The sequence below is a fragment of the Euphorbia lathyris genome, chromosome 2, assembly GCF_963576675.1.
Source record: "Euphorbia lathyris chromosome 2, ddEupLath1.1, whole genome shotgun sequence".
NCBI lineage: Eukaryota > Viridiplantae > Streptophyta > Magnoliopsida > Malpighiales > Euphorbiaceae > Euphorbia > Euphorbia lathyris.
Window position 1 is genome coordinate 77070773 of NC_088911.1, and position 72089 is coordinate 77142861.

The 72089-nt window shown below is 38.2% G+C and overlaps 3 protein-coding genes and 1 non-coding gene across 5 annotated transcripts; 1 reads left to right on the top strand and 3 right to left on the bottom strand.

Annotated features, from left to right (window-relative positions):
* The first annotated feature begins 9011 nt into the window (after positions 1-9011).
* LOC136218664 (enoyl-CoA delta isomerase 2, peroxisomal-like) lies at positions 9012-9962 on the top strand. The gene has a single exon (XM_066005696.1). The coding sequence runs from the start codon at positions 9103-9105 to the stop codon at positions 9811-9813; it is 711 nt and encodes a 236-aa protein (XP_065861768.1). The 5' UTR covers positions 9012-9102; the 3' UTR covers positions 9814-9962.
* A 29-nt stretch (positions 9963-9991) lies between these two features.
* Positions 9992-33363, bottom strand: LOC136218662 (actin-related protein 9). Of its 2 annotated transcripts, XM_066005694.1 has the most exons (20): positions 33212-33363; positions 33061-33133; positions 32876-32985; positions 32714-32773; positions 32542-32607; positions 30614-30716; positions 29675-29883; positions 27875-27995; positions 27682-27746; positions 27199-27288; positions 17583-17633; positions 16029-16160; positions 14657-14746; positions 14495-14565; positions 14204-14403; positions 12911-12954; positions 12782-12831; positions 12080-12125; positions 11052-11102; positions 9992-10571 (listed from the first exon to the last, which is right to left on the bottom strand). In XM_066005694.1, exons 1-20 carry the CDS (start codon positions 33212-33214, stop codon positions 10428-10430), a joined length of 1779 nt encoding a protein of 592 aa, XP_065861766.1. In that variant the 5' UTR covers positions 33215-33363; the 3' UTR covers positions 9992-10427. The 2 variants fall into 2 exon arrangements, with proteins under 2 accessions (XP_065861766.1, XP_065861767.1); XM_066005695.1 differs by lacking the exon at positions 17583-17633.
* On the bottom strand, positions 9993-10119 carry LOC136221371 (U11 spliceosomal RNA). Its single transcript, XR_010685137.1, has one exon. It is a non-coding gene; the product is annotated as a U11 spliceosomal RNA (small nuclear RNA).
* A 9888-nt stretch (positions 33364-43251) lies between the features above and the next one.
* LOC136218665 (uncharacterized) lies at positions 43252-46126 on the bottom strand. The gene is made up of 5 exons (XM_066005697.1): positions 45850-46126; positions 44142-44256; positions 43948-44037; positions 43713-43811; positions 43252-43626 (listed from the first exon to the last, which is right to left on the bottom strand). Exons 1-5 carry the CDS (start codon positions 45915-45917, stop codon positions 43525-43527), a joined length of 474 nt encoding a protein of 157 aa, XP_065861769.1. The 5' UTR covers positions 45918-46126; the 3' UTR covers positions 43252-43524.
* Between the last annotated feature and the right edge of the window lie 25963 nt (positions 46127-72089).

Consider the following 72089-nt stretch of genomic DNA (forward strand, 5'->3'; position numbering starts at 1 on the left):
CATCGACCATTCTCGTCATGAATTTAGTTGACTACACATGTTCGATAACAAAACCTTTCGGTAGGACTGAGTCCATCATGTTCACATTCCCTCAGACGTTTGTCGTTGTTCGTATGATGATAAAAGAATTTGGTATTAGAAACTGAAGTTTGAAGTATAGTGCTCGGGGAAGACACACTACGCCAATTAGCCTCTCAGATGACAGTTAAAAATCATCGTCCCGTAAGAGAAAAAACTGTCATGCCGCTCGCTGCCGTCTGATGGACCTTCAGACACAGTTAGGTTCTGTCATGTGAAGGCACGTCACATGACATAAGCCTATTTACTTGTTGTCGTATTACTCGTGTTACGATGACAACTTATTTATTACTACCATCGCCTTTAATGTCACTGCATGACATCCAAATAATTAAAAACGTCAAGTATATATATAGGAAATTGGCATATTGGTATTTGCGATGACAGTTTGTATAATAATTTATGTCGTTCTAGCTTGTTTTAGATGCCATAGGTCTTAATCAATCATGTCAATGAATTTATTTTCAGATGACAAATTTGTTTATTTTAATGTATTCATATTATTGTTTAGATGACATTTTTTTAAAATAAAATATCACTCTTTGCCTTTCTTTTTCGAATGAATTTCTGATTTTTACCTAAATAATGAAACATACTCAAATGAACATGAAATTCTGTATATCAATGGTGCCGGATCACCAAATCTCAACTCGGTTGTGAGTTCGAATTCAAAATCTCTGAACAACAGTTCAACTCTTTTGACGTTGAACCACATCTCCCTACGTTTTGGATTTGGTGGAGCAATCTATATAGTAATAACCCTACGACATAGAAGAGTCGATAAGGTACACACTTCCATATCCGCCAAATGCCCAAAACAATATTTCCTAAACAGCTGCATTTGCTCTTTAGTTAATTTAGTCTTCATCATCTTCATCACATCCCAATCACCCCTCACTGTGATTTATGCCTTTGTATTCAAGCTATAAGGATACTTGAACTTGATGTATTCCGTACTATTATCAACTGATACCTTTTTCCCCTTCTTTGAATCAACCTTAGATGGATCAACCTTTAACAAAATGCAGCTCAATTTAGGCAAATAATGCTATAAAAAAGCTTCACAGTTTACTTGGTTACTTTGCGGTTGATAAAAACCATGAAGCAAATCATGTGTAGTTCCTTTCGTGGTTGCTTAAAACCGCGAAGCAAGAGTGAAACTGCGAAGTCGCAAATCACTCATAGCTTCGCCGTTGGGCCAAAACTACAAAGGAAACTCATATTTGCGAAGTAGTTTTCTGGACCAAATTAACTCTTCACTATCATTTCCAACTATTTCTAAGTCCCATTTCGTAGAATATAGCTATAAACTAACAAAAAAACACAACTATACCCTAAACCTTAAACCAAGATCGCAAAAACATAAGAAACGAGAACACATAACCCTAAACCAAACGAAATCGTAAAAACACAGTAGATACATACCTTATTGCCGCTTCTTGCCATTGAAATCAAATAGAAGAAACACTGAGAAGAATAAATGCAGAGAATGAAAGCACTTCGAATTCGAACAAAGCCGAACACATTGAGTTCGCAGGTAAATAGAGGAAGAAAGAAGAAAAATGGTCTAAGTGTTACATATATATGAAGAGTATTATGAGTAATTCCCAAATAAAATAGTCTAAATATTTAATGTGTTGTATAATGGATCTTAATATGTAAATGGACATTTAATTTAACCCAATTTTATAATTTATCCATTTTTTTTATTAAATTGTATCTTTAATTTAAACACAACGTGACAATATATATATACCAAAAAGATAGCTCGTGCTCCTAATGTATTACAGTCTACTAACTGTTTATAGGTTCATGCCCTACATAAAATAAAGAAAATACATTTAAAAAAATCAAATGTAATGACATGTATAAATTTAGGGTAGGTTTGATACGTTGTAGTGGAATTTAATATAATTAAGGTTGTAATGTAATCAAATGTATGTAATATAATTGAATGGAATAATGATTCTATTACCATGGTCGGTTGTCAAATTTTAATAAAATTAATAAAGTGTAATTCTCATTACAATACGTATGTTTATTTAGTTAAATGCAATTTTCATAATTTTCTCGTTTTTTTTTCGTTTTTCACATTTTTTCGTTTTCCTTCTCTTTCATGTTTTCATGTTTTTTTTCCATTTTTCATTTTTTCCCTTCTTCGTTTTCCGTTGTTTTTCTCATTTTTCATGTTTTTTTCATGGTTTTCATGTTTTTTTGTCTTTTTCCCATTTTTTATTTTCGCGTTTTTTCGTTTTTTTCATTTTTTCGCATCTTCAGTTTTTTCACATTTTTCTCTTTTTGTACTTTTTTAGTTTTTATGCTTTTTTTCGTACTTTGTAATTGGAATTCATGTCTTTTTGTTAATTAAATAAATTTATGAAAAAATAAGTCATGTATTTATAATTACATTACAATAAAAATAATAAACCTTTGTTGTAATTGACATTTCAATTACACTAAACGGGAACTAAGAATATTAATATGCTCTTCACAAATACTTTTTAATTTAATTTCTGTCTCAATAAGTAATACATAATATATCTCAAGGCTAATTACTAATCTAGCCCATTTGAAGTGGTCCATTAACATATTTAACCCACTTTACCTCCATCTCACCAAATTAGACACTTTCATCCACTTTGGACAAGAATACCCTTATTTCAATTCACTTCCTTTCTCAGACTCTCAACGTCTTCTTCGCCATCTCAAACCGACGAAAAGACGGTGGTTTATAGAGAGAAGAGATTATGTTTCGTTCAACCTTTGAAGAATTAGTGTCTGCGGAAGAGGATTAAGATGAAAAGCTCAAAAAATGAGAAAGAAAAAAAATCTAACAATTGAACTGCTGCGATTTCGCATTTGTGACGAAATGCGACAACTGTTGTCGCATTTGTGATGAAATGCGACAACTATTATCGCATTTATGATAAAATTTATCGCATTTCATCACAAATGCGACAACAATAGAGGAAAAATGGAGAAAAATACAAAAAATTGAAACGATACCGTTACAGATGAAGAAAGAGACAAGACCAACGAGAAAAACATGCATATAAGCTAAAAACATACCATTTATACGGGAAAATGAACATAATATTTTAATAATCTCAAAAACCGCTAACGATTGGTATCAGAAATTGAAGAAGATGAATCGAAGAAGAAGTTGAAACGAAGAAGAAGGAGAAGAATAAGAACCAGAAGAAGAAGAAGCGGACGAAGCGGAAGAAGAAGAAACGGGAGCAGGAGCAAATGGATCGATCGAATAGAAATAAGGAAAATTTTGTTCAAAATAGATAAAAGTGTCTAATTTGATGAGATAGAAGCAAAGTGAGTTAGATATGTAATACCCCTTTAGTTGGGTTAGATTTGTATTTTGCCCTATACCTCAAAAGGGTTCCTGTTGTAATCTCTAATCGAGATTTTATATTAGTCCCAGATTTCCATGTCATATTAAAACTTTCCATTTAATTTTTGACACCTGTCAACACTGTTTTACTTCTTCTTAATCTCTATTTGCTTCCCTTTCCTTCTTCGTCGGTCTCCACCCCTAGTCACCGCTCTCCACGCTTCATTTTATACAAAATCCCTTTCTCCTCTCTCGGTTCTTTTAATTATAGAATTTTAATTATTGTTTTCCCTTCTCCACTAATTTTGAGGAAACTTTTGTTTTTGAAATACCGTCTTTTGCTCGTTTAATCACTGTTCGGTTTGCATTTTCTTAATTGATAAAGGATAAAGGCTGATTTTCGTTTTGTTTTACATACCTGAATTATATGAAAATTCTTTTGAAGAGAAAGAAAAAAGTGTGTGGAGTTCGTTTTTTAGCTTTTTGCACATCAAGACACGCATTAATCTTGTTGAGGATGAAGAATTGAAACCTATTGCTTACATTTGGGTAAATTACAGCAGGTGTCAATGGTGGCAAATATATTCATTATGAACTTAATTTTATGATATGGCTTACCTAAAATTTAGGTTCTGCGCATAAATTATGAAATGTTTTTCAGATTTGGTTTCCTCTTTTTATGTTGTGTTAACACCCAATTCAAGGCTCGTGAGGATTATGTGGAGAGTATTAGAGAAAAGATTAGTATTATCAGAGTTGAAATCTCAAAGAGAAAAGGAATATTTGATATTTTGTAGGACGAATCTGGAAAGTGCTCCGAAGGTGGAGAGCGGCGGCCGACGGTTGAGTTAGGTTGAGAAAGGAAGGGACGCAAACAGAAAGGAGGAAGGAGGAGAAGTAAAGGGTGTTGTTATTCCCAGCCTCCATTTCCCACCCCTAGCACCGTTAAAGGACGAAAATGCCCTTTGAAGTGTTGGGGATGGGAAATAGGCTATTTTTTTGCTCTTCCGACATGCGAGCGTGTGACTATCACGCCTCACCATGTGGTGAGGCGTGATAGCCACACGCCCCACCTTGTGGTGAGGCGTGTGGCTATCACGCCTCACCACATGGTGAGACGTGATAGTCACACACCCGCGTGTTGGGAGAGGAAAAAAATAGTAATCTATTCAATTAAAACTTGTAAATACTATACCATTTTAATTAAAACTTGTAACAATAATACAAGTTCATGAATAAATATTATCAATTAAAACACATAAATCATATACATCAATGTAATCTATTCCAAGCCGCTCTCTTGTCAGCATAAATATTGTCCAAGTGATGAACACTCGGATCACAAAATCTATGCCATTGGCCGGGAATGGGAGGCACTGGAAATCCAGATCTTAAATAAAGACGTATGTAGTGTTCATAACTCCCTAAATGACAAATGACACTCTCTCACTCCGGTGGTCTTCCATCGTCTGAACGCATCAGCAGTATAGTACAACATCCTAACTGTGGCGTAGTAAAAAGGAATATCACTACATTCAACACAGATGCAACATCATATAAGTCATCCGGACTCACCATCCAGTGGGACTGACCACACCCCGCTCCTGTCCATCTAATATGCGTGAGGGCATCATCTAGTCGGTTCCAGAACACTGGCTTATACAAATCATGGTGGGCCTGCACCTCATTTTCTATAAGCACTCTCAACAGCTTCCACTCCTCCTGATTATTTGTGATGGCGTCAGCTAAAACATGAAATCCACAGTCACCATCTGATACAACATCTAGGTATCCAGTAATATATGGTACGATGAGTCCATGAACCCTGTGTAAATATTGGTATCCGCTGATATCCGCATCAAATTCGACTGCAAATATGAATATATGAAGTTTGTTAGTGATAATATATTTACTTTAACATGAACTTATTTATTACGAAAATAATAAATACCCGACATCTCATTGTTATGTACAGAAGACGATGAGCTTTGGCCTCGACTACGACTACTCCTTAAAGTAGAAGACCGAGCACGACCATGTGCACCCTGACTATACTCCCATGCACTCGATTTGCGCTTCATAGATGAACTCCCCTTTGGTCTACCCCTAACTGTATCTTTGACCTCAGGTTCTTTGTAACTGCCTTGCTCCGGGTTAATTTGATCATGGATGTAGACAAATGTGATACGCACCATTGCAAGATCTAATTTGTCAACCTTTTCCACAAGAGAGTGAAAATACCGGTGCTCCTCGGACCCATCACCATATACGGGAGCAGTAGCTAGTATGTCACTCAAACCATCAAAAGCAAGAGTTCTCCAAAAAGGATGGATGCAGTCCACACTAACCGGCATATTCGAATCAATATGTTTTTTAATTTCCCATGCACAAGGAATACCATGAGTCATGGGCAACACACATCCGCAATCGCTTAACACATCCACACTCAATCAGTGCATACGCATCATCTCATCATACAGTACACGCAAATATTAATATGAACCATGTAAGTTGAGGTAAGTGAAAGGAACTACGCAGTGAGACACCGTCGATCTTCGTCTCGAGTCCTCAAGTGAGTATTTGGTTATATACAGTAAAACACATTACAAAACTAATTTATTACAATTAAAAAGATTAAATTTAATAACAGAAAAAATGTCTTACTTGATCGCATCAATCTGAGCCTCAATGTCTTTGTGCACATTCGCACACACTGTATCAAGTGCTCTAGTAGATGAATTCAGCCACTGCTTCAATTGTGCATGTGCACTCTCTACTCGACATGTTGTTGTGTTTTCTAAGTGCAACATATTGTTCGTCCACGCTCGAAAGAACTTCTTCTTATGCACTAGCCATGTGGTCTCCACATACTGTATCACACGAGGCCACTTGACAGTAGTATTCTTCATGCTTCTCACTGCCTCCTCATATTCGGCTACTGTCGGCGCTTCAATTATTTTTTTCCATTTGGTATTCTTAAAAATTTCTCCAAAATCCTTCATTCCAATCAACTTGCCTACTCTATCATCCACATCTTTATTAATATGCCACGTACACAACAAATGATGAGTTTCTAGAAAAACCTCACTAACCGGTCTCATCAATCCTGACTCCTGGTCAGTAGCAATGGCTGTCGGATGCACATCACCTCCAAGCAAAAGCCTCAATTTTTCTAAAACCCACATATAACTATCCCCAGTCTCATCCTTCATAATTGCATAGGTAATCAAGAAGTTCTTGTTTGAAGGCATCATTCCAAAGGTCTCAGAAAATGACATTTTATACTTGTTTATTTTATATGTTGAATCCATTCCAACAAACAAGTAGTAGGATCGGAATAGGGTGATCGAAGTAGGATGTGCCATAAAGAGGTGAGTCACAACATTACTCGGATCCGCTTGCGTCTAATGTATGTAATCCATATCTATAGCAAGACGATAAAACTGACTGATTACATCCCGACCCTCAAAACTCTCAGTCCTTATTTTTTCCATGTAATTATACACATGTCTTTGGGTCGGGTTATCCTCATGGTGTTTTTCTTTAATCGCTGCAGAAATAGCATAAGACTTTGCTTGAGCTGCACTCATTTGACAAACAATTTTTTTTGAAGCGGGAGTTAGTCCGCTCATTTGTCGATATCCCTGACGATATACAACCAATCCATGATTGTGCTGTCCGCTCTCCAGCAACATCATTTACCACTCAACCCCATAATTCCGCAATTTTTAGAACCTTCACCTAGAATTTGCAACCATAATATTTTGTTTTCGTATTCCTCCGTATTACGTCCTCCATATCCCTATCCTTATTCCTTTGGGTATTCTTTATACCACGGACACATTTAACCAATATCCATTTTAACTTACCCTTGTCTTGTGAGAAGCTATAGTTAACTCAAAGCCAAGACTAATCGCCATCTGTTTTGCCCAGTTAACAGCTTCCTGGTATATTTCAAACGTTTGTAAAGTATAAAATTCCCTACTGTAATCGACACCGTGACCTCCGAAGTCTTCTAACGGAACCTGTAAATGTTAACTAACGAACATTAGATTCCATTACGATCAAATTAGCAAATATTTCGGGACTTAAACCCCTAAATTCTGTTTTCTGAGTACAGGGCGTGTGTACATCACACCCACCACAAGGTGGAGCGCATGAGCATTGTGCCCCATCTTGTGGTGGGGCGTGATACTCACACGCTCGACACCCCGACAACAACAATTTTTAGAACTTTTAAAACGTAATAAAAAATTCTTAAACGGAAATATATCTCAATTTCAACGGATTGATCGTTCTCATCTCTTTTCGGAGATGACAGATTGCTCGTCATTATACGTGTAATCTCAGATCTCAGAAAAAAATGAGTTTAAAAGAGTTGGAGAGAGTTTAGAGTTTTTAAATGTTTGGTAAGGGAAAGTACCATCTTTTTTTGAAACGGAAAATGAAAAATTGGGACTTGATATAGTAATACACGTAGTAAAACGTGTTTGAAAATAGTTAATGTGAATTGCAAATACTCCCTCCGTTTCATATTACATGACTTTCTAGAGAGTTATACAGAAATTAAGGATATTAGAAAAAAGACATTGTTGCTCCTTATTTATTGATTCCAATATTTATTTATTGTATAATAAGCTCATTATGCTAATTAATTTTCGTAAACCCGCGTTTTATAGCAGAAAAAATGATGACTTAACGTGTACTGATCATATAAAATGACATGTAATATGAAACAAAAAAGAATCTCTAGAAAGACATGTAATATGAAACGGAGGTAGTAATAAAAATAGATTTTTTTTTATATCGCGAGTTTAATAAAGTGAGCAGCTAAATACCGCACTCAAATTACTATCACCGCCTTCATTTGGACTTTTTTGCCCTTCTCATAATTTTGATCAAAAACTAAAAATTCTTTCTCCAAAATCATAAACCCGAAAAACAATAATTGAAAATAATTGATGTGTAACAACCTGAACCACGAAAATGGACGATTACGAGTCGGAAACATTAAAATTTATGTTTTTTTATCAAAGAACTCATGAAAATAATACATATTTTTCATGACGATTTTGTATTTTTTGTCACAAAAAATTGGAGAATTTTGCATTTTTCGTCATAAAAAATTGAACGATTTAGTATTTTTCGTCACTAAAAATTTTACGATTTTGCACATTCAAAATTTGGCCTAAACGGATGCGGCATCCGTTCGGCCCATGGTGGGGGCGGACGTGACACTCCACCCCACCAATGGTGAGAACGGATGGCGCATCCGCCCGGCCCATGGTGGGGGCGGATGCGCCATCCGTTCTTGCCATGGGTCGGTCGGAGTGCCGCGTCCGCCCCCACCATGGGCCGAACGGATGCCGCATCCGTTTAGGCCAAATTTTAAATTTTTCTCTTAAATTTTTTTTCTCAAATTTTAAATCAAAAATTATGCAAAGGGTAAAATTGTCAAAAGATAACGGTAGTAAGGAATTTAAGGGTGGTAAATAGCAATACCCTTAATAAAGGGTACAGGTACAGGTGTCCAATGGTGTATGAAGGGTCTTTTCATGAGTTGGAACCTCCTATAAATTCCCCATGATTATAAAATACCATGTAGTTCGTGTCTTAGCCTTTCACGCACTTCAACAAGATCAGCTCCTCTCTTCTTAACCGTCACCAGATCACCCGTCATGTGCACGTTAGAGCAGCGCGGCAATATCTTTATTTTGACGCTTACCGGCGACGATGAGCATCGGTTGAGCCCTTCTCTCATCACCTCCCTCCTATCGACTCTACGCCAACTCAAGTCACAGGCTACTCGCGGCTCAGTTCTTGTAACCACATCTCAAGGAAAATTCTTCTCCAATGGCTTCGATCTCGCCTGGGCTAAGGCCGCCGGCTCCAAATGGATGGACCGCCTGCATGAAATGGTCGAATCATTTAGGCCGGTGATTGCCGAGATGTTATCTCTCCCGATGCCCACCATTGCAGCAGTCCAGGGTCACGCCGCGGCTGCTGGATTCTTGTTCGCTTTAAGCCACGATTACTTCTTAATGAGGAGTGATAAAGGCGTGCTGTACATGAGTGAGATCGACATAGGGCTTCCGCTGCCGGATTATTTCGCGGCTATGTTCCGATCGAAGATGCCCGGTGTTTCTACTAGGCGCGATGTTCTCCTTAGAGGTACCAAAGTGAGGGGAGAAGAGGCTGTGAGGATGGGGATCGTGGAGGCAGCGTACGATAATGAAAAAAGCTTGGCTGAAGCTGCGATGCACCTAGGGGAGCAGTTTACTTCGAGGAAATGGGACGGCGAGAATTACCAGGAAATAAGGAAGAGTTTATATCCGGACGCCTGCGGCGTGCTGGGACTGCGGATCGGCAAAGTGGATGCTAAACTTTAATTATTAAGAGATAATGCCAAATTTCTTCAAAAAAAAAAAAAAAAAAAAAAAAGAGATAATACCAAATTATTGGTGGTGTAGTGTAATTTTATCACTGTTTTTATCTTTAACGAGAATAATGAATGCGTTTCCCTTTGTTTAAACATTAATTAATGGTAAAAACGATTTGGACTGTAGTTTGGAGGGTCGGCCAAGCGAGCCAACCCTATTTAGTTCCACAAATTATGTCGGCCATATGTCTTGATTGCCATACGGCATTCACCAAGCGAGGGTGAATGTGGCATAATTAGCCAACCGACCCTTTTAAGTATTTACAGTGTATCAAGACCAAATATATATGAAGCACTCATCGCTATTTTGTTCCTTCTTTCCGATGTGGGTTTCTTTTTTTCGTTATTTTGATGATAATGGGCTAGTTTTCTCTTTTAGTAGTGACATAGTTTCACAGATGGCTGATATATGCCACAAAATTTTGTCTTATATAGTCTACGCTGTCGGAATGAATAATAGGGCTTCCCAAATGGCATTGCATCCTAATATTTCAGTTATATAGTAAAATTTGATTTACATAGACAGTTGCTATTTCAGACCCCAAGCTTTACTTCCTAAAACCTTTAAGAATTTATATAACACACAGCTTGTGCTTGAAGATAGTAAGAGTCCTTGTATTTTCTGCCACTCCCAACTTGAATCCCATTTCGAATCCATTCCTCCCTGTGTATCCAAGCATCTCGGCTAAAATCAAGAATTCCAAGGATCTGCCATCAACAGAACAAAACAGATGCCAAGAAATTCCGAGTTAATGCATCAAATAAGGGCAATAATGTCACCAGAAGAACCATATGAAGGTTCTAACCTGCAGACCAAATAGATTGCAGAAGTTGACTAAAAGAGAAAACAATAGCAACTTTGCGCATTTCACCAAATGCATTTGAAATGCACTAGAAGCAAAAACTAGATAACCAGTTTAATTACATTTCACCATGGTCTACCAAATGTGTATTAGAATAAATGTGACAGGATAATTGTTCTATATTGTAGCAGCTCCAAGGCACTGCTGATGGACATTCAGGTAAGGTAAGGTTGATCCATGGTTTGTGATTAGTTAAATAATAGTGTTTTTGTATATAGTCTTCACAAAACATATATGATGTAATGTCTTCATGGCCACACAAGCAAACAATAACCAGACAAAGAAAAATGAAATATTAAAAAGGGAACAAAGAATCTAGGCTTACCGAGCCTCCTCTCCAGGACACAAAAGTTGCATCCATTCTTGATTGCAAAACCTATTTCATACATTCAAAACCTGGATCATATCAATATCTATCCAAAACTTAACAAAAGCAACAATGGTCTAGGAAGCACCAAAGGTAAGTACTATTACAGATCCACATAAACTCAAAATCCCTTGTGTACAAGACAAAAAGCATTTTCATGCACCATCCGTGAGACAAAATCATATACTGCCAACTAATCTAGCAGCCATTTTCTTAGAACTTGACTAATAGATGGCATTACTATTTCACCACACAGAGTACCTCTTGTCTTTGCTAGCAAATAAAAACTGATTGGAGAAACAACTGTGGACTTCAAATAAACTAAGAATCTTTGACATTTTTTTATGATATATGAAATATTGGATATCCAAAACGAATTATCATGTTGAGTCTATGACCTTTGATCATGGAAAAAATAGATGATATCAGATATGGACGTTGAGTTTTGGATTCAGAAAATGTGAAAAACTATGTGCCTCCAAAGCTTGAGGGTCTATGCCTGGGAGTTTCCAAATTTAATACTACTAGATATACACTTTTTAATAAAGAATGTTTTATCAACATGTTGACCCAGCCAGAAAGGTAAATCTTGAGTAGTTTAATTGACATTGTGCTTCTCTCAGCAGAGAATTAAAAGAGAAGATATATGGTTATCATGTGAAATCTTCAAAACAATTACAGAGTGCAGTGCGTCTTCAGGGGATGGGTACTTGAGATAAATAACTTTGCAATGAAAGATCGTCGTCTGATCTCATAGGAACTGTCTGATCCCATAGGAACTGTGAAAATTCACGATTTTTTGCAGCCCAAATTTATTCTACATATTATTTAGGTACGTGATAAACTTCAATTTTCTGATATTCTTAAAATCAACTTCACCCTAGCAAGGATCACTGCGATTCATTTTTCTTACAAGTACAATCATATTGTTAAATAAGGGAATAAAGAGCCCAGGCCACTGCTTATCATAAAAAATGGAAACTAACCTCAACAGTATCAATTGCTTCATTTGAGGGAATTGAATGTAAAACTCTGCAGCAATAAGAAACGAGATCATAAATAAGGGAAAAGAAAGTTCTCTAGTAGGTATACTTTCTTCATATAAAATTTATTAATTGCATTCAAGTAGCATCCAGACAACCTACTTTTCTTGACAATTATTGTTAACTGGATATTCAAGATATCAGTTTTATTACACCCCTCGCCTCTCTTTCTGTCTTAGATTATGTTTATCTATTAGGTTGTCTTAGTGTGCAGCCGAGCCAGAGAGTTTTTGCACCCAGTCCCCAACACACTCACTATTACAAGAAAGTAGACAGAAACCAATTTAGAAGCCTACTTGGGGTTTGAATTCCAAAGTAGATGTGATTATCTGAAAGTAGTTTGCCGAGTCAAATGTTAATAGCAGTCTATCAACCCTGTAAAAATTCAGTAGCCTGAAGGTCCTGAACTATATGACAACGGACACTGGATCTTGTGGTTCTCTTTGCACTGTCATCTTACCTACATGACGAACAAGACTGTCTCCACTTATTAAGCACAACTGCATCCACAATGTACCTAATCTAAAATTTTCCCTCTTATTGGACTTATTTAATGCAATACTAAAGCATGCCATATCAATACAAATCACAACCATAGCAGCATTCACACAGTAACATGCTCTACCAAAATTACACTGAACCAACCTTTCCTCCACAGTGGGAATGATTCCAGGTGTCAAAGCCACTCCACCAATCTATGACACATACCAACATCAATTTTCCAGTGTACAAAAATATATTATCTCATCTAGAAAACCGTGCACCCAAACTCACCAACTGTATGCTGCAAAACAGTTTTCTCTTGAGGTCTATACGACCTGTCAACAAAAACAACGATGTAAATATTGTACAGTTCAATAAAAAAAAAGGGAAAACTACAAAAATAAACTTTGTGGTTACACCTCGGCACTCTTGTGATTTAAAAATTTACAAATTGGTACCTTGAGGTTCATTCTGTTAGCAAACACAGGCCAAATGACTAACGGTGTTAAAAGTGAAAGGGAAAAGAGTTAATTTTGTCCTTGTATATATTTATTTTATAAATTAACTCCCTTATTATCACAAACAAACCCCAAAATAAAAATCAATTACACCATCTTCTTGATCTCTCTTTAATTTCTTATTTTTTTTTCTTCTTTCTCTCTCTTCTCTCTCATCTTTGTTAATTTTTTCTCTCTCTAAAATCAATTGAACATTAAAAATACGAATTCATCAATTTATCTCTATGGTGTGCTGGAAACATATTCGTTACGATTCTCAATTTATCAAATGTTTAATTACACTTGCTGTTATATGCTTCTTTCGCATTTGTTTTCAATCACGGTTTCTTTTACTATCTGCAGAAATACCATAGAGATGTTTTAGAACACATGGCTTCTCCTCCAACTCCGGTTTATCCTCCTCCGCCGCCATTTATTGTGGTAAATGAAGCACCGGCAGAGACAGTACCAGAAAATTCAACTGAAAGGGGGGCTGCGAATACTCCAGTTCGCAGAGGGAAACGCGGGAGGAAGTCTGGGTCTAGACGGCACCGTAAAGTTGTAGCTGGTAGCAGAGACACAGATTCAAGTTGAAAAGTTTTGCTGAGGAAAATTATCATTCTTTTTTCCTTCCCTTCTGAAAAAAATCATTTGTAGCAGGGGTGGAAGATTTGTGCAACCTATCTTTTGATGATTTCCTTCTTGAGTTTGATGAATTCGTATTTTTAATGTTCAATTGATTTTAGAGAGAGAAAAATTAACAAAGATGAGAGAGAAAGAAGAAAAAAAATAAGAAATTAAAGAGAGATGGAGAAGATGGTGTAATTGATTTTCATTTTTTATTTTGGGGTTTGTTTGTAATAATTAGATAATAAGGGGGTTAATTTATAAAATAAATAAATATAAGGGCAAAATTAACTCTTTTCCCTTTGACTTTTAACACCGTTAGTCAACTTGGACAGTGTTTGCTAACGGAATGAACCTCAAGGTACCAGTTTGTAAATTTTTAAACTACAAGGGTGCCGATCGAAAACATGTGTAACCACAAGATTTATTTTTGTACTTTTTTTTTTCTTCCAAAACTTACCTGTTGATAAAATGCTGCCAGTGATTGCTTCAGCAAGACCAACCTTCTCTTCTTTCTTGGGCTTAGAAGAGAAAACTGGAAAATTATCCCACATCGGTAGTCCAACATTAATTCCTGAATATGAACTGTCTGATATCTCAGGTCTTCTAGGGTAGTCTATATGCCATGTATCTTCTAGCATATCCTCATAGTCATGGAACCTGGCAATATAGCATAAAAAGAATGTAAAAGTTTTACTGATAAAGGCAAGAAAACTGATGGAAAGCAAGAAAATCTGATAAATATTTCTACCAGGATCGGGGTGGTGGAGGGTACACATCTGGAACAAAAAGCATTGGATAGAATAGACCCATAGGAGGCACCTGTTGGAAAAGAATTGCAAGGAGTAAATTTCTCCTCTGCTAAACATCCTTTAACAAGAGAATAATTTTTTTTAAGTCATAATCAACATACATTAAGAGCAGTTAGCCTAGTCCTATGAGATCCAGCTGTCACCCCATCGTCATAAGAGTGAACTACAGCTACAGCATCAACCTCTCCTTCCTGAAAATAGAAGTTACAGAAGAAATGAAATCCAGTTCAAAGAGTGTGATCATGAAGATCGAGAATTCACATGGGTTTTGAGAATGGCTATCCCAAACCAAAGACACAAAAAAGGCTAAGAGCATATCAAGTTAACCGTCCCAGGAATGTTCGGTAATCCATATGAGGCGAACTGAAAGAAGCATCAGACAGTAAAAAAGGGCGGCCCGGTCGCATTACGCGTCCCCGCTGAGCGAGGGTCCGGGGAGGGGTCCCACCACAAGGGTGTATTGGGGGCAAGCCTTCCCTTGCCAATTTAATTGGCAAGAGGCCGCTACTAAGACTCGAACCCGTGACCTCTGGTCACACGGCAACAACGTTTTACCGTTGCGCCAAGGCTCGCCCTCAAGCATCAGACAGTAATGATAAAAAAAAAGGACAAGTTTTACCCTGAACAGAATTTCAGGAAGAGTATACGGTCTATGATGTGTTGATAAGAAGTTTCAGTTAATAACTCTAGCAGGAGGAGGAATGGCAAAAGAAAGTAATTAGCACATAGTTGGGACTTATAGCTATCTAAAATTATGATATCACTATTCAGTAGAAAACTTCTTTATTGTGAATGCAAGACATTACAATATATACTGGTAAGAAGAACAAGCCTTGCATCAGACAGTAATGATAAAAAAAAAGGACAAGTTTTACCCTGAACAGAATTTCAGGAAGAGTATACGGTCTATGATGTGTTGATAAGAAGTTTCAGTTAATAACTCTAGCAGGAGGAGGAATGGCAAAAGAAAGTAATTAGCACATAGTTGGGACTTATAGCTATCTAAAATTATGATATCACTATTCAGTAGAAAACTTCTTTATTGTGAATGCAAGACATTACAATATATACTGGTAAGAAGAACAAGCCTTGCATCTTGGAGAAAGACATGCGAGGTTAACTAAATTCATTATCATCATATAGAGGCAGCAGTCATCAATCATCTACCACAGTTATGTACTTAGGACTTGATATTGGTCAATAGTCTAGCAGAAATGAATTATAACACACAATATGGAAATTTCAAAAATAAAGAAGCTTATTTTGAGAACAATAAATAGAACGCCAGGCACAAACAACCTGTATATAGGGTTACTTTCAGTGAGCTGAGAACTTAATTTCCCACCAGAACATCTAAAGTTCTCACAAGTTTAGCGACATAAGAAAGTTGACTAATAAACTTCTGATACACAGAAAATTTAAATAATTAACTCCGAAAAAGAGATTCATAAATAAATGGAAAAAGCAAGTCACCCTGATCTCACAATAGGACTCCCTCAGTCTGTTAAGCATCAGCAGATCTATAGGTTTTGTCAAAATGTCAGTTCGAATTTGGGGCCACGTCTGATGATGCCTTTGGGTCCAGAGTAGACATCTTGACATGTCCTGAAAAGAAAGTGATTCAACCAGTCTAGCAAAACATCCACCATAGACAATAAGCAAAAATATAAGGAAAAATTGCAACAAGCTATGCAAACGTGAAAACCAGTGTTGGACATACAACAGGAGGGAGAAGCTTCTCCCTAATCAATAAAGTTAAGGATGCTTGTATGTTAAATGCACTTCTGGTTGTAGAAGTGCTACAGTTCCCCCTCCCCGCATACTCGCTGACCCTCTACCAATAGTTGGGACATGTAAGAATGCCTATGGCCCACTATCCACACAAGTTGTTTAAACATTTAACAGCCCATATATTAATATAAACTTGATATAGGACAACTGCAAAACTAGCCCAGCAAAACAGCTTGGTAGAACCATTAATAACCAATGGATAGTAACAGCCCTCATTTATGAAACTTGGTTGTTACAGGCGTTACACTTGCACAAAAGACATACTCTATAAACTATGAAGCAGACACAAGAGTAAGACAATCAACCAAGTTTTCTCAATCTCCATTTTTTCCTCAAACTGACTTTGGCATTGAAGTGCAAACTCCAGTCACTGGCTTTGCCCACTTCTTATTTTGGAAGAAATCTAATCCAAGATGTTCAGCTCAATCCTATCCCAGTCCCAGAAGACCAGCTCGAGATACCAAGGCATCAAAACTTTTACTTAGAAAAAATCATTGATTACTCAATAGCTTTATTGAAATATTACAAATGTTTTAACTCAAAATTTTAACTATGGATTTCGTTTTGGTATCTGGTAGCCAATACATTGTGATGATTAAATACTCTGTCAAACTATTGGTTCTCTATCAGTATTCGTTATTCACATTTCAATATCCATAGTACACAATGCAACTTATGAACTTTTCATTCGCTGTAATTTTTTTTAAGCATCTCATTTAGAGTGATATCCTATTAGTTGATAAAATCCATATTATGAGGAAAAACACTACTCATCATGCGGGTACTACATAGCCATTAAGTTTTGATGTGTTTATTTATCACATGAAAATCAATAGTATATCCACGGCAAACTTTTTCTTCTAATTGAGGTATGCTACTCAGTTATGGCTCAGTTATAACAACACGGTGTTGAGGCAAAGTTGAAAATAGCATGCTAAATAAATCCCCAATGTTCAGCTCTTTATAGTAACTGTCAACCCAGCCACAGGTAATTTAAAATGAGGTAAGGATCTTGTTCTCTATTGGAGTCTCCGCTAAAAGTCCACTTCATCTAGACATTTGAGAAAAGAATTAAAATGAAGACAATATTATAGGCAAAATGCATTAACATAATTGTTGGGATTTGAGGAGGAATCTATATTTCAATTCAAGTTAAAGCAATTTTCCTGCATACTGAAGCTCATAAATAGGTTCCAGGTTCAATAACAAATAGAGAAATGGAAGCAGAATGTGAACCTCTCCACCAAAGGGCAAAGTCTTTTCCGTATTAGGTAGAGCAACTCCATCCTGAACAACAAAGCTGAAATTTTTTAATTCTCATAAGAGTCAAATGCTTATCGCATTCATAAAATGACACAAACGCTGTAACAACTAACAAGAAGAACCTAAGGGAGGAAATGGTGCAGGAAGAGCACTGACAAAAACTGAATCCTTGTTTGCTGATTCAAAAGCATTAAGGGGGCGTTTGGTTCGGGGGTTTCAGGAAAAGGTAGGGGAATCAGAGGTTTTGGTTCTCTCTGTTGTTGTTTGTTTGAGTAAAAGAATCAAACTCTTTACATATTTTAAGTTTTGGGTACACCCCCACTTTAGTCTAAGTCCATTACCCTATGAAGCACCCACTTGGGTGCGGACACGGGTGCAGGTGCAGCAAATGACATTTTTAAAAAATACGAGACACGGTTGCGGCGGGACACTTCAAATTTCTATATAATTAATTATATATATTACATATAAAAATATATAAAAAAAACATAATTAAGATTTAAAAGTGATAAAAGTACACAAATTACAGTCCAATTATTTTCCTGCATATAGAGGGTAAATGTAACTCCGCCTGTGAGGGTCACTTGGTGGCCTTTACAGCCGGTCCCAAGCCCGGACAAAGGATGATGGTTCATGTTAGCCGATCCCGAATCATGTCGGGACTAAGGCTTTGTTGTTGTTGTTGTTGTTGATATAGAGGGTAAACGTGTCATTTTTAAGCATTGGAGATGGATAACCTCTTGGTTATTTTCTTTTTAAAAAACTGGACGCGGCAGGACACGTTTTTTCCGTGTCAGGTGCGAGTCCAGCCGTGTCCCCATGTCCGAAGAGTCCGACCCCGCGGAAGAGTCGGTGCTTCATAGCCATTACCCCAACCCACCCAAAGTATTGGATTCCCTTTCCCTCTCTTTCTCTCTTCTCTTTACACACACAAAAAAAAAAACAATGAACCCATTTTTTTTGTAAAAGTTGTGTCTCTCCTCTATGTCAGCGCCGCTCTTCGTCGCCGATCTCCTTCGCCGCTCTTCTTCGTCTCTGATCACCGGTCAGTTCACTGTCTTGTCCTTTGTTTCTTTCTCTATTTGCTTTGCTTGATTTTTGGTCTTGACTTAGATTTTCTGGTTTTAATTCTTGATTCAGCAAATTTTTAATTTTTAATTCTTGATCTTAATTCTTGTTCAACAGAGATGTTAATTTTAACAGATATATTATAAAGGAAATTAACAAATAACATTTATTTTGAGAGAAGTTTTCCTTCATCTTTTCCATTTTCAGTTGTCTATTTGTATTATAAATAGAGTGCTACTTGGAACTTAAAAATATAAGCAACACACGTCTTGTGCACTAGAAAAAAAAAAATTAAATGACAAAAACATGTTGATTCCCCCATTTGAACCAAATGGCCACAAAAGGAATCAAAAGGTTTTGCGTTCCCTTTCCGGGACAAATCCAAATAGACTGGCTAATTCAAGGGCATTCCTTTCCTTTCCCACGTTTCTCCTTCTGGATTCCTTTCCGTTGGCGAACCAAACGCCCCCTAATAGAATTGAATGTGGTAAATCATACAAGAGCATGTTGTTGTTTGTAAACTCTTGATATCTGTGGTAAAACTTGCTTGTATGTTACGATAGAAGTAAACCAATATAAATATATATATATATATATATATATACACAACAGAGTTGTGGTTTGGTAAGGGCAGAGAGTCCGAAACCCAAACCAACTCATAAAGGCAAAACCAAACCTAAACTAACTCTACCTAGGAGATATAATCTATACAAGTCCTAATCTAGGTAGAAACGTGTAGTCGACTTTCTTACCCCCCCAAGCTGCACTGGGCGGGACTGCACTATAAGCTTGCCTTGAAGCAATTGGAACCTCCCGCAATGCACAGGTTTGGTAAAAACATGCTGTCTAATCAACGGTAGGGATGTATCGTACGACAAAAGCTTTTGAACAAACTTTATCCCGAACAAAATGAAAATCAATTTCCAAATGTTTGCTGTTGTTATGTAACACCGGATTCGCAGTTAAGTAAACTGCACTCAAATTATCACACCATAAAATAGGAGGAGAAGCTACCGGAAAACCAACTTCACGGAGTAAAATTTGTATCCAGCTTAGCTCTGACGTAGCAGATGCGATCGAACGATATTCTGCCTCGACGGAGGAACGTGAAACTGTATGTTGCTTACGCGGTGACCAAGACAAAAGACATCTTCCTAGAAAAATAGCATTCCTGCTGGTGGATTTTTTATCGTCTTGATCTCCTCCCCAATCAGCATCCGGAAAACAGTGTAATTGGCCAAGCCAGCTGCCTCGATGCAGTGTCAAACCAAACGAACAAGTCCCATTTAGATAACGCAAGATGCGTTTGACAGCCAACCAGTGTGATTTACGAGGCACGTGCATATACTGAAAGACTTATTTACTGCAAAGGAAATGTTAGGACGGGTGAACGTGAGATATTGAAGATTGCCCACTATATCTCTACACATGCCTAGATCGGGTAACAAAATCTCATTCTCGGTGCTTAATTTCTCGGTTGAATTTGCCGGACTTGAAACAGCTTTACTACTTTGCATCTTCGATTTCTCAAGGATGACTTTACAATACTTGGTTTGATGAAGGAACAACCCCTTGGAGCTCTTGCCAACTTCCACACCTAAAAAATAATGTAATCGTCCCAAGTTCCGAATGAAAAATTGTGACTCCAAAAACTGAACGAGCTTGGCAATCATACTTGGATCATTCCTAGTGACTAGTAAATCATCGACATATATCAAACAGAATAGTCGAATAGTACCATGGTGAAAATAATATAAGGAATTGTCTGTCTTAGACCTCTCAAAGCCAAATAGAAGAAGTTTAGATGTTAACTTTTCATGCCAGATACGTGGTGACTGCTTCAGACCATATAGAGATTTGTGCAACTTACAGACATGTGTAGGGCGTATAGGATCCACAAACCCAGGTGGTTGTGTCATATAAACTTCCACCTGTAAATTACCGTGTAAGAAGGCATTTGACACGTCTAGCTGAGTGATTTTCCATCCAAAGGAGACGGTCAATGTAAGGATGAGGCGAATTGTCGTAATGCCTTGAATCAGTATATCTTGTTTCCTATTCGGAGTAGTATTGTGTTTCAGATTTCTACTAGGATTCGGAATCGTGGGACATTGTGGGATCATGGGTTCCTAGTAGGTTTAGGTTAGATTGGGTATTATAAATACTCCATTATGTAAACCTAATCATGTAATCTGTTTTTCTGCCTCCTAATAAATACTATTCTCATTCTGCCCGTGGACTAGCCAACACAACGTTGGTGAACCACGTAAATCTGTGTTCGATTATTTACTTATTTATCTTTCGTTAATTCCGCACAACAAACTGGTATCAGAGCCTTTGGTTTCCGATCGATGTTTTGTTTTCTGGAGAGAAAGATGTCTGCTATAAACGTGAAAATCGAAAAGTTTACCGGGAGAAATAGTTTCAGTCTATGGCAGATTAAAATGCGGGCTTTGTTAAAACAACAAGGTCTGTGGATGCCGTTGAAGAAAGACAACAAGAGAGGTCACTGCTGAGATGACGATTCTGGAAGAAAAGGCACATTCGACAATTATGTTGTGCCTCGCAGATGACGTCATCACTGAGGTCTCATACGAAGAGACTGCTGCTGGTCTGTGGATGAAGTTAGAGAGCTTATACATGACGAAATCTCTAACAAACAAACTTTTTCTGAAACAACGTCTGTTTGGCCTACGAATGCAGGAAGATACGCAACTCAGGGATCATTTAGATCAATTGAACACAATATTATTAGAATTACGTAATATTTATGTGAGAATTGAAGATAAAGATGCTGCTTTGATTCTGTTAGTGTCTTTACCGCTTTCATATGAGAATTTTGTTCAATCATTTATTGTTGGTAAAGATACTATGACTCTGGAAGAAGTTAGGTCGTCTCTTCATAGCAGGGAGTTGCGCCATAAGGCGAACAATACAGGTACAGATAATAATCAAGCCTCTGGACTGTTTGCCAGCGACAGTAAGGGAAAGGGAAACGGTGGAAAGAAGAAATCTAAGAAGCCGTTCTCAAAGGGTCCCAAGCCAGACGACACCTGTAATTACTGTAAGGAGACAGGACATTGGAAAACTGATTGTCCAAAGAAGAAGAAGAAATCAGAAAATCAACCAAATTCTGCTGCTGTAGCAGATGACGACACCAGCTCTGAAAATGATATTGCTCTAGTTGCTGATGGACACACTTATCACTCTGATGTGTGGGTTCTTGATTCAGGAGCATCTTATCATATTTGTCCAAGGAGAGTGGTTTTCAACTTATAAGTAGGTGGATGGAGGTAGCATTTCAATGGCTAATAGTCATGTCTGCAAGGCAATTGAAATAGGCTCAATCAAGTTGAGGACATATGATGGTAAGTTCTGCACGTTGAACGAAGTCAGACATGTTCCGTTGATGACGAAGAATCTGATATCTCTGAGTCTGCTAGACAGCAGGGGTCTCAGCTGGTCAGGAAAAGATGGAGTTCTGCATGTTTGTAAAGGTTCTGATGTGATTCTGAAAGGTGTGAAGTATTGTACTTTGTATTTCCTGCAAGGTTCCACTATTACAGGTTCAGCTAATGTTGCATCGTCAGAGATTGACCAGGAAGATATGACAAAACTATAACATATGGGACTTGGTCATATGGGCGAAAGATGGATGCAGATTCTATCAAAGGATGATCTTCTTGGTGGTCATAAAATCAAGAGTCTAGAGTTTTGTGAACACTGTGTCTTTGGGAAACTACATAGCAGCAAGTTTCCCAAAGCTATTCACATAACAAAAGGCATACTTGATTACATCAACTCTGTTTGTTGGGGTCCATCTCGAGTTGAGTCTTTGGGAGGTCACAGATATTTTGTGTCTCTGATTGATGATTATTCAAGGATGACTTGGGTCATCACGATGAAGCATAAAAGTGAAGCTTTCAAGAATTTCAAGCAGTGGAAAGCATTGGTGGAAAACCAAACAGGAAAGAAGATAAATAGGCTGCGAACTGATAATGGTCTGGAATTCTGCTCGTCTGAGTTTGATCAGTTCTGTAAGGATGAAGGGATTGCTCGGCATCACACAGTCAGGAATACACCGCAACAGAATGGTGTAGCTGAACGAATGAACCAGACATTACTGGAGAGGGCGAGGTGCATGCTCTCTAACGCTGGGTTAGATAGAAGATTCTGGGTTGAAGCGGTGAACACAGCATGTTATCTGATTAACCGCGGACAACACACCGGCATACAGCTCAAGACGCCTACATGAATGTGGTCAGGAAAGGTTGCTGATTACTCAAATTTGAAAGCTTTTGGGTGCACAGTTTACTATCATGTTAATGAGTGTTCGTAGGCTATGGAGATGGAGTTAAAGGCTTCAGGATCTGGTCTCCATCAGAGAAAAGGGTCATTCTGAGCCGAAATGTAGTCTTTGACGAAAAATCTGTGCTTAGACCCATTGTGAAGCCTACAACTGCAATAGAAACTGATAGCATTGATAAACAGGTGGAGCTTCAGGTCATACAGAGTGAGAGTGGCTTGAAGGAACAAGAGTTAGAAGCAGAAATAGAGCTACCAGAATCTACACCATCAGTTTCTCAACCATCTGAAGCTACACATCGTAGCTTAGCTCAAGATCGACCAAGGAGGGTTGGAGTTGGGCCACCTAAGAGGTATGGTTTTGAGGACATGGTGAGCTATGCATTACAGGTTGCTGAAGAGGTGGACACTCGTGAACCATCAACTTTCAGGCACCGATTCTGAGAAATGGCTTGCTGCTATGGGAGATGAGATGGAGTCCCTTCACAAGAATCAGACATGGGATTTAGTCACACCACCTCCAGGGAGAAAGATTATAACTTGCAAGTGGGTTCTCAAGATAAAGGAAGGGACATCTCCTGCAGAGGGAGTCAAGTATAAGGCTAGAGTTGTTGCTAGAGGCTTCAATCAGAGAGAGGGAGTGGATTATAATGAGATATTCTCACCAGTAGTCAGACACACCTCTATTAGAGTGTTGCTAGCTATAGTTACACATCAGGATTTAGAGCTTGAGCAACTTGATGTAAAGACAGTCTTTCTGCATTGAGATTTGGAGGAAGAGATATACATGACCCAACAAGATGGTTTCCAGATTCCTGGAAAGGAGAATTATGTTTGCAAGTTGAAGAAGTCCTTGTATGTACTTAAGCAGTCTCCCAAGCAGTGGTATAAGAGGTTTGACAGCTACATGATGCAGCTGAGCTACACCAGGAGCCCATATGATTGTTGTCTATTACAATAAACTGGAAGATGAGTCTTTCATCTATCTGGTGTTGTATGTAGATGACATGTTGATAGCTGCAAGGAAGAAGCACGACATTCAGAAGTTGAAGGGTCTTCTCAGCGTAGAGTTCGAGATGAAGGATTTGGGTGCAGCTCGAAAAATTCTGGGAATAGAGATTTACAGGGACAGAAGCAAAATGAAGCTTTTTCTGTCACAGAAGGGCTATATTCAGAAGATTTTGTCAAGATTTGGCACGTCTACCGCAAAGCCCATAGATACTCCTAGTGCTGCAAGTGCACGTCTGTTTATTGCTTTTGCACCTAAGTCTGCTGAAAAGAAGGAGTATATGTCTCGAGTTCCCTATACTAGTGCAGTAGGAAGTTTGATGTATGCAATGGTCTGCACTAGACCTGATCTTGCACAGTCTGTTAGTGTTGTTAGCAAGTTTATGGGTGAACCTGGCAAGGAGCACCGGCAAGTTGTGAAGAGGATTTTTAGGTACCTAAAAGGTACATCTGACATTGGTCTCATTTATGGAGGTGATACAGAGTGTTTAGTGATAGGTTTTTCAGACTCTGATTATGCTGGAGATGTTGACAGTAGAATATCTATGACTGGTTATGTTTTCACTCTTGGCGGTTTAGTTGTCAGTTGGAAAGCTACTTTAAAGCCTACAGTGACTTTGTCTACTACAGAAGCAGAGTATATGGCACAAACTGAAGCTGCTAAGGAGGGGATTTGGCTTAAAGGACTGGTTAGTGATCTTGGTCTACATCATGATCAGGCTACAATGTATTGTGACAGTTTGAGTGCAATCATCGTGGGAACATTGTGGGATCATGGGTTCCTAGTTGGATTAGGATCATGGGTTCCTAGTAGGTTTAAGTTAGATTGGGTATTATAAATACCCCATTATGTAAACCTAATTATGTAATCTGTTTTTCTACCTCCTAATAAATACTATTCTCCTTCTCCCCGTGGACTAGCCAACACAACGTTGGTGAACCACGTAAATCCGTGTTGCGATTATTTACTTATTTATCTTTCGTTAATTCCGCAAAACACGAATAGTAGTAGGCTTAACAACTGGACTGCAGGTGTCGGAGTAGTCTATTCGTGGGCGCTGATGATAGCGTTTAGCCACCAATCATGCTTTGTATCTCTCAACCTCGCCATCACCCTTAGTTTTTTTTAAAAATCCATTTACAACCAATTTGATTAGCATTTGGAGGTAGTGGAACGAGGCTCCAAGTGCCATTCATCATTGAAGCATTGTACTCAGAGCCCATAGCCTCTTGCCATTCTTGTGATTTCGAGGCTTGTAAAAAGGTAGTAGGTTCTTTCTGTACCGTGGCAGTGAGAATCCTTGGTTTACATGTCCCGACTTGGGATCTAGTGACCATTTGATGAATGCTAGGAGTTTCTTGAAGAGCTTGAATCATCGGTGAAGAGGAGGCAGTGTTTGGAGAATTATGTAAATCCATTGTTGTATCACGAGCAAGTTGCATTTCTTCACTGATCAATAAGCGAAGCAAATTACCATAAGAAATAGGCTCGAGTCGAGCTTCTAGTGAACGATAAAATGGTCTATAAGTAGAACGAAGTTCTGCCATGATGCAGTCAACAAAATCATCTGTGTTCATAGGGTTTTGTAAAGCTGCTAACTGATCAAACAACATTTTAACCTTTTGCATATATGCAGAGACTGAATCATTATTTTTCTGAAAGGTGAGGACCTGATTCCATATCTGTCGAATTTGAGGACGAGTTCCTGCAGCAAAGGTTGTATGAAGCTTGTCACAAGCTTCTTTGGCAGTTTCAGACCCCACTAATTGTGGGAGCATATTATTAGAGAGATCCATAAATAATTGCAAGGACTTGGGAATTATGAGCTTCCCAATCATCATTATTCATGTCCGCAGGAGGAGCAGAGGCCGAAATATCCCTTCAGAATATTGGTCACCTGGCTTTTCCATGGCGGAAAATTAGAAGGGTGAACTTAACTGACAGATTGTGTGCTAAGGTGGCAGTTTGTGATTGAGTAAAACCTGATTGAACCCCTGAAGAATATCAGTCACCTGGCTTTTCCATAGCAGAAAATTAGAAGGGGTGAACTTAACTGACAGATTGTGTGCTAAGGTGGCAGTTTGTGATTGAGTATAACCAGAGTTACCAATAACACCTGATGAACCCCTGAAGAGGAAGATTTCGACCTTGTTGGTGAGGAAGATCTTGTCGACATCATTCACTGATTAGAAACGAAACTGGTACTTTGGTATTGGAAAAAAAAAATCAATTTAAAACTGGAACTGGGGATTGACATTGGTAAATTGGAGACTGCAAATCGGGATCACAAGAAATCAATCAGCGATCAGAAACTGTGAAGTTGAAATCGAGCAGAAAAACAAAGAAAAGGTTCGATCAGAAGAAAGGTTCGATCGAAGGTGAGAAAAAAAACCCGCAGGTGAGAAAGCTTTGGTTTTTAAACCCTAGGGCTCTGATACCATGTAAACTCTTGATATCTGTGGTAAATCTTGCCTGTACATTACGATGGAAGTAAACCGATATATATATATATACAACAGAGTTGTGGTTTGGTAAGGACAGAGAGTCCGAAACCTAAACAAACACATAAAGCGAAACCAAACCTTAACTAACTCTACCTAGATGATATAATCTATAGAGTCCTAATCTAGGTAGAAACGTGTAGTAGACTTCCTTGTCATTGTTGTGGTAGTAATTGCAAGTGTGTTCAAGATGATTAAGCAACTACTAGCAGCATTGAGAACTGAGGAAGGCAATAGTGACAGTGTCTTTTGTACTCGCACTAACAAGCAACAGATAATACGGATAAACAAGAAAATAACAAAGAAGGTGGGCTTAATTATGGCAATGTCTTTGTATACACTGACACCTAATAACAATTGTTATTCCGGCAGCAGAGAGAGTCAAGTCCTCAAAAGGGCATTAGTCAAGAAAAGGAAACACAAAAAACATTTGCATCTAAATTACTTGGGTTGGTCTTTGGATCAAACACTCAATCTTTTTTTCCTTTGCAAGAACTTCTTTAAGTTCATAACAAAGATTGGATACTGCTTTTAGTGGATAAGAAATCATATCTCTAATTACAACCACCAATGCTCTATGGCGTCTATCGTGCAACCTCCTATAATATAAGGAGAAGGCAATAGATGCAAGCAACAATTAGAACACATTTGCAAAACAGGCTTACTTGTGTAGTGATATGCAGCACATTTATCAAACTCCAATTACCTCAACACAAATGACAGATGTCACTTGAGCACCAACATTTACAACACATGCTGTTGATAAACCATTCCCAAAAACTGCAGCAAGGCCTTCCTGTGACACTTCAGAAAATGATTATCAAATACTAGGATGATTTATTATAAAGATAGGCAGATGAATTAAGACTGCAATAAACTAGAAATGCAAGCAGATGAATAAAGAAGACCACTTAGAGCAACAGACAACAGGAAAAGTATACATACTCCCTTGCTCCCAAACTAAGACTGCAACAATCTGACCAGAGAACAATACATAACCAACACAACTAAATGCAACAATATCTATAGAAAAAGTTACTGAAGTAAATGTTCAATGCTAAAAAAGGAATACCACGCTAAGCATCTGGTGCCACAAAACAGATTGGTTCTTGGGAACATTAACAAATTGATGTTGGCATCCAAAGGTAAACAGAAATCATTAGTTGAATAAAAGAAAGAGTTGTCTAACCTGGTGTACTACTGCTGAGCTGAAGTGCAAATCTCGTAGAACTACAGACACCATTTCTTTTATCTCTGCATATAACAAGAAACAACAGAAGATTACATTATTTTCTGAACTCAAGAATGCTCAAAATTGAACTCCATGAACTAAAATTGTCCAAACAGTATCTTGATATTTAGACAAACTTATGAACATATACCGCGATTGTCAAATGTTTCTGGCAAAACAAGGACTGCAGCATACATGTTTCTTTCTGACTGAGGGATATGCAGTTTCTCAATCAATATCCAATCCCATATAGCATGTAGGTCTTCAAGCACCTAATAAAGAAGGATGATTATGAGCAATTGGAAACTAGTATAATTTACATCATGCTAAAACTTCAGAACTTAACAGAAACAGCATGGGGCCCGACCTACATCAAGAGGATCAGGGGCGGCTCTAGGGGGAGCCAACATAGGCTCCCGCCTAGGGCCTCCGATTTAAATCTTTTTATTTATAAAATCAAAATTTTATTTTAACTATAGTACAATAATTATTGAAATATCAATTGTTAAAAATTATCATTATAAATAATTATTATCTCATATATGAATTTAATAGTAATCATATATAGAAAATAACAAGGCTTAATACATCACTAGCTCCCTAAACTTGTCCAAAATAGTAGATTGGCTCCCTGAACTTTGCAAGTGTCTCACCAGCTCCCTAAACTTGCTTATTTCGTATCACCAGCTCCCTAAACTTGTCCATAAAAGTAGATTAGCTCCTTAAACTTTGCAAGTGTCTCACCAACTCCCCAAACTTGCTTATTCTGTAACAACTAAATACAAAAACCATAATACTAATTCTCAATCCTCATCCATTCAATCTCTCAAACTTGTAACACTAACTCTTATAATAGGTTGAAAGGTAGGAAAAAGCGAAAAAATTACCTCTCGAAAAGATGAAGATGTATTTTTAGAATTTAGGTTTAATAAGTTTTTGTATTTAGTTGTTACAGAATAAACAAGTTTAGGGAGTTGGTGAGACACTTGCAAAATTCACGGAGCTAATCTACTTCTATGGACAAGTTTAGGGAGCCGGTGATACAAAATAAGCAAGTTTAGGGAGCTAGAGAGACACTTGCAAAGTTCAGGGAGCTGGTAATGTATTAGGCCAAATAACAACCTCCTAAACTGAAATTGAGAGTCGATAACAATAACGCATAATGTCTTTTTTTTTCAATAACCGCCTCATAACAATAATAGCACAATAAGAGGCCTCCGAAATTTATTTCACAACTTCTCTCTTAACAATGTTAAGAGGGAAAAGTTACAATTTCAGCCATATGGTTATCAGGGGAGTAAATTTAACCTTTATGTACAAAATAATACAATTTTAAACCTAATATTTACTAGACAATGCAATCTCAAACCCCATTAATAGAAGATAACCTCCTTAAAAGAAAATGAGTTTTCTTCATTAGAAGAAGATGTGCAATTTGAAGTCTTAATGGGTGGTCAGAATGCTAGAGGTTGAAAGGTAGCTTTCATTAATGAGGTTTGAAATTACACTGTCCCGTAAATGTTAGACTTAAGATTGCACTATTTTGTAAGTGGAGGCCAAATTTGTTCTTTCCCAATAACTATAAGGCTAAATTTGCATTTTATCTCATAATAATATAACTATTGACTGTTTGGTTATATGCAAATTGCTTCAAAAGTTTTAGATTTATTTGGTTCTTTTTGCCCTAGTCAATAATTAATTAAATTATATTTATTAAATTTAGATTTATAAAAAAAAAGGAACAAAAGCTGCCTAGGGCCTCTAAAATACTAGAGCTGGCCCTGAAGAGGATAAGTTAATTTTGAATTAGAAATCAATAATCAATTTTCATGATCGATAGATGCAGTAATACAATAGGAAGGTAGAAATAAATGCGAGAAATGCTGATCATTTGTCAGAAATGTATGTTATGTGTGCAATGCACAAGGAAGGTAAGTAACAAGGAGAAGACCTGCTGCATCGGATAACGTTGTGAAATGTTCAAATGACCCCTGCGAATAGGGCGATGTAAACAATATGGATCTGCAGGGGATACTCTAAGTGCTTCCTCACCATATATAAACTGTCTGTATTTACGTTCACTTGTACTGAGCTCCTTCACGTCTGTGCTTGCATTCTTATCTAAGGATTCACCAACTTGACCCTCATTTGTTGCTCCTTCTGCACAAGCATGTGTGAGTTAGGGATACAACTGTAAATTCAAAGCAATGCATGAAAGTAATAGTACACAAATATGCACTGTAATTTACATAGAGACACGGTGGCAGAAGCTAAATCTCCCAATATTACAAATTGAGAACAACCAAGCCTCAATCCAACCATTTGGAGTTGGCTATACGGATACCTCTTCCCCTATCAGCCATGTTAAGTATACAATCCTTTGAGAGATCTAACATTTGCAGGTCATTTTTGTAACTGCCATCCAAGTCATTCTCAGTCTCCCATTTCCCTTCTTGACCATGGTTACTTTTATTCCTTTGTATTTACATACAGGAATGCCCATAGGCTGGAGTTGAACATGTCCAAACATACAACATGCATCATAATCATAAAAAAGGTGCAAATGATTAACAAGTTCTTTAACTTTTCAGTCGTGTGGCATATTCATGACCTAAATATTACAGCCTCACAAGTACAACACATTGACCAATCCTATTAATTAAGCATTGAGTGCTGAAGACATCACTCAAAATGTAGAACTATTCAGATCAGAACAAAAATAAATGAATAATAACAACAGAAGAAACAAATTTTATAAATTCAAAGGGATAAGAAAGGATGGGTATAGGTATATATACTTTTGAACTTGAATAAAGTGCCTACCAAAAGATACTGAAAAGTTTCTATCCCATACAAAAACAACCATAGAGCAAGAACTTCATGTTAATACCTGTAGCCAAAGAAGGATTCTTTTCCTGCTCATATATGTTAGTCCACGCAAGAGCCATATCCTTCCTGCCATTGTGTGGATTATATCCATCAACACGCCCTATCTGCAGAATAACCTCTTTCATTTTGTAACATAAAAGTTTACCAGCAAGTTGCAAAACAGACATAATCTGTCCCTTCTTAACTTTTAATACAAACTGATTGTTCCTAAATTTGAATATTGTATGTTTTAGAAAGGTAGATACTAAAAGAACAAGGGAGCATAAACAAAATTTATTGCAAATAAAAGAAGGGCATAGCAAGCACCTTTTGCTTCAGGATGCTTTTGTACACTCTAAGAAGCAGACAGAAGGGTATTTGAATATAAACCACCACGGGCGGATGCAGGATAAAGTCTCGTGGGGGGCCAAAATTTGTAATTTTTTTTTATCACATATAATTAAGAGATCAAAGTATACTTGCTCTTTCAGGTCTCGAAAATCATCTATAATTAAATCTATACTTAAACTACCGGTGATTTCTCTCTCCATATACAACAGTAAATAATATGAAAGATATTCATCTTCCATACTGTTTCAAAGCTTATTTTTCACTATAATCATAGCTGAAAACGATCGCTTTGTTGTTGTCATAGAAATAGTAAGAGTGAGAATAAGAGTCACCACTCTATACAAAAACAAATAAATGTATGATAATCTAATATCAAATCTTAATGATAAAAAACCTACAATTCCAACATCTAATTGATCATAAATCCATAGAACAATAATCTATAGTTATAATATTGTAAGGAGGGAAAAAAATATGAAAATATCTTAGGCAGAATTGAATAGAATGTAAATCGGAAAGGGGGTTGGAGACTCGAAGAGGAATGTCAAATTGAAAATAAAAGAGCTGAAAATTGAGAAGAGAATATGGCATTGCAAACGGAGAAAAAGTGAATAAGAGAAATAAAAATAATAAAATAATAACAAGAGAAACAACTTAATGAGGAAACAGGAAAAAAACAAAAATATAATAAAATTGAAATCGGACTTGGACTATGAAGGGGACTGTTGGACTGGGATGGGAACCAGCTGGAGATTTTGAGGGGGCTGAAATCCTTCACTCGTCATACTAAGATGGATTTTTGGACTGGCTGGGGTCCGCCCCTGCAAACCACTGAGCATGAAAAAGGTATTTGAGTATGAACTGTGGAGCATGGGAAAACATCTCTTGGGGAGATAAGCTATTCAAGTGATTGCTTTCAATTCTCTATTATTTTTATGCTATTGAAGACATTAAAGATCAAAACTTAGACTTAAGAATAAGAGATGATTTTCAGAAAGCAAATGGTTATAAGTGATGGGCGAGAAGTTTCAAAGGGATCAATAAAAGCAAAAAACAATTGCCAGTCTAAGTTCTTATGAAGTAATTCTGAATTCTGATAGTCCAAGAAAAATAACTGACGAGGATCCAAACCCAGCGCGACATGCTCAGGTTAAAGCACAATGTGCATATTTGATTAGCAAATTCATGAGTCTCCTCAAGGTAATTCACAAGTCATAAAATCTTCTAGAAACATTACTTATTGGGAAATGTGCAAATTGATGAAAATCATCATTAAATCCCATCATCACAGCAAGATATTCAAACAAACAAGAAAGAAAAGAAATTACATTTCTAAACGGATAAGATCTTGAAATATTAAAGATGGACACATACATAGCGAAATGGTACTCCCTATCATAGAAAGGAGATATCACAAAATCTTACATGAGTTACAAAAAGTTGCTTTAACAGATACAGAATTAATTCATCAAATCCTGTTGAAAAACATTGCATAATTTCATGATATAATTACAATAACCCACTAACATAGTGTATAATCCTGAAAAATGCCATCAGAAGTACGAACTTAGCATAAAATGAAAATGTTAAAAGGTTTACCTTGCGCGGGAAAGCGTTGTTAGCAACCTCCTCATCCAGAAAAGGTATCTTCATCAAAGAAGCGATCTTCAAACAAAGGAAAAAAAAACAATTCATAAGCTTAAGACTTACCCGCAATAGATAGTAATTCACCATCGTGATTTACAAAGCAAAATGAAAAACATAAACTCACAATATCATATGCTTTCTCGCGCTCCATGTGCTGTACTGTTGTAACCTGAGAATTGAGCAACTAGAGGACAAGGGAGGGAAAAAAGTGCAAAAGGTTCAAGAAAAGTTTAAAAGAAAAATCACATATTTAGAGAAGAAAAGAAGGAATTGAAAAGTGTAAAACCTGATCTTGAACATTAAGTTTGGGGGTTTGATTAGTATAGCGAGCAATGCAATGTGGGATATTGAAGGGAATGTCGTGTTGTGCAAGGCCGATTCTGACATTTGCAGACCCTATCACCGAATTGAATGAGTTAGGCTGACAACAGAAGCAGTAGTAACAGTAAGTAGCAATAATAGCTATAGTACCAGGGTTGATGACAACCAAATTGGAGCCTCTCTCGGCGATGAGTTGTGAAGGCACCACCGTCTTCAAATAATCCTGTCAAAAGCAAATCAAGTTCAGTAGAGAATGGACGAGGTTTTGCTGGAGGAAATATGGTTCTCAGTGGTCGTATACCATGGTGAATGAGGAGGAGCTCCGTGCGGAAGTTGCTCAGCTCTACTTGCTGCTATTTTCGCTCGCTTTGTTTCTCTTCCTGCTTCTCTAACTTCACGAATTCAATCAGAATTTATAAGGATCCAGAAAACTATTGATATCGACGTCGTATTGGTTATTTTCTACCTCAATTTGCCAAACTCCAAACTGTAATTTAATTTCTCCCGTTACTGTTTTCAACAATTTTAATTCAATTTTTCGAGTTAGGTCGAATGTATTGCTACTAGATTTGTTCATGGCCAGATCCGCTTATCAATCTTTTGTCCAAAAATAATCTAAGGCTGATTCGTTGTTAATTTAGTTGAGTAATGTTATCAAATCCGGACCGAACCGACTGGTCGGACCAGTTCGACCGGAACCGGTAGGCAGTCCGGTCGAGTTTGTCTTGGTTGATGAATCCTCTAAACACCGGCGTGAACTGGCAGTGGACCGGTTCGATCGGTGGTTAAACCGAAAATCGGCCAATCCGGTTCACACTGGTTGTTACTTTAAAAAAAAAAATTAAAGAAAAAAATTTAATGGAAAAAAAAAGAAAAATAAAATTTAAGGAAAAAAATTAATGGAAAGAAAAATGAAAATAAAATTTAAGGAAAAAAATTTAATGAAAAGAAAAATAAAATTTAAGCAAAAAAAATTTAATGGAAAGTTTAAAAAAGAAACGAGATAAAATCTAGCAAAAGGAGATCGGGATTCACTTGTCCGTTTTGAGTTTATAATATATCGTTAAAAAGACCGCATTTCATAGAATACGTTTACATATTTCAAGTTATTCTAAATTCTATTTATCCGTTATATATTTAAGTCTCAAGTTGACAAAAAATAACAAACCAAAAGTTGTTTATAATTTGTTTTGGATATATAATTTTTATAAAAATAATTTTAAATTAATTATATATATTTAATATATATAAATATTATTTATTTATTTATTACATCATCCGGTTCGACCAATCCGAGCCATCCGGTCCGATCAAGTGATCCGTGATCCAGTCACCAATTCGGTTTGATGTCAGGTCCGGTTCTGATAACATGTTAAATCTCAAGTCCAATATTCAGTATTATTTATACTATATATGTAATAGCAGAAGTAGAGAGAATTTGTAAGATGTGTTTTAAAGACATTTTTGCTTAGTTGACATCGTATGAGAGAATATACAAGTTTAAATTATCTATATTAATAGTAATTAAGAAATTGAAATATCATAAATATTATTTCAGTTTTATCGTTAAAATAAATTCATTAATTACACCGTTTATACAAATTTCATCAAACAGTTTCATCACTTCAAAACCTTGAATTATAAATAGCATCTCATGTTTCATATGCCAATTGAAATATCCATCATCTTAATTTCTCAGAACTATTGTTTCATTATTAATTACTAATTCACCTTTTTGTGTTACTCTTCATTCTTTGACTTTGTCGTTTCTTCATCATTTGATGAAAATATTTATGAATTCAGGAAATTTCTATTAAAAGATGCAATTGACTTATTTTATGCTCATAATCAATCTTCTTGAAAACTGTAAGGTAGCTACTACCGGTGTGGTGATTATATTTAGTTGATTACATGCAAAATAAGACGATGAAGTGGTATATTTCCAGCCGACAGTAGTGGTAATGGAAGGGAAAAAGGAGAAGAACACACTTTTGCTATTGAGAACTCGTCTTGTTTTTCTTCTCCTTAACTTTATTCTAATGAATTTGTATTTATGATTTTCTAATTTTTGGGTGATTAATTGCGTTTGTACACTGTTACGATTTTGGATTTGTTAGATCATTTTTTGTTTGTCATTTTTCTTTTACGAATTAAAAATCTATTAAATCTAATATTTAATTATATAATTTTGAAATGTACAAATGTATTATAGTTGAAAAACTAGAAACCAACAAGAGAATCCAACAAATTTATATATACAATCAATGCTATAAATTTATTAAGAGTTATAAACACATTATTTACAGTAATTAAATGAGATGAAAATGAAAATTATGAACTATAATTTATCAAAGATGTTTCAATAATTAATTATTCATAAATAGGGTTATTAAAGATGTTTCAATAATTAAAGATGTTTTAAAGGTATTTTTGATGAGTTGTTAAAATAGTAACAAAGGGAATTGAAAAACCACACACACATATATATAAAATTTATAATAAATTGAATTCATTCCACGTATATTAGTGTTGGATCAAAATTGAAAAGTCATTTATTCATTCCTCATATTTATACTATATATAATAATAGAAGCATAGAGAAATCAACAAAAAAGAGTTTTATAGATATTTTTGATCAGTTGTCTAAATAGTAACAAAAGAAAATTGAAAAGTCATATATATATATATATATATATATATATATATATATATATTTATAATTTATAATAAATTGAAATCATTCTTCGTGTATTAGTGTTGGATCAAATTGAAAAGTCATTTATGCAGTTTAATTAAAAATAAAATAATACAATATAATAATTATATAATTTGACAAGTGAAGACTTTCACGGTGGCTACTACAATAAAAAAAAATACAATGATAAATTCAAATGATGCTATTTGACATGTGAATTTTTTTAAAAGAAAGTAAAGCTAAATGATAATACATTTTGGTGTAAGTAATGTGATCGAAAACCAAGAATTGCAATTCCAATATATAATTTAATAGTAAAATAACAATGCTTTGTCATTCAATATTAAAAAAATTATAAGGATATGCATATTTTTCACAACCGCAGATATGAGCTCAAGATAGTAGTTTAAGATTTAAGTGATTCTATACGTTTGTACTTTTCGACAGAAAAATTATACAAAGTTTTTTTTATAAACAATTACTTTTTAAAATTTAAAATTATTTTAAAATAAAATATTAATATTATTATATACATATGGTATATAATTAAAAAAATATTAAATTTATATACAAATAATTTATTGACCCACGTAACGCGCAGACACATAACTAGTTTTTATAAAACTCAAACTCACCTTAGAAACAAGAGCAAGTCTAGCGAGTTGTTACTTTGTTGTTGCTTTCATGAATTGGAAACAATAATCCACTAAAGCATGTGTTACCTTTTTTTTTTGACAGCAAAGTAAATACTCTTTATTGATTATCAGAAGTTAAAGCATTACAGATAAACTCCGGGGGGTTATGTCTCCATACCCCACTGTCAGACTCAGAACTCGAAGCCCTAGCTAGTAAGTGAGCTATCTTATTCGCTGACCTTCTCACAAAGGAGAATGATAAAATACCTAGCTCATTAAACAGAGCTTTACAGTCTTCAACTATAATGCCAAAAGGGGAAACTAGTTCGCTGGTCCCAGTGACTGCTAGTACCATGAGCTGAGAATCCGTTTCCAGATGAACATTGTGCATCTCCTCCTTCTTCAACCAACTGAGCGCTTCCCGATAACTCATTGCCTCTGCAATCAGCGGGTCCTGACAGAACCCGAGCTGTCCGTTACTGGCTGCAATGAAGTCGCCCCTATCATTCCGAACTACAAAGCCAAACCCTGCTCTCCCTGAACCTGCAAATAGTGTTGCATCCATATTTAGCTTAACAGTATCTTGTTCCGGGCGTTGCCATACCTGACCAGTTTCCACCGGACGGCCTGCGTTTGCTGTCATTTGAGCAAGCTGCCATCGCGATAAAAACGCTTCCGCACTACTGAATGTAATCGCCGGTGGTTGACGTTTTCCTTCCCACACGACATTGTTCCTGTCGTTCTAAATCGCCCAGCATAACATTGCTGTCATCTCCACTGTATTCTTATTAAACTTATTTTTAATGAAGCTCCAGAACTCACCAATATTTTCAGCACTGCTGCATAAGTTACCGTGATTTAATAATCGACATACCTGACGGGCTTCTGGACAGGCTACCAGCGCATGGAATATGGTTTCGTCGCCCGCATTGCACCTTGGGCAGTTCAGATTCGTTTCAACATGTTTTTTAGACAGCTCAACCTTTGTGGGTAGGCAACGAGCTATTGCTCTCCACATTAGGTGCCTGACCTTTGGTGGGACGTGAGAATTCCATATAGTGGCCCAGATATCTATTGCGCCATCCCCCTGGTTACTAGCTTGATCGTATTGCAAGAACCTGTACCCACTTCTAACTGAATAGGTTCCGTTCCTCTCCAGCTTCCATGACCATCTATCCTTAACTTCCCTCTGACTCAACACGACTTTTGCAACTAGCATTCTGTCTCTGTTCGATAGGAGTGCGTGTAATTTAGCCTGATCCCACTCTCCTTGCGGGCTAACTCTTAGCGATGCCACTTTGTCATCCTCTCCTCCCGGGGGTGCGATACTATCAATGTAAGGGTTAATGTCATCAGGCAGCCAGGGGTCATTCCATATATTTACTTCCTTCCCTGACCCAATAAGTATTCGGCTCTGCGATTTTAGTAAAGGAAGTGCAGCTACTATGCTTCTCCAAACATAACTTGGGTTGGCTTTGATTTCGGCCTCTAGTATGGAGGTATAGGGAAAATAGCGGGCTTTGAATATTCTAGCAACCATAGAATTTGGATAGACCAGCATACGCCAAGCTTGTTTTGCCAGAAAAGCGATATTAAATCTGTGCAATTTTTTGAAACCCATTCCGCCATGTTGTTTTGGCTCGCAGAGTTTATCCCAAGACCTCCAGTGTATCTTTTTCCCGTTTCCATCCTCGGATCCCCACCAGAAGGAGTTTAAGAGTTTTTCAAGATCGTTGCAAAGTGTATTCGGTATAAGGAACATACTCATTATATAGGAAGGCAATGACTGTAGAACAAATTTAATTAATATTTCCTTTCCCGATTTAGACAAGAATCTAGTCTTCCAGCTGCTTATTCTTTTCCTGACCATTGTCTCGATATAATCAAACACTTCTCTTTTATTTCTGCCAATTAAGGAAGGAAGCCCAAGATACTTACCCGGACTCTGAACTATTCCCACATTTAGATTGGCTCCGATGCTCACCTTTACGTCTGTTGGTACATTCTTGCTAAAATGGAGGGATGATTTGTTGAGATTGATTTTCTGACCTGAGGCTTCCTCGTACTGTTTGAGGCATTGTCTTATAGCTTCACATTCTATCATGGTTGCTCTGAAAAATAAATAACTGTCATCTGCAAAGAAAAGGTGGGTTACCGCTGGTGCCTGTGGTGCCACCGTGCAACCATGAATCCTACCGCTTGCTTCTAGATATGATAGGGATGCTGATAGGCCCTCTGCACAAATTAGGAATAGGTAGGGTGAGATTGGGTCACCCTGCCTTAATCCTCTCTGGGGGATGATAGGACCAACTGTATATGTTCCGTTGACAATATTGTACTTAGCTTTATTGACACATTGCATGATTAACTGGACCCATACAGGAGAGAAGCCTAACTTAAGCATCATTTTTTCCAGAAAAACCCACTCTACTCTGTCGTATGCTTTAGCCATGTCTAGTTTCAGTGAAGCGTAGCCAACTTTTCCTTGGGTTTTCCTGTTTAGAAAGTGATTTACCTCAAAAGCCATCATCACATTATCCGTTATCAGTCTTCCTGGGATGAAGGCGCTCTGCTGTTCCGATATTATCTTTGGGAGGACTACCTTGAGTCTGTTTGCCAGGATTTTTGAAAGGATCTTGTATATCACATTGCATAGTGCAATTGGACGCAGATCAGAAGCAAACTCTGGGAGTGATTTCTTTAGGATAAGAACCAGTGTTGTCTCATTTATTTCATCGGGGATTTTGCCGGAGTTAAGCCACTGTAAACACGATTCTGTCACCTTATCACCCACAACACCCCAAAATTTTTGGTAGAAACACGGATTAAAACCGTCTGGTCCCGGGCTCTTCTCCGGGTGCATTGAGAAGACCGCTGCTTTTACTTCATCAGGGCTGAACGGTCTTAACAGGTCGACGTTGTCTTCGGCAGTTATCTTGCAGGAGATTTTAGACATAATAGGATCAGAGAAGCTCTGCTCGGAGGTGAAAATTCCATTGAAGTAACTGGATAAGGTTTCTTCGAGTCCTGACCCCCAATCGCACCACTCACCATCCTCGCCTTTTAGTCTACTCAGGGAGTTCTTCTTTCTCCTTGCAGTTGTCGCTTTGTGGAAATAATTTGAGTTTAGGTCTCCCCCTTTTAGCCATAACTGTTTTGCACGCTGTCCCCAATAGTTTTCATTCTGCAACAGTAGTGTGTCTAATTCCTTTTTCGCTGATTTATACTCCTGAACCGATTCTGCGTCATTTCTGGTTTTTGATCTGCGGATGACTGTCTTACAGGCTTCTGTTCTCATTCTGTGCTGAGTTCTAAGCCTGTCGCCCCAACATATCAGTTCTGCACCACATAACTTCAGCCTATTCAGAAGGGGCATTTCGCTTTCTTCCTACCAGCTTGAGATAACTTTGTCTTTACAATCACTTTCAAGTAACCACGCATTTTCAAATCTGAAACAGCGTCGTATAGGTTCCATATTCTGCCGTAGTGATAAGAAAAGGGCCGTATGATCCGAACATGTGACCTCCTCATTTATTAGCTTTGCCTCTGTGAATCTGTTTCTCCAAGATGTGTTTGCAAGCGCTCTATCCAGCCGTTCTTCAATTAGATTGCCAGCTTCCCGACCCCTTTCCCAGGTAAAAGGATAACCCATCATTCTGATATCAGTTAAGCCACTAACTTCAATTGCTGAATTAAACCCTCTCAATAGTGCCAGGTTATGTCTTGCTCCACCCGATTTTTCTGTTTGGGATCGTATATCATTAAAATCCCCGATGATAATCCACGGAAGGTGGGAGAGTGTTGATAGGTGATGAATTAGATCCCATGATTCCTGTCTTCGAGTTCTTTTCGGATAGCCATAATAACCCGTTAGTCTCCATGGGGCCAGACTTTGAAGGCTTATTTCAACATCGATGAAACTCCGCGAGGAGCAGAGTAATTTGACTGAGCCTTTTTGTTTCCAGAAGAGGGCTAGTCCTCCCCCGTAGTTGACGGCTTCCACTGTGAAGACCCCCTCGTATCCTAGTTTCTTCCTTATTGCTTCCACTTTTAACTGACTACATTTAACCTCACTTAAAAACACAAATTCGGGCTTCGTTTTGGACACTAAGTCCTTCAGCATTCGAACTGTTCGAGGATTGCCCGCCCCTCGATAGTTCCAACTTAGAGTGCTCATAGTCCATGGCGGGCCTGGACACCAGGACCCACCTCTTGATCATTCATTGTGTGTGCGGATTGGTTCTCTCCTCTGCTCTGGTTTGAAGGTTCCAGCAGCTCCTCATCCATATCAGTGCTTTGATTAGTTGGATCCTCCTGCCTTCTTTTCTTTGTTTCAGGGATAGTGATTCCCCTCAAGCTGGTATCCGTTTCTGTACTGCCAGTGTGAAACATTTGGATTGAAGTAGCTCTTAGATTACCGTTCTTTGAAATTTGAGCAGTAATTGATAGGTCCTGCACTTTCGGAGGACTTGACAGTAAATGCTTTGATTTTAACTGTTGTGCCGCTCTCCATGTTAATGCTCTGAGAGAAATAGAATAAGCCCTCTCCGCTTTATCTGGGTCAGGAACATCAAGCAGGTGCTCACAAAATTTATCCGAATGACCAATCAAACCACAGAAAAGCAAAAGGTCGGCAATCGTTCGTATCGAAAGCAGACCTAGTGAAACTCTCCACTTGCTTTACAAATCTTCAGCTTCCTTTTTAGAGGTTGAAACACATTTACTGTTGTCCTTATTCGCATATAAGTTCTTCCAATTCCAGTAAAATTATTTGGGTCGGATTCTACGAAGCTTCCAAGAAAATTCCCAATATAAACCGCTACTCTCTCCGACATAAAACCAAGAGGGATGTCGTGTACCTGTACCCAGAAATCCGTACTGTATAGTTCTATTGATTTCGGCTCCTGATTCTGCTCTAGTGGCGCCAATAACAGCAGTTGCTGCTCGAAAGTCCAGGGCCCTCCCTTCAGTACTCTGTCACGTTTAAGGGGATGATAGAACTCAAATTGATAGGAATTTGGACCGAGTTCCATCACACAGATTCCTCTGGAGGGGCTCCATAGGTCGGCAAGGACGTTTTTCATAAAGTGGGTTTTGATGCTTCGAGTCGTGACAAACGACCCTATTAGGCTCCAGGACGTCGGGCGAGGTGGCGGTGGTATGTCTTCGTTCTGCAAGATCAATCCTGCGGCTGCTTCATCTTCTAGTGTAATGCTGTGAATGGTATCTGTTAGTTTCTCCATAGCTGCTTGCTGCGCGAACTCGGGGTTTTAGGGTTTAAGTGGGTCGGCGATTTTGCTCCTCAAAAGGGAGAGATTCTAATTTTCTTGTCTTCCTTTCGTTTAAACAAGCATGTGTTACCTTATTATTAACAAAACAAATAATTTACTTTTTTATTGTTGTATTTCTCCTTAAAATGTCACAATTAATGTTTTAAATTTTTAAATTTTATTTTATTTCTTTAGTTTTTGTTTTTGTTTTAATTTTTATTGTTTCAATTTCTACTCATTTCCGTCAATTATTTTTCAACAGGTTTGGGGTTTATTTTAATTCTTTTAATTTAAAAACATTTTGCATTTCACCAATATTATTTTTCTAATTAATTTTGGGTCAAATTTAATTTTTTTAATTTAAAAATGTTTTGCATTCTACCAAGATTTTTTTTTCTAATTAATTCTTTTTTTCATTTTTATATTTTTTAGTCCATTAATCAATTAATGATTTTTTTTATAGTTTATCCGATTTCTTGTTTCGAAACTCGTCAGAAACTCTTTAAGTAAACCCTCTCTCAATTAAAGTTTTCTGCATACGCTATAATTTGAGATCTAACTTAAACGACTTGATACCCTTAACCACTCAAGACAACCTTAATTGTGAATAATATTTATTTATTTAATAATAGTTATTTATTTATTAATTTTAGTAAAATAATAATACGTATTGAATTAAATATTTTATTGAATAAATAATTTTTCTGGGATTAATAATAAGTATTGAATTAATTATTTTATTGGGTAAAAGATTATTAATGATGTGTTAATTGAGTAAATGTACAGTGTTGTATGACAAGTGGGTCCTACCAAAATTGAAGGTAACAAGTCTTTCTAGTGGTATATGATTAGAGAGTATTATTTTTTATGATGTGGAAGTGACAACAAAGTTTGTTACTTAGCACTATGGATGTTCTAAGCAATCTTTCACCATGAGCGGATATAATGTCAATTTTACTCATCTGGCTTGTTGTATAGGGCTGCGTGGTCCGAATAGATACCCAGACCCATGAACACATCCATTACTTTGCTCGTTTAGCTACGTAAAAGACTATAAATTAATATTTTATCAATTAGGACATTTTCATAAAATGGAAATTGAAAGTTATATGTTAAATATTTCGTATATCCTTTGCACATTGAAAAAAAAAACTGAAATATGTTTATAGAAGAAATTTACGATTTAAAATTGAAAACAATTATTGATCATTACAATTATTGTTCCGAGTAATGATCGGAGAGATCAAGCAGCCAACCTCCCATAAAAGTGCTTACTTCATGTCGGATTCATTCAATATTTAATTGAACTCCATTTGGATTAAGTTTTAAAGAATTTTGCTGTTATTCGATTTCGTCACTTATAATAATTCGTTTCGTCACTTATAATAATAGTACTTGTTATCATAATTACTTACTGAATTTGATTTATAGCATCTTCAAAAGTCTATTTAAAAATAACCAAATAAAAAATGAATTAAGAAAAAATGAAGAGAGACATAGAAAGCATGGAGAAATTCTCAGTGATTTGAAGAACAATTAAGAGACTTTTTAAAAGCTGATTTTTAACACTTTCTCCTCAAATTTTAATTTAAGGAGCCAAACTAAAATACTGTTGAATATGCTTTTTAAATGCATACAAGCTGATTGACTTCCATATTCAGTTTACAAAACTGAATAAGGCCGAGATAATGAATCCACCATTCACAGCATAGCTCCATAGAAAGTAAGGAGACAAACCACAAATTGCTCAAACAGAAATTCTATTAAAAGACAAAATGAAACGTATAATGAGCCTCAATCAGGCTGTGCAATCATAAATATCCCATCCCATGAATAAACTATCCATCTAACAACTCCAAAAATGAAAAAGAAAACTACAAAGTTGGGTTATCTTATCTAATAGATAACTGAATAAACATCCATAAACATGATATGTGCAGCCACTTCTCCCCCAGTAAAATTATGAGCAGATTCTGCAAACATAATCCTTGTAAATATTCATTCTTTCACACGCTTAACCCACTTTAGCTTTTGGGGCCTTTTTCTTCATTTGTCTCTTTGGAATCAAATTTTTCAATCCAATGAAGTAAAGCAGTGCTCCCAATAGAGCAACACTCTGCAAATCAAGTATATGATAATCAACAAATGCAAAAATATGAAAAAGGACAGACGAAGAAAAAAAGGACATGTTCAAAATAATACCTGCAAGAATTCATTTAAGAGAACACCAAAAACAGGCTCACTGCGATCATAATTGTAGAAGTCGTACAGGAGTGGAGACGTAACAGCCAAGTAGAAAAGCTAAAAGGAAAAAAATTGAAATTTACTTCAACAAATATATGAATCAAAACCACGTACTAGATGACATTCAAGGCAGTCTCTTTTTAAGAAGTAAAGACAAACTAAACGAAGATCCAAAAGGAAAGTTAAGCCTAACCAGAAGATAAGCACCAAATGGAGTGCCAAATACAAAGAGAAAGCCTCCAAGACCCTTTAGGGCAATAAAAGCTGCAACGAGATTTCTAGGCTGCACAAAATGCATCCAGATGAGGAAACAAGTCAATAAACATATAAAGGAGATTGTTGCAATCTGCAATCCTTGCACGACAAGTTAAGAGAAAATGATCTTACATCAATATGTGGGATTGCCACACCCAACTTGTCAGAGAGGTGGCTCCTAATAATTGCAAGCTTGGGTATCAGCTCCTTTGCAGCAGGACCACCATCCTCGCCAAATTCATTGAACCTAAAGCAACACAAAATTTGTCAATACAAACCATCATATTTAACGTCAGAATAAATAGTTAACTGCTTCACTGAAACAATAGATTTTTGAAATGAAAAATAGTAAACATCAGTTTTCCATATGAAACATGCACCAGTTTTAGTTAAAAACCTAAAGGCTATCATCATCTAAACAATAAAGCACAGGAGAACAAAAAAGAAGAAGTAAAAAACAGACAAACCATTACATGGTGTTGGGGTAAATTACACCCATGGCCACTAAACTTTACTCATTTTCACGGTACAGCCACTAAACTTCAACATGTAACATAAAAGTCATTCAACTTTACACTTCCTAACATTATTATGGCCACTAAACTTCAAATAACGCCTCAAAATAAGGGTTCACAACCCCAAAATGGAAACGTCAAAGAATTAAAGTTCTTTAGAACCACATTTAACATGAAACCACATTTTTTATTTTACAAAATCACCATTTCTAGAGCTTTCTCTCTCTAAACATTCAAGTTCTCTACTAATCAACAACACATAAATGACCTCAAAACGAAAAAGTTGAAAAATTAAAGTTGCTTAAAATATCATCAATTCTTGGAATTTTCTATTTTTAGGTCATCAACGGCCATTTTGAGGCCTTGATTAAAGTTTAGTGGTCATAATGTTAGAAAGTGTAAAGTTAGTGATTTTTATGTTAGGTTTTGAAGTTTGGTGGCCATAATGTTAGTTAAAGCAAAGTTCAGTGGCCATGGTGTAATTTAAATTTACCCCATGGTGTTGATTTTGGTGATCAAGCATGGCATTCTAAGATAAACTATCATTGCATTTCATGTTGCTCATCTTAAAAGTTATAAGCAGTTTCTAAGGTAGAACTCTTCAAATTACACAGAAGCTACTTTGAGATAGCGAGTAACTCAAAATAGTGCGACATAATTACTCCTACAAATTGCTCACATGCTGCCTTTGATGCCAAACTGTACATGTACAATTATGACGAAATATATGCATCTAATCGTTTAAATTCAAATCGAAAATTTACTGCACCAATATTGCAAACATCACAACAATCAGATCACAAATGACTAGCCAAAACCGCTCAATCAAGCTTACCCTAATCTTGAAATGAACTAATAACTATACTAGTCTTGATACATTCATACCCATCATTTAGCGAATCTGACATTAAACTTGAACCTTAAATATATAAATACAAACCAAGCGTAAAGTGACCTTGCAAAATTTTCCCTCATACACGAGAAAACCCCCCATTTCATCGTCAAATCATATCGATAGAACTCGGTATCATTGCAAACACATCAGAAATTAACAATGCCTCAGCACTACCCTACAAGTTAACCAATATAATATAATCCCACAAAACCATGGTAGAGTGCAGAAAACCAAATCTATCGCAAGTAATTTGTTCAGTAAAAAAAAAAAAGCAGAATCACAAGGGCAGACCACAGCATAAAATAGCAAGACGCGCGGATCTAAAAGGACGTAAATTCTCATCTTATAAGAAAAGTAAGAATATAGGATAGATCTAATTAAGAAGAAATGAAATAGAAAAACAGAGGGAGAAAAGGAAGTAGTAAAATACATTTGCCAAGCGGAGAGGATGAAGAGAGAGGCGAAAAGGACTCTGCCAAGGAAAGAGAAAAACCCCATTTCAAGCTTGAAGAAGAAGTGGGTTTTTCAAATCTGGGTATTGCTCTCTCCTGTTGATTAGAAAAATGAAGTACAGGACCGAGACGAGAGCAGAAGGAAAGAAGGAGGGTGATCGTTGAATGTTGAATTTATGGGTTAATTCAATCGTCAGTGAGTGGAGTCAGTAAGTAGGGCACAAACAGGACAAGATCGACGGCGAATACTTTAATTATAATACTCCACGCAAATACTTCTGTTATTAATATTTTATTATTTTTAATATTATTTTGAATCCGATCGAGAATATGATAAGTCCATAGTTCTTGTTATAGGTCTCATGTTTGTGGTTCAATTACCGGCAGGCCACCATTTATTGGGTATGTAAAATGAATAATGAATAAAGCAGGGGTGTTCAACAACCGAACCGACTGAATTGATGAATTTCGATTTTTCGGTTTCGATTTTATTTTTTTTATATTTCGTAATTTCAGTCGGTTCAATTTTTAAACTAAAATTATCGAATTAACCAAACCGATCGATATTAATTAATTTTAATTAGAAAATATGATAACTTATTCTAAGAGATAAGATAAGTCATGTAATACCTTTGTTTTTTTTCAACAAAGATTATCATATATAAAAACTGAGCAAGAACAAATTACACATAAAACATACTACTACTCATGAACCAATTAGTAGCAGTCAAATTATCAGAACAAAAAACATTAGAAATCAAGGCCTTTGTAGCTAAAATATGAGATGTCCAATTGCAATCTCTTCCAGCAAAAGTAAAAGAAATAGAATAAAATCATTTTGAAAGAAGCAATATATCATCAATAATCACTCTAATATTCGCATTGATGTTTGTAGCAGAATTGTTGATGGCATTAATCACAACCAAGGAATCACCTTCAAAAATAGCAAAAATGATCCATTTTCAATTCCAAAAAGAACATCATCTCTCATTTCCAGAGCTTCAGTGACAAGACTAGACTGTGAGGGAAAGTAACGTTTATAAGGGCAACCAAGAACAAAGCCATTATGATCTCTAGCAATAATCCCACCACCACCAGTAGAAGTGTGACTAACAAAACTCCCATCAACATTAATCTTAACCCATCCAATACGAGGTTTAGACCAAGAAAGAAATTGTTGAGAACGAGTTCGACCAGGAGGGGGTGATACTACTACTTTAGGCTCTGATTGGATGAGAGGTTTTGAAGGGTAATTAAAGGGAGGGTAGGGAAGGGGAAGGAGGGGGGAGAGAGGGTATTACCATTACCCTTATTTGGGAGAAAGGGAATGGTTCATCAAAACCCTTACAAACCCACCGATTTGGTGGGTTGAAAATCTATTAAAATCTTATTGACTTTGAACCCTTCAAAACCCTTCATTAACCCTTCAAAACCCTTACCTTCATATTTTTTAATCTTCCAAACAAGGGTTTCCACTAACCCTTCCCTACCATCCCTTTAATTACCCTTCAAAACCTCTCATCCAAATAAGCAGAAGCAGAAGCATAATTCCCCCATTCCGAGCACAAAAAAACGCTTTCTCAACAATTTTTACCGTGTTCCAAAGCTTTTGGTTAAAAACCAAGTCATTTCTAGCTTTCCAAATTCCCACAAAATAAAGCATGTCATGGAAGTAGAATTCTCAACAAGAGGAAAAGAGTCCAGACCAAGAAGAAGATTAATCCAAAGAAAATTGAATGAATTACCAAGAAGAGCATCAGACCTGAGCATTAAGGGAGAGATGAGCCAAACTGATTTAGCCATTCGACATTTAAAGAAGAGATGGATTGCATCCTCAGTTGAAGAGCAGAAGCAGCAAATATTTAACATAACAATGCCTATCAAGATAAGATTATCCACAATAGGTAATCGGTTAGAGATAAGACGCCATAAGAAAATCTTAACTTTATTTGGAACATCAATATTCCAGACCCTTATCCATTGTGAGTCAGAAAGAGAAGCAGCAGAAAACCTAGAATTATTGGAGGAGCTTCGAAGGAAATTTTGAGATGCACGATAGCCTAACTTAACAAAAAACTCACCTGATTTTGAGAAGTCCTAGAGAAGGTAGTCAGCAGCATTGGTGAGGCTGTTGGGGTTTAGTGTCCTATAGACAATTGTTCTAGGATACAAACTTAATGTAAATGAATTGTTCTTTATATCATTTGTTTAATGAGATATATGTTTTATAACTATATAAAGGCAATCCCTTTTAAGCACTAAATAAAGTCTAATAAAAGGAAATCTGTAAGTTTATTTAAAGTGATTATAAAGTGTTCATACAAGCATGAAGTGAGACAAAACTTTATAGTAAACTGATAAACTTAAAACCACCCCAAGTCAAGTGATATGTTTGGGATTGACATATCACTGTTGAGACTTGTATGTAACAATGTCTTCTGTCCGACAGAAAGCTGATCTCACAAGCTTCATATATACAGATATCTGGACAGTTACATAGATCCGATGAAACGTTGTTCATTAGGATTGAGGATCCGATTTGAGATAACAGGATGGGTAGATTCATCCTTGTCACCTGTTCATCTCATTGGTATTAATAGGTATAACTAATCCTCAGACTCAAAGGAATATTAATTGGTATTCTGGATTACGGAATGTGATCTTTGACTCTGGTGTAACACGATCCTTAACAGAGATGACTCTAGGGTGTGAACAGTAGACGTTGGGTATCACAGGAAGTAATTGCGGAGTCGTTATATATTGGATTGAGCATTTATCACTCCCGATAAATGGGAGATACATCCATGGATCGCGTGTGGAAGACTCGACTCTAAATCTTTGCAAGGTGATAGCTTAAGAGTAAGAAATACAGATTTCACTTAACCTATCTTTTTGAGTTGACTCGGCCTGTACAAGTAAAACGAACGTTTCGCTATATGTGACTTGACATCACCCATAGTCATAAGATCCAGTTCAAGGATGTAGTTGATAAAGGATCGAATTATACTATAACTAATACGGAAAGGTTAACGACAGAATCAACCTGTCTTCTTATAGCTCTGGGGGAATGATTACGGACTTGCTAATCACATACTCTGTACATCATTCCGTTATGCAAAGATTAAATATAATTTTTTGAAAATTAATTTAATAACATTGCATACGGCTAGAAGCAATAAGAACCTAATGGATCACACATAAGACTTGGAACCTAAAAGAGAGATAGATGTTAATTAATTGATAGAAGCCCAATTGAGCCCAATAAGACCCATGGACATAAGGGGGTCGAAATTCATGTAGTGATATACATGAATAATTAATTTGATTTTGTTAATCCTAATTAGATTAGGAATATGAATTAAATTAATTAAGAGATAATTAAGTTAGGAGTTTTAATTAGATTAATATACTCCTATTATTATCCAATAAAGTTATTATTATTATCTTTAATATATTAGATATATAGTGAGATAATAATTAAGAATTCTATTCCGAATGGAATTCCTATTCAGTAACCTAATTCTATCTAACTAGGGATTAGATACAAGAGATTATAAATACCCCTTCCCTTGAGATTTTCGATATCCAAGCAAGCCATACCCTACTTGTGATTTTCGAAATTCACCTAGTCCAAGAGAGAGAAAATTCGACACCCCTAGTTCGAGGACGAGATTTCTCTACGGCTTGGTTTGATCAATTGATTTTCATCTATTTCTTTTATCCTTGATCTTGTGTTGATTAATTAGAGGCAATCTACTTTGGTTGCTATTCAACGGTTGATTCTAAATTAATCTTCCCGTGTTTTATTTCATGTTTGGGAACTCGAAGAAGAAAAACAAACAAAAGGGAGAAATTCGTTTTACTACTCCTACATCAGGTCAGTTCACGATTTCGCGGATTCCCGGAGATTGAACCGTCGGATCGTCGCGATTTTTGGACAGGAGCTTCTAGACATATTCTTCCACGTTTCCACCAAAGGGATTGTCGTTCGGAGGTCTGGAAGGTCTGTTTCGGATAGGGGAAGATTGGTAGACAGTTTCTATCTCTTTTGAAGTTGTGGGCACTTCGTTTGCAACGGTAGATAGAACTTCTAAAAGGTATTTCTTCTTATCATTCTTTATATGAAATAACGGTTAACGGATCTTGTGGTTAAATGGAAATAGATTAAATTTTTTATATTTCCGCTGCTATACCTTAGCCTAATTTCCAACAGAGGCTTTTAGGGATTCCCAAAACACCATTAACATCATCAGAATGGCACCAATTTCTCATAAGGGACTCATCCCAACATCCAGATTGAACATTAATAAGCTCATGAACTCGAATGATAGGAGGAGACTCATTGCTTTTGGCTCTCACTTTGAAGGAAGGGGTAGAAGGTACCCAACGATCCTGAAAATAGTAAATAGAACGACCATTACCAACCTGCCACTTGAGACCTAGTTTCAGAACTGAAATTCCATGAAGGATGCTTCTCTAACCCCAAGATGGATTAGAAAGTCATTGAAAGGAAAATATTTGGCCCTGAGGAGAGAAGACAAAAGAGAATTGGGACGTTTAATGATTCACCAACCTTACTTTGAAAGCAGGGACAGATTAAAAGCTGTCAAGTCTCTGAAGTCAAGTCCACCTTCCAATTTATTTTTGCACATATCCTTCTATGAAAACGAATTCCGTTTATCCATATCTTCACATCTGTTGACTAATTAGATATTAGGTAATTAGCTTTATAATTTTTGAAAGTAGATTTATAATGCATCGGAATTGTATTAGTCATGGTAGGAAATGATTGCTAAATTGTTTTTATCATTTTTTTATGCTTTTCGTTTTATGCACATATACCTATATTTTTTGAAAATTAAATAACTTAGCAGATTAAATTAATAGTTAAACTCAATAACTTATCTATTCTTTTTGGGGAAAAGTATAAAAATAAACCTCGTGGTTACACATGTTTTCGATCGGCACCCTTGTGGTTTAAAAATTTACAAACTGGTATTTTTAGGTTCATTCCGTTAGCAAACACATGCCAAATTGACAAACGGTGTTTAAAAAAGTCAAAAGTCAAAAGAAAAAGAGTTAATTTTATCCTTATATTTATTTATTTTATAAAATTAACCCCCCTTATTATCTAATTATCACAAACAAATCTCAAAATAAAAAATAAAAATCGATTACACCATCTTCTCCATCTCTTTTTAATTTATTTTTTTCTTCTTCTTTCTCTCTTCTTTCTCCTCTTTGTTAATTTTTCTCTCTCTAAAATCATACATGTTGTTGAAATTAAAACCAACAAAAAAATCTTGAGACTTCAGTATAAAGATGTTTTATAGTTTAATTTTTTTTTAAATATTCTTTAAATTTTTTTTGTAAATATTAATAAAAAAACAAGAGAGACCACACTTTTTAAATAAATTATGGTAGAATTAAAGTAATGATTAATTAAGAATCCATAATAAATAAAAAAGTTGAAGCTAAACAACATGAGAATTAGAGAGGGAATGGCGACAATTAGGGTAAGAAGAGTGTGATAAAAGCCAAGTATCAATACATCTCACATTAAATCCATGCTTGCATTTTGGAAGAATACGAACCTTTTCTTTATAACAAATTCCCCTAAGAAAATTGCGCATTCTGTTCCCGATATATTTACTCCGTTTCCATAACTACCCACCAGAATCTGCTTCAAATTACATTTCTTCATCCCTCATTCCGAACCTGCAGCTTGCTCCGCCATGTCCATGGGCAATCTCCAGCTACAGCAACGAGCTATAGAATTCAATCCCAAAGCTCCGATCAGAGCACACAACAAGACAGCCAATATGATAACCATGAAGAAGACATGAAGATTGTAATCGTAAACGAAGAAACAAACGGATCAGTTGTAGATGGAATCGAAGGTGATATTTGGGTGTAATTGACTCAGATTTTCTACTGGTTATAATTTCAGCAACATGTATGATTTTAGAGAGAGACAAATTAACAAAGATGAGAGAGAAGAGAGAGAAAGAAGAAGAAAAATCAGAAATTAAAAAGAGATAGGAAATATGGTTGTTATCGTCGTAATTTATAACATTTTTTCGTATTTAATTACTAATTGCTTTGAACCATTTTAATAAATTTTAATGATAGTTTCTTATATTTTCATCATTTTTTTGTATCTAAGTCATTTTCGTATGTTTTTCAGACACTTTCGCAAGGTTTTCGGCACAAATAACCAAGTCGGGACTTAAGGTGACAACTCGAAAGTAAAACGGACCCAAAAAATGAGTTTTAGTGACTTCTAGCATGCACCTCGTCGAGGTGGGTGCGTGGGTGCGGTAAGATGGAAGTCCAATTGTTCACACTAGGACAGATTTAACACATTTTCGTATTTTTATCGTATCTCCCTTATACGGACTCAGATTGAGGCGATTTAAAATGCGTTGGAAAGCTAAGAGAAAGATGTACAAATGACTAATAATAATCATCTCCAAATTCAAAGTGTAACAGGCTCAAAAAATTATCCTAACTTGATGAACATGTTGAAGCCTATGATTCCTTTCCCACCTTTAGACATTTCAACTCCTAAATTGTCAAAGTCTTCCACCACCCTCTTTAGAAATTGAATTCAGAAGATTAGGGAGTTGGAGGCCATAAGGAGATTTGGTCTTTGGAAGCATATGTGCCATTTTACTATAAAAGGAGACATTGGGAGCCATTTGAAGACACACCAAGCTTAGGCTTAATTCTTCCCTCTATAATGCTATTTTGCTGATTCTTCTCTTTAAGAACCAGTTGTTTTAGTTGTTGTAATTGTTGTTATTGTTCTCGAAGTGTTGTTTGTGCAAAAGTTCATCCAATAAAAGTAAGTTTCAAGTTACCGAAGAAACTCGTTCGGCAATCGTCATTACGGTTTCTTCTAAACTTTAATCTGTTTTATTACTATGAACTCTATTATCTATCTTTCCAAGGTGTGTTCTAATCTAATCATGGGCTAAACCCCCCTTAACTAAGGCTAAAAGTGGATCTTAACCTTAATTATAAGCTAATTACGTGTTTAACATATTTAAGCTATATTTATCCTTTTTGAGAACTAACTTATGATTCTTAATGCTTGTAGGAGATGAACCAAATTCCTACTTGAATATAATTAATCGTTTATATTGACCGTGATTAAATTGATTAATCAAAATTCATAAGTTGGACCTAATGACCATTTAGTGTGGCTTATTGGTTTTTCAAAGTTTTTCATGAATCTTATTACAAATCTTAGATTTATTACTTGAGCCGGACCAAGGGAAAGTAATAATTTGAAGGTTTGGAACTAAGAAAACTTAATGCTTCTTTGGATTAATTACTTGAGCCGGACCAAGGAAAAGTAATTAATCGAAAGTTTAGAACTAATTACTCGAGCGGTTTTTCTTGAATCTTAAGTAATCACTTTAGCCGGACCAAGGTAAAGTAGGTTAAAAAGGTTTAGATTAATAAAACTTAATGCTTCTCTAGATTAATTACTTGAGCCGGACCAAGGGAAAGTAATTAATTGAGAGTTTAGAGCCAATCTCGAAAATCTATTAGTTAATAAGAAAAATCGCCACCTTAAAAAGGATAAAACAACTTAAAAGAGGTTAAGTGTTATTACCAAGCAAAGAGGTTAAGTGAAGCTAGAAGCCTTAGTTTCTTTCAATATATGTAATCTCTCACATAATTTGTATAATTTTCATTTCTTACTTAAGTCTTAACTTGGTTGTCCAACAAACTCTACATTTCGATTGTTTAAATAATAGATAGTGAGCAAAGAGATTAGTACTTATAATCATCATCCTTGTGGGAACGGTACTCTACTTTCACGACTAAGGTACACTTGCCTTCATATGCACGTATACGTAAAATGCGCATCAATGGTGTAATTGATTTTTATTTTTTATTTTGGGGTTGGTTTGTGATAATTAGATAATAAGGGGAGTTAATTTATAAAATAAATAAATATAAGGACAAAATTAACTCTTTTCCCTTTGACTTTTGACTTTTTTTTTTAACACTACTAGTCAATTTGGCTTGTGTTTGCTAACTGAATGAACCTCAAGATACCAGTTTGTAAATTTTTAAACCATAAGGGTGCTAATCGAAAAACAGATGTAACTACAAGGTTTATTTTTGTAATTTTTCCTTTTTTTTATATTCAAAAGAACATATATGTAGTTAATTAGAACCTATAAGATTAAATTCATACAAGTGTGTATTTCACTCCAATAAAAGTAGCCAAGAGCTAATTTAGTTTTTTGGCTAGAGTTTGAAAACCAAATAACTGAACCGAACATAGTGTATGGTTCGGTTCAGTTATTAATTATTATTCGATTAGGTTTGACTTATATTTTGAGGATTATTCGGTTTTCAGTTATTTTGATTCGGCTCGGTTATCAGACCAAACTAACTGATTAACACCCCTAGAATAAAAGGGTAAATTATAAAACTGGCCCAATTCAGAAACCTATAGATACTAGTATTGTGTCATCGTGTTGCGCATGTCAATAACATTTTTATACAGAAATTTAATATTTTAATATTTTTTAATTATATATTATTTTCATATAATGATATTAATATTTTATTTTAAAACAATTTTATGTTTTAAAAATAATATAGTTTAAAAAAAGAACTTTGTGTAATTTCTCAGTCGAAAAGTACAAATGTCGTAGAATCACTTAAGTCTTGAACTACTATCTCAAGCTTATATTTGGAGCTGTGAAAGAAAGGGTAAACTACACCAATGGTACCTGAACTTTATATAGTTTACACTTTGGTACCTAGATTACATTTTGTCCCAAAAATATACCTAAAGTAACGATGATCGGACAATTTACTATATTTTTACCGGTTATGACCGGTCAACGCGAGTTTCATGAGTTAATTACATTAATTGTACCCGAACTTTACCATAATTCACACTTCGGTACCTGGATTTTATTTTATCCTAAAAACATAACACAAGTAAAGGTTACTGAAAGATTTAGTTCATTTGATCGGTTAGTGACCGGGTAACATGAACTAAACATTGGGACTCACCATACACTCAATTAACATAAAATTATAATATTGTCATTTATGAGCTAAATGACAGTATTATAATTTTATGTTAATTGAGTGTATGATTGGCCTCAATTTTTAATTTAAAATGGTCAAACTCGGGTTGATCAATCACTGATCGGTCAAATATACTAAAATATTGAGTCATCTTTACTTAAAGTGTATTTTTTGGACAAAATGAAATCTAAGTATCAAAATGTGAATTCGGGTAAAGTTCAGGTACCATCAGTGTAATTTATTCGTCAAAATCGCATTGACCGGCCATTAACCGGTAAAATATACTTATTTGTCCGGTCATCGTTACTTCGGGTATATTTTTGAGATAAAATGTAATCTAGGTACCAAAGTGTGAATTAGGGTAAAGTTCAGGTACCATTGGTGTAATTTACTCGTGAAAGAAAAATATATCCTTATAATTTTGTTTAATATTAAAAGACAAATTATTGTTATTTTATTATGAAGTCTTTTTTTTAAGAATTTATTATTAAGTTATACGATGTTTCTTCAAAAATAAAAGTTATACATTGGGAAGTACCGTCACTTCCACAAAAGTGAAGGACACGAGACAGAAGATTTCAGATAGCTCATCATAGAGCTAGAAAAGTTAGCAGAAAGTGGCAAGCTTGACCGTTTACTTAAAAAATATAGAGAGGAAAGCAAAAGAGAGAAGGGGAAAAAGCAGGAGGTCTGAGCCCATCTGGGAGTGATCGATGTGATTGTCGGAGGTTCTCAGGGTAAAAGGAAGCGGGAGGAAGCCTCCCCGATAAAGAGTGTAAAAGAGCAATGTTCAGACTTTTACTTCGGCAGCTGTAGACACCGAGTCGGAGGACCTGTGATGAAAACCTGAAACGAGACGGTCGAAGCGATTGATTTCGAAAGTTTTGAAAAATATATAAAAAATAATAAGCGGAGGAAAATTAACGGCACGGCGCGGGCGCGCAACGGCATCCCGCACGCGGACGACGATGGTCGAACGCCCGCTCGACGACTCGAGACGTGCGCGCGGCGTCCGTCGGACGCACCGCGAGTGGCACGCTCTCGACGTCCGAGCGATGCCTGGGACCGCTGGTGGTGCGCGCCCTCGTGGGCCGTTGGGCGCACGTGCCTGGCAGCGCGGGGCGCGCGTTCGGCCGCCGCGACGTGCGAGTGTCTGGCAGCGCGGAACGCGCGCTCGGCGGCCACGGAGTGCACGCGTCCGACGGCGCAGGGCACGTCCCGAGGGTCGTCGGGCGAACGCCCAACGCGTCGGGCGAACGCCCGACGAGGATTGGGCGCGGGCGCCCAACCTCGCGTTGGGCGGCCGCCCAACCACAATGGGCGACAACCAAATTTTTTTGGGCGTCGCCCATTGTTCCGGGATCCGTGGACCTATAAAAGGCACGGATCCCAAGGTGAAGGGGGGGGGGGGGGCTTTTTGGGGGAAAAACTTTCTCACTCTAAACATTTTTAGAGAGAGAGTGGATTTTTTTGAGAAAAATATTTTTTTTTCAAAAATTCCAAATTTCCTAAGTTCAATTTTTACTAAATTTTTATTAAAATCGGGAGCTCGCGGTTCGTGGAATCAATCGGCTTCGACTGTCAAATACCGAATCAAAGGTATTATCCGAGGACTAGACTCTTTATTTTATTTAATTTATTTCTCTCATTCTATTTATTTTTTATAGTTTTTATTCCTTTAGTTATTTATTTATTTTATCACGTTTTATTTAATTAGCGTATTTATTTAATTTTCGTTTCGTGTTAAATAAAATTCGGTTTTGTTTTAAAATAAAAAACCTCGTTTTGGATATCCCAATACGAACTGTGATCCGATAAAAAGGTAGTTCGGGTATCGAAAACGTTGTAATTATAAGTTTTTTAATTTAAAAGAGGTTTCCAAATAACGTTTTAAAATAAAAACATCGTTGTAGGAACTTCTTTTTTCGACTATGATCCATCTTTGGTAGTTCGGAAGTCCAAAACGATTGAATTAGATTTAATTTAAAGTTTTTGAACAAATCTGGAAAATATGGGAGTGCTGTTGTAATTTGCCAATTCTGTCACTAAAGGCTGTTTACCGACGGATTTTCCGTCGGTAAATCTGCCAAAATGTAAAAAATGCCATTTCGGTCCCCTTTTCTTAACTTTTAGACTTTTAATCCTTAGTATATATATACATAGTTATGTAATACATGTTTTTCAAATTATTTTATAACTTTAGTATATATGTTTATTTTGGAATGATTGTATATCATTTTTATTCTATTTTGTAACATAAGTATAAATATATATATATATGTATTTCCTTTTTTATTCACTCGGGTTATATTAGATCCTTTTTTTTGAAGATTATTTACTTGGGTATTTTAGGGGGAATAATTAATGTATATTAGTATATGTTATTTTTGATGTTTAAAAATTATAATGGATATGTATATATGTAGTTTTGGGTTATTTGGGTTATTTTATTAATTGAATGAAATTATTTTTGGGTAAATGTTTTCTTTCTCATTTATAAGATTTATTTACTACTTTCACATTTTTAAAGTGTACCTATACTATATCTACTATTTTCATATACGTATAGTTTCTTTTGTATTAGCTTTTATTTTCATATCCTCTTTTGGTTTAAAGGTATATATATATGTTTAAATTATTTTCTTTATTCTTTTGGTTTATTCATGGGTCCATGTTGCAAATGGGCCTTATTTGAGTGTGAATAATGGTTTAAATGGATTTATTATTGTAATTATAATAGTTAGAGAGTCCATTAAATAAGTGGGGAAAATAAAAGAGAGTTTTCACCTTAAACTAATGAATTTTTAGAGTTCCCTAATTTGGATAAATAGAGTCATTTTGTTAGCATTTCGAATCACTTCTCAAAATGTCATGTTTTAAAACCTTAGCCCGTTCCAACGATGGATTAAGCGAACATTGTAATTAAAATCGTTTTCTTTACAAATAATAAAGTTTTGAACCATTTTCTTAAAGAATTTGTACAAAGTAAAATTGACTTGTATGCTTAACCATGTTTTCTCATTAAAAGGTTTTTTATCTCAAACGTTTTCAAATACTCGAGTCGTTCCGACGGCAATTCGGGTAAACTTCATCAAACGGGGTTTTAAAACGCACCTGAATCGTTCCAACGGCGATTAAGGTGCGAACCATGTAAATAAATCCGTTTTTGGGAAATAAGTTAGCGTAGAATAAACACACGACATAATATTTAATACGGTTGTAAATAAATCACTTCTTTCTTCCCCCTCTCTGTGTATGTATAAACATAAATGGGTGATTCTTTACTGATGTGGCTTTTCAATATCATATGCTCAAAACGGTTTCTAAAAAGAGAAAGAAAAGGGTTTCAAATGAATTTTAAACTTAAAGAAGTATGCGATTAGTCCGTTATCGCCTAACACGCTGAGTAGGAGGCCGGTGGTTCATAACCGGGCGATGTCGGGGTGCCTAGTAGCCTTTCTCCGGAAAGGAGCTAGCCTTCTCGGCTCGTACCTAAGTTTCCCGAACCCACACCGGTCTCCCGCAAGGGATCGGTGTTCATTTTCCCATTCGTGGGTGGCGACTCTTCCATATCTCCGAGCTCCGGTCCTGCCGAGCAGCTTGATTCCACGATTGGTTGCTTTCGGCGCCAATCACCGCTTACGTCGCCATGAGGTTGTCCACCCTCCGGTCCGCCCGGGAGATTAGGCCGCGGCACCTCGTCTAACAAGTGGCGACTCTGCTGGGGAAGCGAGAAATTTGATTCCGGAAGGCGTGTATTAAGCCCTTAACGGGAACAGATCGTTTTACTTCTTTTCGTATACACTCATATGCATTATTGCAAACCCTTTGGGTAATTTCTGCGAAACCTCTAGCGAGAGTCCATTCATCGCTCGAAAGAGGCTAGCGTAAGTTTCCCCTTACAGTAAGGCGCCAGAGGGTCCCCATCCATTCGTTAGGGGCGAATCTGTGCGGTCCTGTGAGGTCCCGCGGTCAGCCGTGTCAGCATATAGTAGCCTTAGAAGTTTCCATAGGATTACCCGTTACTATTTTTGATGTGATAAATGAATCAGTTCGTGTTTTCAAACCGCCATGATACGTGTCTAATCCTAAATTATGTAAAGAAAATGAGACGATGCGTTAATATATACTCATGAATCGACATACTAATTACCCTAAAACATCGAAACGATTTGAACTAAAGACGACTTAGTCATCTCATATGAATGAACATGTGCGACCCGCCTTGTCCCTTTCGGTGTCCCGACGAAGGCACGTGTTCAGGAAATACGTTATGACGTAAGCACGTATTAGTATGAATCGGTTCGGTGTTAAGGATAATTACATTTCGATACAAAAGACTATATTAACAATAGCCGTTATTCACATTCTTTAAATAAATTGGGATAAAACGAGATCAAGACGAAATGAAAACGAAGAACATTTCTGTCCTGAACGACCCTGTCATAACGCGAAAAGTTTCGCACAAGTAGCCCGTCCCTTTCGAATGAAAGACGAGCTTTTACGTTATGCCTCGTGTCGTTCTTAAGAGAAATGGATGTGTCCGTACAGATGACTAAGAAAATAAAGAAGAGAAAAATGAACTAAACGACCAAAATCATTCCGAATCTACGATATATATCAATACCGAGAGTAGTTAAAGAAAATAAACCCATGTCGTTGAATACGTGCCTCGGACGAGTGTATACCCCGTTTAAAATCTCGAAGCCGAATTAAGCCAAACCATATAATTGCGCCATATGGACGAGACTGCGGGTTTTGACTAACGACTCGATCATTTCGACCGTTACCAAAACTGCAAGAAATATGGCCCGATGTACGTGTTTGCTTAAATCGTGCCTAAAGGAAAGAGAACGGTGATGTCCTCGCTTTGAATGAGCATGCGATTCAACGAAACGTTGATTTTCTATAACCACACTAAGATGATATATCCCGTGGATTGGGAAGAACAACGAACTGTTGCTAGCCGAAAGGTTACCGTGCGCTCAAAATAAGACTCGTCGTCTTTTTCACGTAGCTAAAATGAGCAAACGGATCCTCGACGCTAAGAACAAACGCGTTACGCGATGAGTCCGTTCCCTAAAATAAAATCCAAAAGTGATCCATCACTAAATAAACATGTGGCTACATCTCTCGATAGATTCAAAAGATCCCGTTGTAATCCAAAATCGAGACATGAACCCACACGAACAAAAGGGAACGAGTCATCGACAATAACGAACGATTGAACTAGAAGAATAACTCGAACCACGTCTAAAAACTGAGATGCGCTCAAAGGGAGTCAAAACCCGAATTAATGCGCCTCATGAAAGGACGAAAGACGAGTTATTCCGAAAGGACAATCCAACTTGGTCGATTTCTTAGTCACTGAACGTTGATACGTCAAAACGAATTGTATTGTCTGATGGATGATTTACTTTCCCGCAATAATCGACAGCATCACGCGTCCCCTGGACCGCAATGTGAGCCCCAAACCAAAATCCTAGGAAAGAGACCTGGACCAACGAGTGTGTGGAGGAATAAGGGTGGAAGAGAGATGTTGTGATACGTGTAATTAGAACTAACGTTTGTTCTTCTTATCTTATAATCGTAAATAAATAAACGCACACACCACGAATCATGCATATAAAACCATGCATACATACTAATGGATACCGTTCGCGCAGACCTCATCATTAAGCGGTTGTGGTTTCGCGAGAGTGATCGGCTTGTCAGACAGTTTGATCAGCTACGAGTAGACAGTTCAGAATCAGTAGTTGTGGCTTCTGAATCATCTTCATCTGGGTATACTCAGTCTTCCGTCAGTATGTCTGCGACCGACGAGAAAGTGGCTGAATTGAAAAACTATGTGAACAATATCAATGATCAGCTGGCCGCAATCTTGGCCCAGCTAGCTGAGTTAGCACTGAAGGACAACAAGAGTGGTAGTAAGCGTGCTGAGAATGAGGTGAATGATGGCCCTCGCTTTGGGAATGAGGAGGATTATCAGGATTATATCCGAAAACAGCTGGAAAAGGAGAAAGCTAAGGAAGAGGAATGGAAGCAACACATCACACAGGAAGTGCAGGACTTGCGTGGGGGAAGTTCCGGAAATCAGGACTTCTATAACTTGAAGAATTGTTTGTCGGCAACAGCTCTGCCTCTGAAATTTCATCTCCCCGACATGAAAAAGTTCGATGGAACTGGAGATCCCACCGCTCATATGAATCAGTATGTTGCTGTGATGAAGCACACGATCCTGACTGAGGATCAAGTCCTGGGGCTGTTTAACACCTACCTAGAGGGGGCTGCCCTCACATGGTTTCATGCATTGCCGATGGTAACAAAGAGGGATTGGAAGGAATTAGCAAAGTCGTTCATCGCTCAGTATAGCTTTAACACCATGCTGGAGGTCACTTTGAAAGAATTAGAGAGCACTAAGCAGCAGGCTGGGGAATCATTTTCCGATTTTGTGAAAAGATGGAGGGCTAAGGCCGCAGTGATGAAACAAAAGCCGCTCGAGCAGGATCAGATCCGAATGGTGGTTGGCAACACGTTGCCGTATATCAAGAATGAGTTGCGGTATATGCCGTTCACGGATTTCAATCAGATGTATAGTTGTGCCTTGACTGTCGAAGGTGATGGGGAGCCGAAGAAAGCTTATACCAAGTGGAAGAAGTCTGGATATAGTGCCGGAGGGCCTAGCGCGAGTACGAAATCCGCAGCAGTGAAAGTGGTTGATCTTAATGCTATTGAAAAGAGGCGGTTCGCCAAGTTCGATCAGACCTATGCTAAAGTTTTCGAGCGTCTGCAGAAAAAAGGATTGTTGAAAGCCCTTACCCCATATAACAAAGCTCAACCTACTCCGCAGATTCAGGCTAGAGGGTACTGTGAGTTCCACAACAGTTATGGACATACAATTGAGAATTGTGAGAGGCTGAAGCACGAAATCCAAGATTTAATTGAGGAGAAAAAGATAGCTGATCCTTCGTCAGCGAACCCTTCCACTAGGCGTAATCCATTGCCTAATCATAGGGTAAGCATGATCGGAATTGGTCTGACAGAAACTGTAGTGATGGAATCCTTCGAGGAAAATGCAGAGGAGTTGTTGGACTCCGATGAAAAGAGCAATGTAGGAAATGGTCTGTATGTGTCCTTCCTTGGCGAGGAACAGGAGAATGAACTAATGGATGAAGGGTTGGATGGTGGAGCACCATATGATGAAGATAGTGCCGAAGAGACCGGGGAGGGGTCGTCTCGAACTATTATGCCAGAATTGGGTCTGTTTAGTGGTGGAGGAGATCCCGAGGTGCACTTGCGTGAATATATACGCGATATGTTTGTTGAATCCTTCAGAGTGGATGAGATTGCTCAGTGGTTCCACCATTCTCTGATAGGCGAGCCTTTGGGGTGGTTTCACTCATTACCCGACTCTTGCAAGTATGATTGGGATCAATTGTCGGATCTATTTCTAGAAAAGTACAAAAGAGCCGAGGACAGGGCCGCAGAGCGCTTCGCAATGCAGATTGGACCTATCAAGCGTCCGCTACCGAGGGTTAGCAAGTATAATGGCAATAAGGATCCTATGGAACACCTTCATTTTTACTTGTCGGCCATGGCACCCTTGGGTTTTAAAGAAGAAGAGATCACTAGCTTGTTTTGTAATTCGTTGATGGGTGAACCGTTAATGTGGTACATGTCGCTGCCGATGTATGTTAAGATCGATTGGGCAGCAATGACGAAAAGATTTATCAAGGAGTATACAGTATGGATGCTGGCAGAGCAAACCCCTGACTCCCCGTCTTACCAAACACCTGATGCGGTGTTAGCAATGCCTAGGTATGGTGGATACCAGGATCCTGTGGAGCATACGAGGATATTTCGCAATCATATGTATGACGCCGGATTTCCGCAGTGTGAGTTGCATGAACATTTTCCGAAAACCTTGATGGGTGAAGCCTTATTGTGGCATCAGGGGCTATCAGAGGAGGAGATGGGTCATTGGATACCGCTCCGAAATGCCTTTGTGGTGAGATATGAAATGTACATTCCATGGACGGGATCCCTGGATGATCTGGACAGGATTAGGCAATTCCCCGAGGAACATTTTGTGGATTATGCTAGAAGGTGGAGGCACCGTTATGAGCAGTGTAATGAGATAATGAGCGATAAGGTGCAGCTTATGTGCATACAACGAGGTGCTATTCCGTTGGCCGCAAGGAGGATGAGCCGGGTGTCCCTCCGTGACTATGATGAGTTGATAGGTTGGGCTTTGTACGGATCAGCGGATCCCTTTTTCCTGAATCCGAGTGTTCCTCACGTCATGGATTTAATGGTCGTGGACATTTGGGAGAGTTCCTCGGACGAGGAGGTGCCAATCGAAGGGTTCCTATTAACATTTGGGACGAATCGGATGATGAGCCGGAAATTGCAGTAATGACGAGATCAGGTCGTGTGCCCGAGGGAAAGGCACCAATGGTAGAGACTGAGATTGGAGAAGGGTCGGCTCCTAAGCCCGATGACCAAGTTCTTGAGCAGTTGAAGAAGACGCAAGCTAAGTCTACGGTCTGGGAAGTTTTATGCCATTCTAAGTACCATCGTGAGAACCTGATGAAGGAGTTGCAGAATTTGGTTATTTCCACCGATACTGAGCCGGTAGCGCTAGTAGGGGCAATTATGGCCCGAAAGAAGACTGAGATCACATTTACTGACGAAGATCTCCCAGAAGAGGGGAAGGCTCATAATAAGCCATTGTATATCCGAGCGGAAATTAATGGGAAGAAGACTAGCTGTGTGATGGTCGATGATGGATCGGCCATTAATGTTTGTCCGTTGAAACTCTTGTCGAAGTTGGGAGTGGAGAGAGGAGACCTGACAGCCTCTGAAACTGTGATTAGAGCATATGACGACAGCCGTAGGCACATTGAAGGAGTCTTCAAGGCCAAGTTGAAAGTGGGGCCGCACGAGGAAGAAACTGAGTTCACGGTGTTGGATATCCCGGTAACTTTTGCTGTGCTGTTGGGACGCCCTTGGTTCCATAAGTTAGGAGGTGTGCCCTCCACGCTCCACCAAATGATTAAGTTCCCCTTCGGGGAGGAGATAGTAACAATTAGAGCTGAGAAATTGAGCTCGGTGGCAGCACTGGGAATTGAGCCTCAACTTTTCTCCGGATTCCAAGTCTCCGGGATTTATGAGTCGAGCATGACCACCGATGTGGTGAAAATGATGAAGGGAAGTTTCATCCCGGGAATGGGTTTAGGAGCATACCATCAGGGGCTGCCAGAGTTTCCGGACTTTAAGAGTCAGAAAACCCGGAGAGGTTTGGGATATGAGCCGGGGAGTCCGTCCAATGCGAGTACTGAAGGAAAAGTAGGCTTGAGGAAGTATTTTGTGAGCAAGGGGCATGGGAAGGCATATTCAGGAACCCCCGAGGCATGGACTAGCACGGAAGGGAAGATTCTGCCAGGGTTCGAAATCTTCAATGATGTTGCCGACTGGGGCAAAGGAAAGGCGAGCTGCTTTATCGAGGAGATCATGATGCTGGATTTAAATGCCGAGGAGCAGGTCATCACCATCGAATCGACTGCGGGAGCGGTGGACGAGCCCAGTACCTCCAAGGTTCATGAGGAGCCCGAGAACCCTGATGATGAAAATTGTATTACTGCTTTGTTTGAATCAGATGATGTAATCACCCATGCTATCAATGAAATGAATTCTGATTTTGCTTACTTGCTTGATGTCGATCATGATCATTCCATGCATTCTCATTCATATAACATGCCTACATTTGAAATCAATACGATAGAAATGTCAACTTTCAATCTTGGTACGGATGAAAATCCTAAACTTATACAAATTGCTCAAGAATTAACTATTGAAGAGAGAAAAGAATTTGAGAGAATAATTAAAAAATACGAAATTGTATTCGCTTGGACATACGAAGACATGCCTGGAATTGATCAATCAATCGTAACTCACCGTATTCCAACATATCCCGAGGCGAGGCCCGTAAAGCAGAAGCTCCGACGTATGAGACCCGAATGGGCAGATAAGATTAGAGAGGAGGTGAAGAAGCAGTTAGAAGCAGGATTCATCGAAGTGATCGACTATCTCCCTTGGGTCGCAAATGTAGTGCCCATCGCAAAGAAGGACGGCAAAGTGAGGATGTGCGTTGATTACAGAGATCTTAACAAGGCATGCCCCAAGGATGAGTTCGCATTGCCTCATATCGATGTATTGATCGACAGTGCAGCGTCAAGCGTCTTACACACGAATGTGGACAGTTTCATGGGCTACATGCAAGTTCAGATGGCCGAAAAGCACAAAGCGAAAACCTCGTTCACAACTGAGTGGGGAACATACTGCTACAGGGTAATGCCGTTTGGTTTGAAGAATGCCAGGGCAACTTACCAGCGAATGGCTACAGCACTGTTCCATGATATGATACACAAGGAGGTAGAAGTCTACGTGGATGATATGATGGTCAAATCAGAGACAAGAGGAGGGCATTTTGCCGCGCTCGAGAAGTTTTTGGCCCGAATTGCAGAATTCAAGTTGAGGTTAAACCCGAAGAAGTGCTTTTTCGGCGTTTCTTCGGGGAAAATCTTAGGCTATGTAATCAGAAATAAGGGAATCGAGGTAGATCCTGATAAAGTAAAGGCTATACAAGAGATGCCGGCGCCGAGAAATGAGAAGGAAGTGAGAGGGTTTCTGGGGCAGGTTCAGTATATCAGTCGGTTCATAGCAAGACTCACCGCAATCTGCGAGCCAATCTTTAAATTGCTAAGGAAAGACCAACCCGCTGTTTGGAATGATAAGTGTCAGCAAGCTTTGGAGAGCGTCCGGAGCTATTTGTCTAATCCGCCAGTGCTGAGACCGCCTAAACTAGGAAAGCCGCTTCTCCTCTATGTAGCGATTGAGGAGCGATCTATTGGGGCAATGTTGGCTCAAGAGGGAGACACCGGTGTGGAGCACGCGGTGTATTATTTAAGTAAGAAGTTCCTGGAGTACGAGCTCAAGTACAACATGATCGAAAAGACATGTGTGGCAGTGGTGTGGTTGACAAAGAAACTGCGGCACTATTTCCAATCATATAAAGTGATCATTATTTCTCGGATGGACCCCGTGAAGTATCTATACCGAACTCCATCCTTGACGGGGAAGTTAGCCAGATGGTTGTTGCTTTTATCCGAGTTTGACATTGAATATGTGACGAAGAAGGTTATCAAAGGAAGGGCCGTGGCAGAATTTCTGGCTAACCAACCCCTGAATGCAGAAGAGGAAGAAGTAAGCTATGATTTCCCCGATGAGCACTTGAACGCAATCGAAGTTATACCGTGGAAAATGTTCTTCGACGGAGCAATTAATTCGAATGGAGCCGGAGTAGGAGTACTACTTACCTCGCCGAAAGGAGAAAGGATCCCGATGGCCAAGAAGTTATCCTTCCCTCTCACTAATAATATGGCCGAATATGAAGCGTGCATTTATGGTTTAGAGTCATTAGCGGCACTGGGAGCATCATATGTCGAAATTTGGGGTGACTCCAAGTTGATCATCGAACAGGCACAAGGAAACTGGGAAGTGAGAGAAGAAAGGCTACGTCCATATCTAGATCAGCTAGAAGGGTTGGCACAAAGATTCAAGGAATGTCGTTTCTATCATATTCCTCGAGCACAGAACCAGGCGGCGGATGCCTTGGCTACTTTGGTGTCAGTTTGGGACAACCCCCGGAACCTTGCTTCGAAGCCGTTGGTATTGAGAAGATCTCACAAACCATGTTACGAGGACGTAATGCTGTTAGGGACAGATGAAAAACCATGGTATTTCGATATCGTGAACTTCATGAAAGATGGGACATATCCGGCAGAGTCAGAACCTAGGGATCAAGCTGTGATTAGAAGGCTAGCTCGTCAGTTCGTCATCCACAATGACTTGCTTTACAAAAGGCACGTTGATGGATTACAACTCAGATGCTTGGATGCGGGGGAAGCCCGCGAGGCGATGGAATCAGTACATTCGGGAATTTGTGGAGCCCATATGGGAGGAGCAGTACTAGCTAAGAAAATTATCAGACAAGGCTTCTATTGGCTCACCATGGAAAAAGATTGTAACGAGTATGCAAATGAATGCCATGATTGTCAAATCCACGGCGATTGCAGTCATCTTCCGGCCATGGAACTACATGTGCTAGCACCTATTTGGCCATTCGCTGCTTGGGGCATTGACATCATCGGCGAAGTCGGGCCTAACGCTTCAAATGGACATAAGTTTATTGCTGTCGCCATCGATTATTTCACTAAATGGGTAGAAGCAGAGTCGTTTAGCAAACTGGGATCCAAGCAGATGAGAAAGTTCATTGAAAAACACTTGATCACCAGGTTCGGAGTGCCTCATCACATGATCACGGATAACGGAGTCCAGTTTCAGGGGGAAGTAAAGAATCTTTTTCGAGAATATGGCATTGAACATCACAGGTCTTCTCCGTACCGTCCACAGGCTAATGGGGCAGTAGAAGCAGCTAATAAGAACCTTAAGAGGATTCTCGTGAAGACGGTGGAATCACATCGGAATTGGCATGAGCACCTCCCACTCGCGTCGTGGGCTTATCGCACGACAATTAGAACCTCAACGGGGGCAACGCCATTCTCCTTGGTATACGGAACAGAAGCAGTCTTGCCGATTGAGATCGAAAAGCGATCGTTGAGAATCGCAGTGGAAGCAGAAATTCCCGAAACGGAATGGGTGAAGAGGCGATATGAGCAGTTGGCTTTAGTTGATGAGAAAAGGATGGAAGCCCTTTACCATGTACAGTTATATCAAAGAAGGATGGCTCGGGCTTTCAATAAAAAAGTTAAGACCAGCCCTATCAAAGAAGGAGATTTGGTGCTGAAACAGATCCGTGTGATGCACACCGACCCGAGGGGGAAGTTCAGGCCTAACTGGGAAGGACCATTCGTCGTAAAAAAAATACTAAGCAAAGGAGCGGTGAAGTTAACCACAATGGACGGCATGGAATTCTCCGAACCTACCAACCTGGATAGGCTTAAGAAATACTTTTCGTAAAAAAAAAAAGAAAAATAAAGAAAAATTCCCGATAGGTTGAAAACCCGCAAAGGGCGACCTATGCAACAATAAGGGAAATCCCAATGGGTGAAAACCCGAAAGGGCACTCACTTAAAAATTCCGGGATAGTAAAAGGGGAGGAGAAAAATCGCCGGGATCCGAAAACCGAAAGGCGGGTCCTGGTAACAATAGTTATAACTTGAGCAATTACAAAAACAATGTATAAGAGACTAAGTATTTCTGTTGTTTGTAAATAAATAAAGGCATGAATATATTTGACGAGAATGATTGGAATCATGATAATCTACCGAATGCATGGTAATATGAATCACGGGTTATACATTTCCTATCCTACTTTTCACAAAAAGCCTACCTACTATCCACCCCACTCCCTATACATCAGCTATACATCGGAGAAACCCTAATAAAAGCTACAAAGCAATAATGAAAGCTACAAAGCAATAATGAAAGCTACAAAGCAATACATAACGAGCCTAATACGGAGGGAAGTCCCAATAGTTCTCAAAATCTCTCAGGTGGGATGCCCGCTCCGCAGATAGTGCCTCCTCGGCAGCAGGCGCTCTCTCATCAGAAACTCATGCTCTCTCATTAGAAACTCGTGCTCTCTCATCAGCAGCTCGTGCTCTCTCCTCTGCAGCAAGGCGTCTGATCGACTCATCACGCGCCCTCTCCTCGACGGTAAGGCAACCCTCAGTCTCCCGTCGCATCATCCCCGACCAGTGGTCGTTCCTCTCTTGATACACATGACCAACTCGGGCATCAGCTTCCCGCACTAGCTCGCTCTGTCTCCGCTCGTGGGCATGCAGATCACTCTACAGAAAAAGAAAAAAAAACAGATAAAAGGCAGCATAGGCAAAAACATAAATCATACATACATGCATACATTTCACTACACTAAAGTACAGTAATGATACATACCAGGTGATCGGTGCAGCGCAAGCTGAGGCGGTCTCGGAGATAACCAGACAGCCCCACGTAATCCGTACAAGTCTCTCTCGTGGTCAGAGAAGCATCTGAGGGATCAAACGGGACCCTCGAGGAGAAGATAGGAGGGGCCGCCTCAAATCCCGCGTAAGGTGCCCCGGACTCGTCATAGCAGATCGTAGCATAATCTCTCCCATAGTCTGGTATAGGCACGCCTAGGGAAGACCTCTCCGGTCGGACAGCGTTGGAGGACTCACCAACATAGTAGGGCTGCTCGCACACTGGCGTTTGAGCCCGAGTGCCGTCGAAGAAATCAGATAAGTGGGCACTCCTCCAGGATCCCTCCTGCAAACAAGACACACCATAAAACCTCTGAACATCTCATGAATAAAAGGGGTAAAATAAAAAGGGAATGGAATCACTTACCGGGACCTCCTCCTGACCAAAGACTGCCGCGACAGCCTCCCTCGAAAATACATCCGCCACCGGATCCACCTCCATCGCCGCCGCCGGGGCATCCCTCGCGCTCAGCAAAGTAGATAAGTAAGGCTCACGACCCCCGGCGTGAATCCACACCGTTCTACCAACATACCGGCGAGTCAGGTCCCGACGAATGACCGATAGTGGCAGGGTCCGCACCGCGAACATGGAGATGGGGATCTCGCCCGGCGTCCAGTGAGCGTCCCTAACTCTGGTGATGCCTCGATCCCCTAAGTACCACGCCCGCACGCAGGGACCGGTGAGCACACACTGCTGCTCCTGGATCATCGATACATATGTATAACCAGGGCCGAAGTCAAGGTCGTCCCATCGGAACTTAATCTAAAAAAATGCACAAAGAGAAAGTCAGAAAGACTCAAACAAAAAACCAAGCATGATTAGGCAAAATCTACCTGTGTGAGGGTCAGCGAGTCGATCCGATCCAGAAGCCGCGACACTGTCCGACTCCTCTCGGCGCTCAAGTCAAAATCCCTCCACTGAGTCATGAAAGGCGGCCTCAGTACTCAAGGTCGAGATCGAGACCGGCTGGGTAGGATGTGTCTCTCATACGCCCACACCTGCGGTAAAAACGAGGACTAGGAATGTGAAAAATGCGAAGAAGATAGGACGAATAAGTCAAGAAGACGTCACGTACCAGCAGAGCGAAGGTATAACCACCGAAGTCCTTGCGCTTCCGGCAAGTCAGATCCAAAAACTTGTAAAGAAAGGCTAAGCCTGCCCCCGCCCAATCATACGAAGCCGCTGCATCCAAGTCACTAAGCGCCTGAATGAGGCCCGCATGTACCTTTCCGCCCTTCGTGCGGAAAATCGTCTCGCTCAGAGCATATACTAGGAAGCTACGAACCGCCAGGTCGGTAGCGTCAGTCTCGTAGAAATCCCGTCTACTCAAGAGGCTAGCAGTGGAAATAAATTTCGCCGGAGTAGACTTGGCGCATAGAGGAACTCCTGGTCCTATCAAGGCAGCAAGCCTAGCAGGGTCGACCCGCGGTCGCATCATACCAAAATGGAAAGGGACGGGAGTGTTGCTTCCTCGCAATCCGGTCAATAGCGAAAAATCCCGAGGCGAGATAGTCATCTCCCCAAAGGAAAGGTGGAAGGTGTGGGTCGAATCAACCCACCGCTCACACAAGGCCCGTAGGCCAAAAGGATCGCATACCCCGTTGGTGCGGGGCAGCGCTGCAATAAAGGGCTCGAAGCCCAACTCACGCACGCGGGCTCTCGCCGCGGTGCCTAGCCTATCATACCACGAGTGAACCTCGGCGGTGGTCCCCGAAATCTCAATGAACTAAAAAGGAACAAGATAAGAAAATTTAAATACAGCTCCTAAAGCAGGCAATGGATAAGAACGCGTTAAGACTAGGTATTCTTTCATTTTCTAACCTAGAGACATCCGGTCAGTTAGGACCAATTTTCTGTAAAAATCTCTCATGTAGGGTCATTCACGTAAGGTTTAGTCAGTTCTTTAATCCACCCTCTTCTACAGGTGACGAGGAGCGTAGATTAGGTTTTACTATTCACATACGTTAACGTGCATTAGGTAAGTTTTTACTATTTACGTTGTTTTCACTATTCACGTGCATTAGCTAAGTTTTTACTATTCACGTTTTTTTCTATTCACGTGCACTATTCACGTTTTTACTATTCACGTGCATTAGCTAAGTTTTTACTATTCACGTGAACTATTCACGTTTTTACTATTCACATTTTCACTATTCACGTGCACTATTCACGTTTCTTACAATTCACGTGCATTAGCTAAGTCTTTACTATTCACGTTTTTACTATTCATTTGCACTATTCGCGTTTTCACTATTCACGTCTTCACTATTCACGTCGTCTTTACTGTTAGCATGCATAAATTCGTAGTGTCACTATTCACATGCATATAGCGCGCATTCTTACAAAAACAAACAGGTGTTACTTGTAAATAAAGGAATTCATGTTTCCTAGCTAAAGTCCTCTAAGGCAGTCTAAGGGTTAGCATGCAAATCATGTTCGTATAGAAATGCTAAAGCCTAGAGTTCGAATCGAATAAAAGTGAGAAATTACTTACCTCGTTGCAGCGTGTCCTGCTCAAATGCGTCGTAGGGTCGTGAAAGGTATCCACTCTATCCAGGTTTACGTAAACCTCGTCCATGCCTCTAGTGCCATCCCATTCATCTAAATCCATCCCGAGAATAATCCAAATTGAAGTCTAGTGAGAGAAAGAGGAGAGAGAAGGTGTGGGGTTGAAATGAAACCCCACCACCTTATATAGGAAAAGGGAATGACATTCCCGTAAATAGTGAAAAAGTACGATTTGACATAAAGGTAAAAAGTAAATAATTAATTACCAGGTGCACAGACCTCCGATTTGCAGTCCGTTTCAGCCTGCGTTTCTCCCAGACAGTAACCAACATCGTCAAAACATCAACTCCAGACAACATCTAATTTTTATAGAACAGTGACACCAGTCAAAATATAGACGACAGTCAACAGAAAAACAATCGTTAGTCTATATCATTTCAGACTAAGACACGTGCCCATCGAATCTTCGAGATGATAGCTCCAGTAAGAAAATACAGACAACAGTGTGGTAAGAAAATCCAGAAACAGCCCCCGCTTTTTAGCCATTTGACTCACGGTCGCAGATCGGAGTTGCTTTTTAGCCATTTGATTCGCGGTC

Bases quoted from the DNA above. Each gene is read 5' to 3' on its own strand.
- LOC136218664 (XM_066005696.1), top strand. From the start codon at position 9,103: ATGTGCACGTTAGAGCAGCGCGGCAATATCTTTATTTTGACGCTTACC.
- LOC136218662 (XM_066005694.1), bottom strand. The intron at 27,747-27,874 runs GTATATGTTCAT...TGTTATATGCAG, and splicing joins AGAAACATTTGACAATCGCG to AGATAAAAGAAATGGTGTCT. The intron at 10,572-11,051 runs GTAAGCCTAGAT...TGTTGATGGCAG, and splicing joins TGTCCTGGAGAGGAGGCTCG to ATCCTTGGAATTCTTGATTT.
- LOC136218665 (XM_066005697.1), bottom strand. From the start codon at position 45,917: ATGGGGTTTTTCTCTTTCCTTGGCAGAGTCCTTTTCGCCTCTCTCTTC. The intron at 43,812-43,947 runs GTTAGGCTTAAC...TTTTCCTTTTAG, and splicing joins CATTTGGTGCTTATCTTCTG to CTTTTCTACTTGGCTGTTAC. The intron at 43,627-43,712 runs GTATTATTTTGA...CTTGATTTGCAG, and splicing joins TCTTAAATGAATTCTTGCAG to AGTGTTGCTCTATTGGGAGC.